Below are 72,089 nucleotides of genomic sequence, written 5' to 3'. Positions count from 1 at the left end.
CTAAAGATTTTAAATGTTTATTTTACGATTATGTATTTATTTAGTGATTTAAATGATTTGTTTCTTAAGTTTATTTTAGGATTAACTCCTTAACCACACTTAGTTTGTTTGAATTGTGTGATTTTTAAATAACACTCGGAGAAAGTGTTACACCTACCACTTGATCATCCATTTTATGCTTTATTTCTCACTTGGTTCCATGGGGAATTTCAGTCACTTTATACTTTTCATGGAGGACTTAAAGAACTTTGAAGGTTAAATCACTTCAGGTGCTTGGAGGAGGATGGAAGCTCATTGAACCACTTAGGCCTTTAATTTTGTAACTCTTTTATTTTTTTTCTTAATTTTTCTCCATTAATAGACTTGTAAGACTATAATTTTGGATTGCTATGTCTTGGTTTTACAATCATAATCTTGATTGATATTTTGTATGGAGATTGAGTTGGTTAATGTTAAATTTCAGTTTGTATGCTTAGCTATATATTTCAATCACTCTTGAATTTTTCATAATTTTGATTGTTCTTGAGTGTTTCAATCTAGTTTATGTTTCATCATAATTTCATCATAATTTTGAGGAGTGCTTGTTGGGCTTGCTTGTGATCCCCCATAATTTGGGGGTCATTTGGGGGTGTAAAGGGTTTGAACATGCTTGTTAAATTTACCATTAATTACCTAACTTAGGCCTAAAGCTAAACTAAGGAATTGAATTGAGCTCTGGAATCCTAGGATTAATTAGGATCTTTATTGAGGTTAAGTTGCTAAAGAGAATCATCCTAGTAGCTTCATAATTTAGTTAAGAAGAGAATAATTAAGGATGGCTAATTGACATTTCATAAGTAGTTAGGATTTGAGCATTAATTCAACTCCAAATACCCTATTCTATCTCATTTTCACAAACTCACTAACTTAAGTCTTTCAGCTTTAATTAGGTTAATTAGTGTTTAGTTTGAATCATTTAACTTCAATCAACTCTTGGGACTTTTTAATTTAATTTAATTGCATTAGGAAGCTCTAAATTTAATCTTTAAATACCTCTTAGGAAATCAACTTAGGTTGTTATTATAGTATATAGTTGGTTAATTTAGTTTAAATTGTTAAGTGTGCGACCGCTTAGTTCATCTTATAAAAATTTAAATATAGGTTAAAAAAATTTGAATTCAAACTGTTCAAAAGTCATCGCTGAGTTTAGTGACCAAGTTGCAAAATAGAAAACACAATCTATAGCCTTTAAGTTTCATGACTAAATTTTTAAATCACATGCCTTAGTGAGACTACAATTACAAAAGTTATTTAATGATTACGAAGACAAGCCAATCAGCACAAAACATAGCCCAACATAAATCCCAGTAGTTCAAAACTAATCAAACAAATATGAAAAGTGACATTGGTCAATCTAGACTGGGGGATCAACTTGGAAAAAAAATTGTTGTAAGTTCAGTTTGTTTTGAACTCTAATGTGCTCATTGATTAATATCAATCTCATTTGTGTGCCATTCTATAAAAAAATTTCTTTTCAGCTGAATAAGAGCAAGTTTGTTTAAGATTAACAAAAGTGATTTTAGTTATTAGGTTCATATAAGATCAACAAAAGTGATTCATGTTCATCATATTAAGGTATAAGAAGGAAAAATAACAATTTAGGATTCCATAAGAACATTAATGACAATTATAGACCCTGAATTATTGAAATTACTGTTGGATTAGCAAGCGCAGCAGAAAATTAAAATTTAAAACCCTAATCACGATCGCAAACTGATCAAACTCATTTAAGTCAAAGTGGATAGAAGAGTTATCTTTCATTTTTGAACTTTTCACATGTTTTCTTCAAGTATTTGGATCTTAGGAGCTGATAATGTAGATTTGCTCCCTCTACTAGTATCTATACAAATAGCTTTCCAACACAAACAGTGTGCTAGTGATGTCTGTATCTAATGTTCATTCGTCTGTCCTTCAATCAGACACTCCTTTTGTTTTCTAGGGTATTTTGTGACTCTCAAAGTTTTTCCATCAAGAGACTCACACTTAAGAAACCCGTCCCCATCTTTATATTATATAGATTAGGGTTTTCGTACCCAACAAAATTAAATTTAATTTATGTCATAAATTAAATAAATAATATCATATCTAATTTGAATTTATCTCATAAATTCAAATTATAGAAGTGATATGATATCTTCTTATATCATGTTAGTTATTAAATTTAATTTATCCTATAAAACAAAATTTAAGACTAACATAATAATATAATATAATATAATATAATATAATGTAACATATATATTAGATATATATTATATTATATATATACACAAATATATATATATATATATATATAATTTGTTCACTCTAGATAAAGCATTATATTCATTAAATCTAAACACATTACAGATTCAATAAACTTAGACATTATAGCTCAAGTTGGGTTATTTTTGTGTGTAACCTTGTAGACCCATATGAAGTTGGTAGTAGGCTAATAACACTACTAGTGTGCAAGTCACAAGTGACATCTAGCAAGACATTACGACTATCCAATTTATATAGAGATTGATGATCTGATGTAATCTATCATATAACTAAATCACATTACTTTTATCACGCAATATTTTGGTCAAGTGTGAGATATGGAATTGTCGTTCTTCTTTATCTAATCATTACTTTCTCGATCTCTAAATGGACTGACTATAGCAATGGAAAACCCTTTTCATTGTAGTATAACCATACATTTTCTTAGTCTTACTTATCGAGGGGCCCAGTAATATCTCTCAATTAATGTGAGGGATAAATTCTATCTTGACCACTCACATTCCTCTGCATGAATATCATTAAACTCAATTATGGCCTTTATGATCCACCCGGTTAAAGGTGACTTTTGACTAGCTCAAAGTTCAGTGGTCATCATGTAAGAATCCTTATGTCAAAGGGCTTAGTGACATTATTACATATAAGATAAAGTTATGACTTGTACTATGCAACTTTTTCGTAGCAGGTCGGTCAAATACCTTATAACCTTTCAAGTGCCTACGACTTTGATTTATATCTCTATAATTATATTTAAAATCATACTAGTCTTATTTTATTTATGATCCCTCATAGATGACCAACTAGAGACACTTAAGACAATTACTATAGTTTATCCAAGGATACAATTATCATAGTGAATATGTAATTAATATGATAACAAAAAAAAATTCATCAAATAACAATGTTTATAATACAATGATTGGCTCTAGGGCACAATGCCCAACAATCATAATGGTCATTACTTGAAATAAATTATCTTTTATTGATAGGCTTGAATTCATAGTAGGCTTTTGTAAATTCCCAACTAACGTTGCAAAGATTATCAAGTATCTTTTATCAATTTCTCTAGCAATAGCAAAAAAATTAAATTGGCTTGCAATTCACAATTAAATTTTGTAAATTCTTAATTAACATTACAAATAATCTCAAATGTAGTTTTTAGATTTTCCAAATGATTTACTTATGTATTGACGGTAAAAAAAATCATAAGTAATTGGTTTACGATTCACAAATAACTATCATAAATTGTCAACTAACATAACAAATAATTTCAAGTGTATTTTCTTGATTTTTCTAGTGGTTTATTTGTATATTGATAGTAAAAAATCAAGATTCACAACCGACTCTCTTAAATTCTCAAATAGTGTTATAAATATTCCCAAGTATCTTTTGTTGATTTCCTAATTGACTATTTGTATTTTTTAATTGCAAGTAAGAATCATGGCCTGTTATTAGGATTTCAATAATTCAGAGTTTGTAATTGTCATTAGTGTTCTTATGGGTTCCTTAATTGTTATTCTCCCATATAAGAATTTTTTTTTCTACTCCCTCCGAACCACAATATAAGTTATAGTTAACTAATTTATGGTTTACAAACAATGTTAGTTGAAACCTTCAATTCTTAAAAATGTCCACATATTTTCATATATACATTCATTAAATACTCTATATAAGAGTCTTGATAATATTAATTAAAATTTTAATCCTTGATTTTTTTAAAAAAAGAGTAATAAATGAAGTAAGGTTATAGTTGGAAAAACATATATAAAAGTTATCCAATGCCCTATATTTTAGACCAGGTAGGGTTTTTAAAAGATGACTTATATTATGATATGAAGTGAGTATATTCTTATTTCATAATTGATGTTAAGATTCATTTTGATATATGATATGACTATGATTGTCAATTTGATATTAATTAATTGTTCTTCATAAAACTCTTGGTCATGTGATTAGATGGCCAAAAGCCACATCAATTTTGATAATGATATCTTGTAAAAGATCAATTTATGGTTTCAATAAATGGCATGACAAAAAAAATTGTGACATTTTGATGATTTGACGGTTAAAATATTATAGCCCTGAGGTCAATTATTCAAGCATCAATGGATATCAAAGAGTTGTGTAAATTTAAAAGATTTTTGCTAGTCTTAAAGACTAATATTCAATGAAATTGATTATGTACTGCTGAAAGCATGGACAAATCTATGAGAGTGATATGATCATGGTAACATAGCATTATTATGATCAAACAATTGAAAACCAACAATATTTTGTCTTGGCTACTAATTTTATTAAAAGGAATAATTGTCTTTCCATAGTTGTTGAAATAATAATGTTTTTAAGGGCATCGACACAAAATTATGAGAGAATGTTACAATGTGGCTAAAAGCTACATAGACAAATATGAATGAGCAATTTAAATGTCCAAATTAGTTATAAATCCAAAAAGGCAATGAGATATTAAGGAATGTAGAAGGTAATTATAAAATCATCAAAGTCACATATTGTGAAGAAAACACATAGAAAAAGTTTTTTGTAAAAAGACAAAAAGAAAAGAAAAAAATAATTACAAGCCCAGAAAGTTATATAATGTGTAAACTTGGAAAGCTATATGGTGTTCAATTTTAGAAGACTATATTTGAAAAAACCTATATAGTGTTCAATTGTTATTAATGTTTAAATCTATTGTCATTAATTTTGTGAGTAATTATTATAAATTTTTTATATGGATTTAGTCTTGAAATAATTTAAAAATTTGTTCACACATCCTTGCGATATATGTAAAATTGTATTTATATTTTAGCCTATTTTATGAAGAATCAGATATGGAATAATTTACAAATTAATCTATATTCAACTATAAAATTGATTAGTTCTTGCATAACCAAAGTGGGCATCTCTCATTCTATGGTTGGAAAAAGATAAGTGATGAAAAATATGGCCATAAATCTATATTAGAGATTGATTGGTTAAGAATTTGAGTAAAATAGCTCAATCAAATTGAAACCTATAGAGTCTAGAAACACTCGAGCTTTCTAACAAAAAGTAGATTATTGGTCTACTATGTGTAGGCCAGTGTCTTCAAAATACTGTAATAGATGATGTATGTTTAAGTAACTCATGATTGATAGGAGAATGTAGGAGTATAAGTGTGAGTTAATATGTGATTAAGCCTCACTCATGTACAATTGTTCTCAAAGTTCAATGGATCTCACCAGTGGATGCATATATGAATATTGAGATTATATCAATTAAATATTATGAAAAATAAAAGTTCTCATTCCAAATCATATGTGATGCAAATGATTATTAGGGATATGTATAACATCATCTATGACATTACCAAACATACAGAATACATAACACGAAACAACGTTATGATAACCAAGATTTTATTAATCCCATAAATAGTTATTATAACCCAAGGGTTAAAAGAATGTTTAAGAAAATAGGATCCTAAGAAAACCATTTTTGAAAATCGTTTGAGCTCAAACTATAGTTTAAAACTAATTAAACAAGATAACAGAAGTATAGGAAATTCATCATGCTATAAAAATAATAAACAATAAAATATTTTCAGCCACATATGCTTAATATGTCGTGGCGTAGTGCATCATCCACTGTGGTGGACTGCATAGATGAAAATGCCCTTCTCTAAGCCTCGTGCCACGAAACACTATCATGACAGCAAATTGCTATCATGATAGCTCTCCAGGCCAACTTTCAGAGCACACCATTTCACTATTCGATGTCTGATTCGAGCGATTCAAGCGTCCACATGTAGCTCTTAGAGTCACCTAACTATTGACACTAGGTCCACACCCGAACATTGAGCCAAATGAGATTTGAACACCCAAACCCAAAATGGCTCATTTTCTTTCAAAAATTTCAACCAAGGTGCCCAAACCCCAAAACTAAAGTGCCAATAATTGTGGAACTACTTAGACCAACTCAAATGGACCACAAATAACCTGTTAAAGCATTCAAATCGCAATCACAACAGTTCAAACAAGATTTGGCCCCCAAAACCCCAATTTCAACATAAATTTCATTAGGGATAATAATTTCTCATAAACAATCCAATGGCTAATCTATCACATAAATCAATACAAAACCAATACTTGTACTAATATCTCAACTTCTCATAGCCATTATAACATAGATACAATAAACTCAGGCTGAGATACCCATTCATGCAAATATATCACAAAACTATGTGTCCTAAGTTGGCATATGCATTCAACCATTCATTACAAACTAAATAATGAAAGAACTATACAACTGAGAGCTAATCCCCTCAATGCTCCATTGTGCCTTCCTTTCCCTTGCCCTTATCGAAGCCTTCACCTATAAAATGTAACCACGGGGTGAGTTGAGGACTCAGTAACCAAATAATCTAATCAACTACTCATGTGTGAGAATAGTTTGTGCGTATGTGAAGTGGCATAGTAAATCATATAACATGTCTCATAAATCCACACATATGGTTATAGTATGATATGCATGATCAACACACCACCTTATACCCTCCTTATATCTTCCGACTGAATCTGTGGGCTGACAATTCTATAGGACCAAGTCCATGTGACTGGACTAGCTTAAGTTCACCATTAGTAGGAGGCAGCCTTGGCCAAGAGCACCTTCACCCACTATGGACCACAGATTTTCCCCTACCTACAAAACTTAGGGGTATGGATATGCCCAATCTACTACTTGTAGTACTGAAACTTTCAAACAATATAATACTGAGCATTGGTGCCTCTATGATGCCAGTGTACCATATGAATTTTCAAATAATGTCTCAAAAACACACTAAGGTGAACTTCCATCCTCTCACAATGATCATGCCAACAAGCTTAATGCATCTAATACATATTCATAACATATCAATGATCATAGTTGCTCATTTCCATGTAAACTATAGAATTTCACAAGTAGTTATATATAAAAATAGCATTTACTCTTCAAATACTAAAACATTAAAACAACTTTTCATTCCACTCCACATAACTTTAAAATCATAATTTTATATTATTACTATATTAATACCAAACCAAAATATTAATTTCAAAATCTACATACTACATCCAAACACACAAAAAGGAATATTAGACAATTCGGTTACCTCAATCCTTTTATCATTAAAAGGGTTACCGTGATCAACCAATGGCTTCACAAGTGTCCACTAGCACCACAATACTCGATTAAAGGTTAATCTATACAATTAAACCTTTAATTGTCAAATTCCCACACTAAATACCTCATTTATAGTACAACTAGGGGTATCCATTATGCTCAAAACCTTAATTTAGCCTTAACAATCCTTCCAACACATTACATTAACCTAACTTAGCATCCCAACACATAAATAATACCATTACATTACCTACATTGCTCTTAATCATCCAATTTCTACCTAGTTTGTCCAAACCCAAACTAACAACTCTAAATCTTTATGAAATCCATAAATATAGGTTTAGAGGCTTGATTTAACTCCCCAAGGCCTTAATTAAGGCAATGGGTTCAATCATTACCTAAGAAAACACTAAATCAAATCCCTATAATACCCAAATCATCAGAAAGTTTAAATATAGGGAGAAAGAGAAGTGAAGGAAGCTTACCCAAAGCTAAATATTGCTTGAAATGCTTTCAAAGTGACCTTAATGCCGTGCCCTAGCATCCACTAGTCATCTACCATCATTTATTCATATTTTCTCTATCCCTCTTCTCATTTTCTATCTGATTTCATAAGTTGATAAACACAGATTTTGCACATGTGCCACGGCATATTGGATGTCACCGCAGTGCATGGCATAGAGAACTTCACACATACATTTTGAATCTCTCTTCGTGTCATGACCTGCTTATACTCCGATCTAGTCCTCTTTTAAGGTTGTTCAAGGATCTATTAACTATATTAGTCTTCCTAAAATACTATTAAGCAAAGATTCACTCAATTTGACTAAAATACCCTTCTAAATATTGAAAATTTCTCAAGTTAAAATCTAGGATGTTATAATATGCACTAACATTCATTTAAAATCCAAAAGATTCTTCATGAATAGAAAATATGTCATATACTTTATGAATTTATATGTGCAGCTTGTTCTCAAAGAAAATATAAGGATTTCATTGGTCATCATTGAGAATGGATCTATCCATTTTTGAAAATATAACAAATTCAAATACATGGTCCCATTCAAATAATATGTAAATAGAACAAATATTCAATAAATTTGATAGATGCATCAATAATATGTTTTTGGAACAAGAAATTTGAAAGATTATATGCATAAATCATTATGTAAAAGCATGCAATTTCCAAACTATGTAATCCAGATAATTTTAGTTAGAAATGCTAGTGAATTCATACCTTAGACTTTCAATTATCATTGTATTCTCATTAGAAGAATAGTTGAAAAAACCTATTAAAAAGCTGATCTAACAAAATTATTCATTAAAGCCTCCTCTAAATAAGTTATTGGAGCTTTACTAATGGGATACATAATGAATATAAGTCTAATAGAGGTTTTGGGGATTTAGACTTGGATTGTGGGAATTAATTGTGATTAGTCATAATTAGTCCCTAATAGCAATTATTGCACTTAGTTGTCAATTTTGAATGCTTGATCTTGTTGGAGGCTCCTTGGGTCATCAAAGTATACTCTTGGTTTAGTAAAACTAAGAGTTGAGATAACCAGGAATTAATTTCTCTTATATATTTGTTGATTGTAAATTAATATGAGATTAATTTTCACATGATAATGGATGGAATTAATGATTAGCTATGTGGAAAATTAAAGGCTTGGGTTGTGAACTTGAAGTTGAGACTGAGATCTACATGAGCTACTTATTGATATTGTAGCATGAGGAGTTAAAAGGATATGTTGATGTATAAATGTATATGTATGCCTTAGAAGAATGTGTTTAAATGATAATAAAAGCTGTTGCACGAACCATAGGTTTAATGCCCTCTTTCTGATGCATTGAACTTGATGTGATGATTTTGTGTTGTTGAATATGATTATGTATATTGGCATATCATAAATGTATGACTTGAATTTTTATTGAGCATGATGAGGTGAACATTGTTTTGTTAAGTATAAATAAGATTGCATATACATGAGAATGTCATGAGAGCATGACTTGTTTTGCATAATCATGAATAGATGGGAGTTTACTTGAGTGAGAGTATAGGGTGGTATGATGGAATTCCATGTGGTGTGGCTCCATTGAGAGTTGCACATAGTGGTTAGCATGTGATTTACTAAAAGTGCTTAGTATTGCCAATATTAATTCTTCGAGAATTGGCATGGGCTAGGAAACTATTGACACCATTAAGATTATGAGAAGGGGGAATCCATGGTTAAGTAACCTCTCATAATTAGAGAGTCGGGTTAATTCAATCACATAGGTTAGCCCTATATCTATAATTGGTCATGTGTTTAGTTAAAAGTTATAAGAAGAGTAATAAAATGACATGCACGATCATGCATATTGCATAGTGCTCACATACATGCATTAGTAATTAATAGATTGTGAGTTGAAAATATATGTTAATGTATGCTTTACTTGTTACTTATGCATATGTTTAAATCTATGTATCATAGTTATTAAGATATTTATATCTCACAATTGCATGAGAGGGTAGGAGAGAAAAGGATTAAATTGAAGACATTTTGTAATGTTTTTACTTATTCCCATGTGTAAGTTTGAGTATAATATTGCCAACTAGGGGTACTTTTGCTTATTAAATCATGGATGCATCTGGGCTATGATTTTGCTAGCATGATAGGTTGGTTAGTATTGGTCATTGGTCAAACTTGGATTTTGTGTCACTCAATTGATAGGAAAATTGGAAAAAGGTTCATTTATCATCCTGGGTGTCCAAATTTACCCTATGACATTGGATGTTGGTGAATTTGAAGTCATTAGTTAATTTGCCTAATTATTTTCATATAAGCACTTGGATCACCTTAATCCAAGGTTCGGGTAGGGAATTAGATGCTTTGGAAGTTGGGATCTATGAGCTATCATTGCTATATGATCTATTATTGTTACAAAATCATTAGTGTGTTTTATTTTGTACTAAATTGATTGGTCTTAAAGTATCATATGTTTATAAACATTTATAAATTTGACTAATATTATATTTGTTATAATTTTATTAGCAAGTTTAAGTTCCTTATGAACTAAAAGGTATCAATATATAAATATGATATTCTAAGAAATTGTTTTATGAAACAGATGTAAAATATATCATAAAAATATGTAAAATAACTTCTGTTGTTACTTTCATTGTACATATGGCAAATAAAAAGCATATTGATAATTTACCATATTCAAAAGATATGTTAGAGGAATATCTTTCAAGAAATTATATGATAACAATGCATCTAATATGGGTTTACCAAAAGTAATATCCATTTGGAAAAGTACTAACAATATTCACGTTTGAGAATTTATTATATTATCTTAAAGTACAATAATGTAAAAATATTGTCACCAACTGGAGTCTATATACATTGTACTATTTTTTTTCCTTAACAAAGGTTTTATTTCAATAAGTTTTTCTGAAAAAGTTTTTAATGAGGCGGCATTTGATAGTGTTCAGATAAATGTTACTCTTTTTTTTTACTAGGTTTTTATCTCACAAGGTTTTTAATAAGACACATTTTTATATAATAGACATTTAAGGGAGAGTGATATGAATATTAAAAGTGTGGATATCTTTCTCTCTTACCTCTTCATCTTCTTTCCTACAACTTTTGCTATCATTATTTCGTTAATCCTATACTCAACTTTCATTCACAAATTCATGAGTGTTAATTATCTTTTATTTGTCATCATCATTTATATAACCTTTGATATAACATCATATTTGCAAGGCATGTTATTTGTATTGCAAATGACAATATAATAATCCATAAGAAAATTTTTCATTCTCTTATCTTCATTTCTTCTCCATATATTTTATTTTTTAGTGGTTTAATTTCATAACATTATGGATTACTTTTTCCCTTTCTTTTTTCAGTGGCCTCTTGGTTTATAGGGCTGGTTTTCAGATTTAAAAATAATTAAAAGAAAATCTTAAACAACGGTACAAAATGGTGTTTTGTTTTTGTTTTTTAAACCATTTCCTATGAAGCTGTGCGTTTAGTTTAATGTGGTCAGACGCCAAACCTAATCTCCATTTCCATTACGCAGTCTTCACGCTTCAGTAGGGTTTAAGCTCGATGGTCTCGGGCAGTTTGTTCACAATGTGCACCCTGGTTTCAATGGTTCAATCTGATGAATTTGCCGTATGAGATTTCAGATATCGTAGTCAAATTCTCCGAAAGATGAGGCATTTGCGATTCATACGTATTTCACATCTTCGCAAATCTCTAGGTCAAAACCCCAGCTTCAATCCTCCGGCAATTTCAACACCAATTAACTTTCCGGATCGACAATCGAAAATCCAATATGTTTCGAGTTTCACGCGTTATTACACTACTCCTTCACAAGATTCAAAGCCTGTCCAATCCGAGAAGGTCTCAGCCATTGTGGACGAGCTCATGGGTCTCAGTTTGCTTGAAGTAATGGACCTTGTTGAAGTTATGAGGGAGAAAAGGGGCGTCAACGAGCTCCCTCTCATGATGGTGATGATGCCCGGAATGGGAGTCGCTAGCCTGAAGGGTGCGGCGAAGGGTGGTGGTCCCAAGGGAGGAGGAGAAGAGAAGAAGGCGGAAAAGACGGCGTTTGATGTGAAGCTTGAAGGATTTGATGCCGCTGCGAAGATCAAGGTGATTAAAGAAGTGAGGACGATTACCAGTCTGGGTTTGAAGGAGGCCAAGGATTTGGTGGAGAAGGCGCCGACCCTTTTGAAGAAAGGTATAACGAAAGAGGAAGCAGAAACGATTATTGCCAAGATGAAGGAGGCTGGTGCGAAAGTAACAATGGAATAAGATAGGTAATTGCATCTTAATGATAAGTAGTCGTTCTCTGTTTTTCTTCGTATGACACATTTTCACACATATTTGGGTTGCTACATTGGCCCCGCATCCATCTTCAAGCTATAATTTGTGTATGTTGAATGGCTTATGAATTGGTTCCAGGAATGATGAGAACACAAGTGATTGTCTTTGAATTCTTTCTACCGTCTTCATTATTTCTTGTTTAAGAAAAGTGATCCTGAGATGTAAGATGGAGTACAAAATCTTACGCTTGAAAGAGCAAGAAATCTTGCAGAAAATTAAACCATACTGTGATGCTGACATCATTAAGTATAATATGTTGACACCCTAAACTCCTTTTTGAAATTCTACAGAGAATAGCATTGCTAGTTAGTTCCTCTGTTCACCAAAATTTATGTAGATTCATGTTTATGTATTCACCTAGCCTTGTTAGCTCCCTAGTGAAGTCTGACTTGAATAATAGGAGCGTTTGAAGGGAGAATTTGTCACTGTCCTATCAGTTAAAGGCAGGTTCATTGAAAGAAGTTTTAGGACTATCAATATAGTTGTTATCTTAATAAAGAATAAATGAATAATGTGAAGATATTAAAAAGATCTATCATCTTTGCTAGAATCCTGTTCTTTAATTGCTTCGTACACTAAGTTGTACTGTTTTCCGCCTTTGACAAAATGCAGTAGGTGAACCAAACCCGTCCCAAGCACTGTCTATTTATTTTTCTTGTAAAATTTGTTCCCAAGTTTGGAGGAAAGGGAAATAATGCCAGTCAAAGTAAAACGAAGGAATTTCATGAAGTCTCTCTTTCTTTAATTTTGGCATCACTGTGAAACATGGTTGAGTTATATCAAATTATTATTGATAGATGATAGTTAAATGCTCTTGTATCTAATCTACAAACTGACTACCCATTTTTCTAGCTATATCATTAGGGAGCCTTGTATGCTTCCTAGTGAATTATCTTACTGAGCAACAGGAGCTTTAAAAGGGAGTTTTTGTCACCATCCTATCAGCTAAAGGCAGTCCAATTCATTGACTGCAGTTTTAGATGAATCAATCCCATCTCAAGCTCTGTATTATTCTTATATGTGTTATGTTTCTTCTAAACTTGATTCCTGTGAAGTTAGGAAGGAGAAAAGAGAAATAATGCCAAGCAAAGTAAAAGGAAGAAAGTTCATGATGCTCTCTCTTTCCTTTATTTGGCATCACATAAACTCTGGAGGGGGCAAACAGTGTTGAGTTATATCAAATTATTATTATTGATGGATGATAGTTACTATTGCTTATTGCTCTTATTTCTGACACTAGAGCATGGTAGAAAGGTTCCATTAGATGATGGAGAAGGGGGTGTCAACTTTACTGACAAAACACAAAACAGGGTTGAGTTGTGTCAGAATTATCATTGATAGATGAAAGTTGTTATTGCTTGATGTGTTCATATCTGACATTATCACTTAGACTGTGTATCAAGTAAATATTTACCTAGTAAGCAGCCGCAATAATTTATTTCATTTCAATTTTTAAATTTGTGTTAATTTTGGCCTTCTTTTGTTGTATCAGGCGACAGAGCTAGTGCCTCACACTGGGGTTCAGTTTGGACATGATGATGTGAAGTCCATAGAACTGTGCAGAGCCACTTTCATTATCTCATTGGTCTTTCTCGTTTACAAGGCTTCTTTTTTCTTGAATGTTCTTAATCATTTTTTAAGCAATGTTGTAGAATGGGATTTGATGGTGGAATCATTTTTCAAACTGCCATACCCTTGATACCATTAGTGGAGTTTTAGATTCAGGGGATTGTTCATTTCTTTACCATAAGTCCATATCCTCAATCATGTTTAAATTGTTGGGCAGCGAGAATCATGTTTTTGTTTCTTAAATTGCTTTTTTTTTTTTTTTGAATTAGAGAAGTGGGCACTGATGGATTAGGTTACAAGTGGGATTGAGCCCGTGACTTTAGTTATAAGGAAGTTTACATGTTATTGGGCTACAATTCAATTAATATTTTTTATTTGCTTTGTGCACCAAGTTATGCTGTTTTATCCCTTTTTAGAGACATTTAAGGCCCATTGAAATGGTGTTTTGACAAATAAAATACAATCCCTATAAACTTCTCTGATATTATCAAGCAACAAACTTATTTATGATGAGTGAAACTCTATTGTATTGGAATTTGGATTAAGAAATATACTAAATTTGAAGGAAGGAATTTTTCTTTTTGTTTTAAAAAGTGAGTGTAAATAAAGTGATGTGAAAATATATAATCAATCCAGCTGATATTAGGAAATAATATACATGTCTAAAATTTATAAATAAATAAACATGTTTAATCGGAAATAATAACAGCTGATTTTTTAAAATTTCAAACTTGTATACTTTATTTTGTTCAATGTAACCTCCTTAATTCCTAACTTGACTGCAAAATAGAAAATGAAAATTCTATGGCCATTATTTTCTTTTAGATAAAAGATGACTTTTTTTGGGTATACATAAAAGAAGACATTTTGATAAGAGGATTTCAACCATTTCCTTAAAAAAGGACTTATCCTTAATTAACTTTTTAAAGCTTTTTCCCTAAAAAAGGTTAGTGCTATATTTCATCTCTAAAGAAAGTTTTCTTAGGAGAATGACATATGAGGACCAAAGGAATGTGGTATTGATATATAAATATCATGAAATGAGCTAAAATGTTTTTTTTTTTTTAGGAAAAGTCCAATATATATATATATATATATATATAGAATTGTTTGAAAAGACCTCTTTGGGAGGCAAATTGTATTGAGAGACCAAGACAAATTGAAGGATCAAGACCAAAATGCCCCAGTGCTTATAACCTTGCCCCTAAAGCCATACCCTTGCACACCAACCTTATGACTTTGTACCTCAAGCATATACCATATCACCCTACGCTTATAACCTTACACCTAAAGTCTATCACCCTGCACCTTGTACTTTAAACCTATACCCTTACACTTCAAGCCTATAAGCTTGCACCCAAAGCTTATTTATTACCTTGCATTTTACACTCCAAGACTATAAGCTTTCCCATAAAGCCTATAATTTTGCACCTAAGGCTACACATCAACCAAACCAAGTTGGGTTTATGATCAACCTAAGATTCAGTATGAGTATGCTTTAGGCTACACTTTGTATAACATCTTAAATTTTAATCCTTAGATTATTAAGAAATTAATTAAGTTTAATTATGGTAATGGAGTGATTTGATGTGGTGTGTGGCCAGGGAGGTCTAATAAATGTATTCGATTGTGTTTTTAGCCCTAATTATGGGTTTAAAGTGAAGTCGAGCCACCCAAGCATCGAAAGGAGGAGTAAACATGAAGGAAGTATCTTTGTGCCGTATACCATGGCATACAACATGTCTGCCGCGGCGCACAGATAACAAAGCAGTAAGGACCTCTTTGTGCCATCTGCTGTAATGCATGCTGCTTGCGCCACGGTGCACAACCAACATTTCTATTAAATTGGTCGTGAACAGATTGAAAATTAGAGAAGAGAAAAGGAAGAAAACGAAGAGCAAGCGGGAAGCTCTGTTAGGGTTCGCATTTAGAAGGTATTTAGGACATTCTAAGATAAGTATCATATACTCAATTTCTCCCTCTCTCTTTCATTTTAATGGGGGATTAGAATTAGGGTTTGAGTTAAGATGCTGATTTTTGGTTCATATAGGTTATGGGTCTAAACCTGTTGACTTTAATGGAGTTAATGGGTGTTGTTTAAAGTATTTAAACCTAGAAATGATGAGTTTTGACATCTTAGATTGGTTAGCCTTATTAATGTCTAAAAATAGAATTAATGAAGGTTGTTGGAGGAGTTGCAATGTCATTAATAGAAGTTTAATGACTCATTAATGTTATTGGGAACTAAAGAGAGTTTATAAACCTAATGGATAAGCCCAAAGGTAAAAATTAAGGATGTTGGGTGTTGTAGAAATGAAAATGCGAGAGTTGAAATTGTGCTCTTAACAATTTGTTGAAGTTTAGAATTGATTGATTGTAGATTGGGCATTTGGACACCATTTTAGCTTGGGAAATCAAGCTTGAAAGCTAATTATTGAGGGGTAAACCTTTTGACCTCTCAAAGGTTTGAGGTAATCGGGGGAACCCTATTTTAGGTAGTTGCTTATTAATTGCATTGCTAAATGAAATGTGGTTGTTTGTGTGTATATTGGTGATTGTGAATGTGTAAGCATGCTATGAATTCATGGGATTGTGTAATGGCTTTAATTTGAACTAAAGATGCAAAAGTGATCTTGAAATGAATTTCAAATTACAATGTAGTATGAAAATGAGTAATTGATAATGAGTATGATAAAGATGAATGTGTTAAGGTTGAAAATTTTCTCTCTCTGTATGTCTGTGTGATAAAGGTGAAAATAATGATTGATACTCACTTGGGTAGCGCATGGTCGTGAACCCAATGTGTTGATATTGAAAATGGATAAACGAAATTGTGAAGGTGAGTGGGTATCGTACATTGCATGATTAGTTGGCGAGAGTTCGCTTAGGGAGATGAGTAATTAAAATCCATAAGGTATTTTTGGCTACCTTTTGGTGCACGAGGGTATAACCTTGTTCCATAGTTTGTTAAAGAACTAGAACTTAGTGATCTCCATCAAGTTATCAAGGAGATTAGCTTAGGGTATACGACACCCTAAAGATTCTATAGTAGGGGAAACTATGGTCCGAGAGTGAGTCAAGTGATCTTTAGTTGGATCACACCTCACAATTGGTGAGCTTGGGTAGTCTAGTCACACGAATGGAGCCCTATTCGATGTTATAGCCCTCAAGTTCAATCAGAGGAAATAAGGAGGGTATAAAGATAGTTGATTATGCATTTGTGATTATATGACGTGTCATATAATTAAGTTATGGCAAGTCGTGTTAATATATCAGATTATGGTCACATGTCTGTGTGTCTTATGGTAATGTACCTTGTGATTGAATTAAAAATGAATTAATCAAGAAATGATAAGTTGTGATTCATGTGTTAGTACGTGTTTTAGGAAAATCAATTTCAAACTTATGTGTTTATTCAATTAATATGCAATTGCATAGGGTAAGCTTACCTTGGTTACTGAGTAGCTAGATTCTCCCATCTTCTTTAACATTTTACAGGCTCTAAATCTGGTATAGTGAGGGAAAAACTCTAGAGGTTTACGAATCTGAGTATTCTTAGTGTATGCCTCTATGATTTATTTATTTTGTGTAATAGACTTAATATTGCTAATTAGGATGCATTTTGTTTACACTTGCACTATGTAGTTGTTTGTGATGTCTAGAACTTATTTTGGGCCCTGAGTTGTTATTTATGATAAATTGTAAATGTTGATAGTGCAAGTGTATGAATGTTCATTTGATTACAATGGTGAATATTATTTTGAAATGCAATGCTAAAACCTTCCCTTTCTATTTTTGATATTAAAGGGTTTGACGAGTGAAATTTTGATATAGTGGTAAATTTGTGCATGTGGTATGTTGTACAAGTAGTCTTAGGTTCAATGAATATGGTTTGGGTGTTAGGAAAAGTTTTTGGCATTAGTATAGGGTTTTGGACACCCTTTTTGTTGTTAAAGTTGAGAAAAGTGGTGAAAATGTGTTTGGGTGTCTAACTTCCTAGTGTGACATGATTTAGAAGTAAAACCTATGCCAATAGCTGGCTTACAAAAAAAGTTTTCTGTAAACATTTAGATCATCTCATTCAAACATTGGATGGAGAAATAGGGCACACTCAAAGTTGCCCGAATTTTGCTATCAAATGACAACATAATTTGCTATTATAAGCATGCAACACGTCGTGGCGCATTGCACAGATAGTGATAAGCTGTGGCACATTGCTTTATTTTTAGCAACTTGAGAATTTTCAATTGTTTTCAACTCCTTTCACTCCTTTAAGGTATTCCACGCTTCCATAACACTATTTACTCTAATTAAAGATTAAATGTATGGTTTTAACTCATTTCAAATGAAAAACTTAGTAATTTCTTTATGGGTTAATCCTTTAATTACCTTAGATTTGAAATGTTAATTGTGATTAGATAAAATGGGATATTATAACTTGCTATCAAATCTTACACTTTATAATCCATAAACTAGTGTAGTCTGGAAGAACCGAATATCAGACTGGACTAGGTTTGGTCTCCAGACTAGTTTACCAAACCAATAATTTTTTAGTCAAGGTTGATCATTTGAAAATGTAAAAGATGAAGATGCTTGTATAGTTTCAGAAAAAGCCATGGATCAATGTTATTCAACACTACATGGTAAAAAAAATATTGTTCAACACTAATTAACAAAAGAAATTGTAACAACTACAAACTAATAACAATGCCCCCTCTTACAAATTGACCTTATCCACTCAAGAAAATAATTTTTATATTGATGAAATAAAAGTTAAGAAGCACAAAATAATTTCTAGAGGCAACTCAATGGCATCTTCAACACAAATTGACATTGAATCAATGGCAAGGAAGGATGAAGAAGCTGTGAACGTCTAAATGATAGATCAATGATAAAGGAGGGAGAAGAAACTTTGATCAATGGCAAGAAGAAGGAAGAATCACATATTGACGGTGAGGAGGAAGAAGAAGCATAAATCACTTATGAGAAGGAAGAAACAAACTAGATCTAACAATATGAAGGTAGATTGATGCTGGCTTCTTTGGTTGTCAATGGTGATGATGCCTAAAACGAAGGACAGGGAGGAGAAAGGAAGACGATCGATAATGATACTACTCTTTGCGTCTATGATGCCTTTGCAATGATAGCAGGAAGGAGAATATTAGATTAGAGGAAAGAGGGAAATTTTGTTAGTTTTGGGGAAGTAAGAAATAAGAAAGGATAGCTAAGGATGAGGGTGAGGGTCCTTATATTTTTTTATATTAATTATCGAGTTAGATAGACCATCTAGTTAGAGAAGTTAGTCTGGCGATCAGTTTGACCCGATGATATAACCCCCAGTCTGGTTGACCTAATCTTTCATTGAGTTTACTTATTTTGCACCATATTAGACCAAGTTCAATCATATCATACTAAGTTGGACCAAGTCACTGGGTTCATGAACATCCCTATTTGCATCCAATTCCATTAGCTAGATTATTGAGTAAGTTTTATGTGGCCGCTTAAATCACTTTAATTAAACATCGGATGGAGAAACGACATATGCTAGAAGTTGGTTTGGTGTCTTATTATGACAACATATTTTCTCGTGGCTTATGGTGCTCACATTACGGCACATGGCATAGCATGAGCTTTAGCTATCTAAGTCATACATCATAGTGGATGACACTTCAGCTGTAGCATAAGACTCCTTTTTGGAATAAATTATTGTTTTACCCCCATTTTTAATTATATCTTTTTGAATTTGTCCTTATACTTTCCAAAGGTGTTTAACTTTGATTTTTGACGTGTGTTGAGCTTAACCTATGCTTCCAAAAAGGGTTTTTAATGGAATCCCAATTTTCAATGATTTTAAATTATTTTTTAACTCTTATTTCTATTGTAATGAGTCATTGGGATTATTGGGTCCTTAATAGTCATTATGAAGTGATATATATGGTATGTCTTGATAATGTCAAGTTAGACATTATAGGTTTAAAGGTGTTCAATTTTGTGATATGATATTATTTTGAAATGAAACTTATACTAATAGTTATATAACTACTTAATCTATTTGTGAGCTTCTGAATTACCTCAATCGAATGGCAGATTTGGATTTTGTACATGTCGAAAGTTAGTCTTGGGTGCTATCATGACAACATTTTTGTTGTCATAAAATCTATGCAATGCACTGTGGTACATGGTATTGACTTTGCATTATTGGCCCTGACACATCTGATGTATACTGTGGTGGATATCCTTTGTGTAATCTGCACTAGCAGATGTGCCTAATGGGTGTTTCTTGATCCATTTTGGGTTTTTTATGATATTTATCAATTCTAAAAGGTTTTCAAGCTTCCATATTGTTTTTTGCTTTGATTTAGAGTAGTTTTACCTTGACTTGAGGTTGATTTGAATTATAAACTTTGGAATCCCAATTTTCAACATTGTTTAAATAAATTGTACTTTGAAACTTTTTTACCATAGTAGCTCTTTCTTGTCTTAATGTATTCTTTTCTACTTTGATTGAACTTGTTTAACTTGGTTTAATACCTTTCTATTATGGTAGAAACTTTTCTACCATGGTAAAGTTACTTGCTTAGTTTTTAATGTTATAAATTAAATTCTTTTATGGTAAACTTTCAAATCTAGTTTTTTTCTCCTTCTATGGTTAGTTGTTTTCTAACTATTGTGAAGCATTTTTACCATTGAAAGAGTTAGTTGATGGCTTTACTCTTAATTATTATGGTGGAATATCTTCAATTATGTGTTGGTGGGAGAGATTTACATGCGAGCACCAAGTTGTGACAATCACTCAAGTTTAGGGAAATTTCTCCAAGTTTAGCCCTTCTACTTAAGAAAAACCTTTCCTTAAGTATCTCTCAAAAGAATTTGAGCAATAAAAGCTTATAAAACTCTTTCAAAAAGTAAATGAATACACTAAAAGTTTAAATAGCGTTGGAGAGCTTTTTCACTAAAAATTTAACGAATTCATTACTAACCAACTTAAATGAGGTTCCATTTATAGTTTTAGAAGACTTCTAGCCATTAGAAATAGCAACATAGGCATTATATATGATGCAACATGTAAGGACACTTTTCAAGAAAAAACATTTTATTGCAGAAGCGATAAATGCATGTTAGTATACTGGACAACATGGTAACTGGTAAAAGTTCAAAGTTATGGGTTCTAGTTAGTATCCTAAAGGCTTAAGGTTGGCTAGACAACACACAAATTGGTATGGCTAAGAGGAGAGCAAAATAAAACAACTTGATGTCTCTCTCGACAGGGCTCTATTTGAGTGATTAGTGTACTATTAAAGGTTCTTGAGACAATGCTCAACTGGACTACCATGATGTTGCTGGGAAGGTGTGCTAACAGAAGCTATAGCGTGCTATTTGAAGATTTGGTTGAAAATGAAGATAGCATGCTGTGTGGATGACAAAGCACCAATCTTTATGTCCTCCTTATTCCTCTAGTTAAGATCATGGACTCTGATAGATGAATAGACAGATCATGTGAGTGGGCTTCTTAGTTCTCCATTAAATTATTAAACATTTTAAAATAAAATCAGTTGAAGATAATTGTTTATTTAGTAGTAACTTTTGTCATTTATTTGAAAGAGAGAAAGGAAAGATAGGAAAAAAAGATTTGCTCAATTTTAAATATTTATAAGATTATATTTTTAAAATAAACTCCTAAATAGTGGCTAACTTAAATTTTGTTATTCTTTTAATAATAATTTATTTATTTATTTATAAGATGTTATATTTTCCTAATTTTTCTCTTTTTATTTTTCTTCTTTTTAAACAATTGAAAGTTTTAGATAAAATTAAATGAACCAATTTTTTACTTCTATTCTTTTCAATTTTTCTACATTTCATTCTATTATTTTATATTTATATTTTTTAAATTTTTAAGTAAAACTGGATAAAATAAGTTGTTCATAGAAATAATAGTAGAAAAAGTGAGAAATTTTGATGCATAGTGATTAACTAATTTGAGAAGAGATAAAAAATGGTAGACAATTTATGCATAAAGAAAAAAGAAAAAATGACACTAAAATCCCTCCAAATTATGTAAATGACAATTCGGTCTCTTGAAATGCTGTAATACTAATGAAGTCCCTGAAGACCTCTTTGTCAATAAATTTTTAAGGAAAAGATTATTTTACCCTCATTGACAAATTATAATTTCTTGTTCAATTCTTGCAATTCTTTAAAGAAAAGTTGTGATTCTTTAAATAAAAGTTGTGAATGGAGTTTGTTATTTTGAGACTTGTTTTTCAATAATAGAAATGATACATGACAAATTGTGATTTTTTGTCCAATTCTTGCAATTCACAAAATAAAAGTTGTTATTCCTTAAAAAGAAGTTGTGATTGGGGCTTATTTTTCAATAACAAAAATTACACTTGACAAGTTATGATTTGTTATTCAACTCTTGCGATTTACAAAACAAAAGTTGTAATTCTTTAAACAAAAGTTATGATTGGGCCTTGTTATTTTTAATAAGGGTAAAATGGTCTTTTTTTTAAAAAAGTTATTGACAAAGAGGTTGTAACATCCTAAATTTTAATCCAGAAAAACTAGTTACTAATCATGGGTAAATTAGTAGTTAGTAGATTGATTATAGTTTGGATGTCAAGTTGATCATTTGTGTTGATTGGATATTGTATTAATAAGATTGAAGGGTAGAACGAAATTCGGGACATAACGCACAAGCACAAGTGAGATTGGCCTCACTGGGCCACGGGCCACGGCAGAAGCTGTATGTGCTATGACGCATTGTGTAGGAATCACTAAAGCTAATATGAATAGCTCATGAAATTAGAAGGAAAAGAGTGAAAAATGCATCTGAAGGGGTGGAGAAGCTCAACTCTGTTAGGGCAAGCAATATCTAGCACTTGGGAGTTTAATTCGCTTAGTGACTTGTCGGATAAGTATCGCGCAATCCTAAGCTTCATTTCTACCCCATTTTCATTGAATTTCATTGGTTGAGAAATTAAATCAGGAAGTTTTAAGGTGTTGTAATCTGAAAGAAAGGTTTAAAAAGAACTATCGAATACGAAACTAAAGTTTTATGACTAGTCTGAAGTTAAATGGTTGAGCTTTGTGAGTTTAAGCTTAAAATAGCCAAAAAGTTAAGTTAAAATGGTGAAATTTGATGAATAAATGAGTTAGGAGGTTGTTATAATTATTTGAATAGCCTATAGGGCTATTAACTATAGATAATGGATGTATAAATTTCAAAGGTGTTAATTGGACCATTTTATGTGTTAAGGGATTTAGCTTAGATAATCAATGCTTATGTGGAATGTTGAGAATTGACTGAGGGACACTTTGTTGTGTAGATTAAGCACCTATGGCGTTGCTCGTGAGAATCTACACACTTAGGAATTCATAGTGGTTGGTAACCCTTAGTAACAAGGGTTAAAGGTAACTGAAGTAACCCTTTTACTTGTTTGTTTGTGAAATTGTTTACAAGTATTTTTATATAACTATGTGCATTATATTGTGAACTAATAGAGTAGCAGCATTGTAAAAGAATATGCTTGTGGGTGAGTGAGTATTGATTGAAATGAATTTAAAGTGGCATGTGCATTGACATGCATCGCATCCGCAAGACCATAAAGAGGTCCAGGAAGTCCTAATGATCTAAAGTATAGAGCTTGACTCCACCCACGACAAATCTAGGATATGGAATGATCTATGAGGTTACCCTATACTAGGGTAGGGGGTCATGGTCTTACTCTATATAAGGCTAAGAAGTCCTGATGATCCAGAGCATAGAGTTTAACTCTGCCATGACGGACCTAGGAGACCACCTATACCTAAAGAGGATTACTTGGTTTGAGCAGTGGTATGGTGGGCCCTATTCCATATGACTGGAAGTCTTGATCCAAGCATAGAGATTACTCTGCTAGGTGAAACCAATAATGCATTATCATGAGCATGATGAGATTGATGAGAATGAATTCCTATCTATGCATATGATATTGCTTTTACTAAAACACATGTTACTTTATCTATTGTACATGATTTTGCTTGCTAACCGGTAATTAGAGTTACCTTCAAGTTACTAGGATGTATGTCTTACTCCGTTACCTTTATACATAGGTGAAGAGAGTACAAGAAGGTCAAGAAAGAAGCAAGGAAAGAGTAGCCTCATTTAGTAGTGGTATAACTACTATATGTATAAATGAATGTATAAAGTTGTATATAGAGTTTGTGTTGCCAACTAGGATGCATAAGTGAATGTGTATATGAATTGTGTTGTGAAAATTTACTTGTATATATATATATGATGTTACATCTCACTGACGGTACCTCAGTGAGTAGATATGTGGGCAGGCCTAAATGCTATTCAAATAAGTGTATGTCATTGTGTAACTTATTCCAGTTGCATTTATGTGTTGAATGTGAAATTGATTGTGATTTGTATATATATGTGAGAATTTGACATAAATAGTGAGGTGGAGCCGCATTTAGAAGAGTCGAGTATATTGTGATTCAGACCATATGGTGAGGCGGAGCCATATATTGAAGAGTCGGAGGGTTAAAAGTGGAACAAGTCTATTTGTATATATATGGTAGATGTGTTATGCCTCATATAAGTCCACAAGTGGTTAATGTGGTATTGAGAGGTCAATTTGAGTAAATGATGTTTAGTAGTGTTAACCAGGTGTATGTGGTCCTTTTAGACTTGGTTCAAGACTCGAAGTGGTCTAATGGGACAAAGACTGAGAATTGAGCACGTAGGGTGTAAGTTTTGAAAGAAAAAGTAACTTTTTACATTTGAATGTCTAATTTTAGATCAGACTGTCAGATTGAGTCCAAATTTATTTCATTAACTAGTATATGTTGTAAGCTTCGTGTGGAAGCTTGAATCGCTTCAATCGAATGTCAGATGTGGAAATGGCATATAGTAAAAGTTCATCTTTTGAGCTATCATATGACAGTAGAAATTGCTGTCATATGAGCTGTAGCACACAGTGTGCCATGTCGCGGCACATGGCACAGACAAAAATAGAGCATGTTGCTTTGTATCACATGCTGCGATGCATATGATACAAGCCGTGGCGCATGGTCTTTTTTCGAGGTAAAGATGTGTTTTGTTGAGTCGTATGACTGCATTTGCGCTTTCGCTAGCCCTTTTATTTGAATATGTGTTTTAAGAAGTTGGAATCCCGATTTGAAAACAAATAAAGGGTTATTATTATGATATTATTATGTTTATATTTGTTGATCGTGTGATTGAGAATGGTAAAGTCAAAATTGAGTTGGGATTTTACAAAGGTCCTTAGAGACTTCATTAGTATTATAGCATTTTAAGAGATCAAATTGTCATTTATATAATTTGAAGGGATTTTATTATTATTTTTCCAAAAAAAATTGTAGACAATTTAGCGGTGTTAAGAAAAGGAAGAAAAAAGAGCAAAAGTAATAGTGATACTATACTCCAGGCCATTTACAAGCTATCTAAAGCCAAATTGAAAAGTGATATTGTTAGTTAATTGTTTTTAACTTAATGTCACCTTCTGCCTAAACGAGTGTTTCAAGAATATTTTTAGAGAAAACATAACTTTTTATCCCTGTACTTTGCTTATATTTTGCTATAAGTCCTTGTACTTTTTTTTCAGTGTTCTAGCGCCGTACACCTTCATTTTTTGGTGTTCTAGGTCCCTAAATGAACAAAGTGTAGGGATCTTGGAGGGACCTAAAACATTGAAAAATAAAAGTATAGGGTGAAACATCCGAGATTTTAAATCTAGGAATTTTTAGTGTTTAGGAGGATATAACAGTAAAAGTAAGTGAACTTTTAATTAATGATGTTTTTGGAAGACTAATGTAGCTAATGGATCATTAGATAGCCTTAGAAGAAGGCTAGATCGAAGCTTGAGTAGGCCGAACGAGTTGTTAGGAGACATATGAGTTGTTGCTTATGCCTAAAGATAGTTGAAACCACAAGAAGAGAATTACTCGACTCATGACTTGGAGTTGGTGATAGTGGTCTTTGCTTTGAAGATTTGGCAACCCTACTTGTATGGTTTAGTGTTTGGGGTATTTAGTGATCACAAGAGTTTAAAGTACTTAGTGGATCAAAAAGAACTGAATATGAGGCAATATAGGTAGATGGAATTTCTTAAGGACTACAATTTTGAGATTAAGTACCATTCAGGTAAAGTCAATGTGGTGGTTGATGCACTAAGCCGGAATACTATTCATGTCTCTCACATGATGATTTAGGAGCATTGATTGTCAGAGATGTTCTTGGATACTCAAAGGAAAGCACTATAAATAACATTATGTAATATGCACTCCACAATGGTGATTAATGAATTTTAGAAAGAATTGCGAGCTTGAGGATGAGTGTTTATTGGGAATTCATAAGGATGTTGAAGAGAGGAGAACCATAGAGTTCGAATTCAATGACAATGGTTATGTGATTTATCGTGATCGAAGCTATGTACCAAATGATGAGGAGATAAGGAAGATGATCCTAGAGGAAGCACATCGTAGTAAGTACACTATTCAACCTAAGGTCACTAAGATGTATAAGAACATGAAGCAAATGTGGTGGTGGCCAGGAATGAAGAAACATGTGACAGAGTTGATCTAACATGTCAAAAGGTTAATATTGAGTTCCAGAGATTAGGAGGTATGTTACAACTACTCAAGATTCTTGAATGGAAATAGGACAGCATATCTATGGACTTTATCACTGGCTTACCTATAACTCAAGCGGGTTATGATGCAATATAGGTGATTATGGATCACTTGACTAAGTTAGCACATTTTCTTGCGGTAAAAATAACTTATTCACTAGAAAAGTATCTTGAGGTCTATGTGCATGAGATTGTCAGATTCCATGGAATACCGAAGGACATTATCGCTGATCGTGATTTAAAGTTCACATCAAACTTCTAAAGAGTGTTGCAAAGGGAAATGGGCACTAAATTAAGGTTTAATATGGCATATCATCTACAGATAGACGGCCAGACTAAGAGGACTATTTAAATATTAGAGGATATATTGCAAGCCTATGCACTAAAGTTGAGAGGTAGTTGGGACACTCACCTACCTTTGGTGAAATTTGCTATTGGAAATTATGCCCTAGGGCCAATTATTGTACTATGCACATTGTTATTTAATGAATTTCTCTTTTGTTATCATATCAATTGCATGTTCAATATGATAACTATATCCTTAGACAAACTATAATGATTGTCTTAAATATCCTTAGTTGGTCATCTATGAGGGATCATAGATAAAACTAGACTAGTATGACTTTAATTAATTATAGAGATACAAATCAAAATTTATAAGCACTTGAAAGAGTACAAGGTGTTGGATTGACCCATTATGAGAAAGCTGCATGGTACAAGTCATAAGCTTATCTCATATGTAACTATATTACTAAGCCCTTTAACTTGAGATCATCATGAATTCCTACATGATGACCATTGAACTTTGACCTAGTCAAAAGTTACCTTTGACCGGGTGATCATAAACGTTATGATTGAGTTAATGATATTCATGCAGAGGAATATGAGTGGTCAAGATGAAATTTGTCCCTCACATTAAGTGAGAGATATTACTAGGCCCCTTGATGAGCAAGACTAAGAAAATATATGGCCATACTACAATGGAAAGGGTTTTTTCATTGCTACAGTCAATCTACTCAGAGATCGAGAAAGTAACGGTCAGGTAAAGGAGAATGACAATTTTATATCTCACACTCGACAGAAATATCGCGTGACAAAAGGAATGTGATACGGTTGCATGATAAGTTACATCAGATCATCAATCCCCATGTGAATTGGGTAGTTGTAATGTCTTGCGACAGGCCACTTATGACTTATGGGCTAATAGCGTAATTAGCCTACTACCAATTTCATATGGGCCTACAGGGTTGCATATAAGAATAGCCCAACTCGAGTTATAATGTCTAAGTTCATTAAATCTAGAATATATATCTAGATTCAATGAATATATATATAGGGTGAATGAATTATATATATATATTTGAATATTCATTTAATAAATATTTATATATATATATATATTTATATAAAATATAAAATACAAAATATTAATATATATATTTTTTGAAATATATATATTTATGTGTGTGTGTGTGTGTTTGATATATATATATATATATATATTTGCATATGCATATGATATATAAAATTGAATATATATAATATAATATATATTCATATATATATATATATAATACAATTGTGTGTGATATATATTATGTTATGTTATGTTATGTTATGTTATGTTAGTTTTAAATTTAATTTTGTATGATGGATTAAATTTAATAACTAACATGATATGAGAGAATATCATGCCAGTTTTATAATTTAAATTTATAAGATAAATTCGAATTAGATATGATATTATAGATTAAATTTATGAGATAAATTTAATTAAATTTTTGTGGGCTTTTAAGTAGAAAATGAAAATCTTGATCCATATACTATATATAGATAGGGATGTCCTTGATGAAAGAGAGAGTTAGAAAAGTTCTAACGGCAAAAACACTTTGAGAGCCATGAAACACCCTATAGAAAAGAAAACTAACGTTCAAAAACAGATGCTGGGAACGCTGGTACATTGTTTGAGTTAGAGAGCTGTTCGTGTGGATACTGGTAAAAGGAGCAGATCTACATTGTTATCTTGATATCCAAACTCTAGAAGAGAACACACGCCAAGTTCAAAGAATTAAAAGGTAACTCTTCTATTCACTTTAACTTAAACGAGTTCATTCGATCCATATCAGGATAGGGACTTTAAAATTTTAATCTTTTGCTGTGCCTCCCTATCTAACAGTAGTACCAGAGAAAAATAGTTATCACTCTAGTATCGGGATGCCTCCGTTTAAGGCTTTGTATGGTAGGTGGTGTCGATCGCCTTTGTGTTGGATAGAATTTGGCGAGAGGAGTTTGTTGGGTTCAGATTTGGTAGACCAAACCACCTAAAAGATCTAAATGATCAAACAAAAGTTGCTAATAGCCTCAAGTTGATGGAAGAGCTATGCAGATTGGCATAGGAGGCCGTTGGAATTTTTAGTGGGTGACCATGTGTTCTTGAGGGTCACACCAATGACTGGCATTAGGGGAGATTAATTAAAGCTAAAAAATTGACTCCCAAGTTTGTTGGTCCCTTTGAGATTCTAGAGAAGTTAGGACCTGGGGCCTATCGAATTGTTTTGTCGCTGAGTTTGTCAGGTTTTCATGATGTTTTCCACGTGAGTCAGCTGAAGAAGTATCACTCAAATCCTTCTTATATTATTAAGTCGGAGGATGTGGAATTGCAAGAGAATTTAACCTATCGAGCTAAACCAAAGCGGAATATGGATGTGAAAAATTGATAATTGAGGAATAAAACTATTTGTTTGGTTAAAGTTTTTTGAAAAGGCATGGCTCCTAGTGATGCAACTTGGGAGACCAAGGACAAGATAAGGTAGTTATATCCACATCTATTCTCACAGGTGTGATTATATGAGATCATGAATTTTGAGGGTAAAATTCCTAAAGAGAGGAGAATTATAACATCCTAGATTTCAAATATGGGAATTTTTAGTGTTTAGGAGGGTATAATGGTAAAATTAAGTGAACTTTTAATTAATAATGTTTTTGGGAGACTAATATAACTAATAGATCATTAAATAGCCTTAGAAGAGGGCTAGATCAGAGCTTGAGCAGGTTGTGGCACGGAGAGAGGTTCAATTCATGTGTGGGGCTCTTTGTGCCATGCGCCGTGGCAGGCAAGAGCTAGTACTACAGCATAAGAGCGAAATAAAAATCATAGAAAGGGAAAGGGCAACAGGAGACGACCGATGACTGCTAGGACACAACCTCTAGACCATTTTAGACACATTTGGGGCAAGATTTATCCTTAGGTAAGCTTCCTACACCTTTCCCTCTCCCTTTTTATGAATTTTCTGAGATTTGGATTAATGTGGGGTTGTGATTTCATTTTTCTTGGGTAATAGTGGAACCCATTGCCTTAGTTAAGGTCTTGAGGAGTTAAATCAAACCTCAAAACCTAGATTTATAGACTATATAGTGATTTGAAGTTTTTGGATAGGGTTTAGACTAACCCTAAGTAGAATTTGGGAGATTGAGAACAATGTGGGTAATGAAATGGTGTTATTTATGTGTTTGGGTGTTAAATAGAATTAATGGAGTGTGTTGGGAGAATTGTTGGTGCTAAATTAAATTTTTGGGTATATTAGGTACCTAAATTTGTGTTATAAATGGGGTAATTAAAGTGTGTATTGATGATTAAAAATTTAATCTTGTAGATTAACCATTGATCGAATATTTTAATGCTAGTGGACACGTGTGAAGCTGTTGTTTGACCACAGTAACCCTTTTAGTGACAAAAGGGTTGAGGTAACCGAATTGTCTAAACTCCCTTCTATGTTTAGATTATTGTATGGTAGTTATTAAGGGTAATACCCTAATTTTGTATTAATATAGTATTGATGTGAAGTGATTATGATTTAGAAACTATGTGAAGTGGAATGAAAAGTTAAGTAGTGTTGTGGTTTCTGAAAAGTTAAGTATAGTTACTTGCGAAATTCTATGTTTTAAGTAGAAAAAAGAATTTTGTAGAAATGATATGTTATGACTATGTATAGCTTCATTGAGCATATGTTTGGTTTGATTATAATGAGAGGGTGTGAGTTTACCCTAGTGTGTTTTTGGGGACATTGTTTAGAAATTCATATAGTACACTGGCACTGAGGAGGCCCCAGTGCTTAGTATTATAGTGTTTTAAAGTTTCAATACTACGTGAGGTAGATTAGGCATCGACACCCCTATTATTCGTGGATAGGGAGAATCTGTGGTCCATAATGGGCGAAGGCACTCTTAGCCAAGGCTGCCTCCTACTAACTATAAGCTTAGGCCAGCTCATTCACATAGACTTGGTCTTATCGAGTTGTCAGCCCACAAATTCAGTTGAAAAACATAAGGAGGGTATAAGGTAGTGTGTTGATCATGTATATCAAATTATAACCTTGTGTGTGGATATATGACTTGTTATATGTTTTTGATGCCACTTCACATACGCACTATCTGATCTCACACACGAGTAGTTTGATTAGACTTTTTAGTTACTAAGTCATCGACTCATCTCATGGTTATATTTTATAGGTGAAGGCAGCGATAAGGGCAAGGGAAATGAAGGTGCAATCAAGCATCGAGGGGACTAGCTAGTAACTGTATAGCCCTTCTTATTTAAATTGGGTTTTGTAATGAATTGTTCATGCATATGCCAACTAGGGAATCATATGTTATTTTGTGATGCATTTGCATGAACTTTGTTGTAAACTGTGGGTATCTCAGTCTAGAATGTTGCAATTGTGTTGTAATGGCTGTGAGAGGTCAAGATATTAATGCAAGTGTTATTTTGTATTGATTCATATGTTTGTTTGGTCATTGGAATTATTATGTGTGTTTGATACCCTTTGTGAGATTTATGTTAAACATGGGGTTTTGGTGGCCAAATCTTGTCCAGAATGTTGTTATTGTGATTTGAATGTATGTATAGGTTGTTTGTGGTTCATTTGAGTTAGTTCAAGTGATTTCATAGTTATTGACACTTGGTATGTGAGTTTAGAATGAAAATGTATCATTTTAGGTTTGGGTATCCAGTTGGCTCAGTATTTGGGTGTGAAAATAGTGCCAATAGCTAGGTGGTTCTAAGAGCTACGTGTGGACACTTGAATCGCTCAAATTGGACGTCAGACAGCAAAATGGCACGCTCTAAAAATTGGCTCGGAATGCTGTCACGGCAGCATGTGCGCGTCGCGGCACATTGACAGCCGTGCCGCGGTGTAAGGCATAGAGAAAGATGTTTTCCATTGTGTAGTTCACCGTGGCAGATGGAGTACTACGCCGTGGCGTATTGTGCCATTTTTGAAAAGTTTTCCAGATTGCCTTAATGTTATTTTAAATGTTGTTTTGACTTCTATGCTTCTGTTGTCTAGTTTGATTGGTTTTAAATTATAGTTTAAACTCAAACGAACTTTAAAAAGGGTTTCTTGGGATCCTAAATTCTTGAATCTTTTTAAATCTTCTTTTAACCCTTAAGTTATAATAACCACTTTAAGGTCTCATTTAGTATGGTGGAAATGAGAGAGATGGATTTGGAAATGGAATTAGAATTGGGAAAATTATTTGTTTAGTAAGATGGAATTTGAAAATTTTTGAATTCCAATTCCACCAAAATTGATGGAATTGGGTTCCATAATAAGAGTTCAGTTTTGTAATTCCACTAGCCTTTTCATTTTATCTTCCTCGCTATACCCTTTCCTTCATCCTCAGCCTCCATCATACCGTTCCTCCATCCCTGAGACAAGCACCCCATCAACGATAGTAAGCACCACCCCAATGACGGTGAGCACTACCATTGGTTAACAGAGACGTGGAAGGAGGTGAAGGTGGCGGTAGAGATGTGCCGAAAGGTAAAGGTGGCGACCAAGTTTGGTTCAAACTATCCAGATCTAGAAACCATTCTTCCAAATCTGCAACCATCGACCTCCAATGATTTCTCTGCTATACCTTGATGACGATTTATCTCTTCTCCCTTCTTAAGTTTCTAGTTAAAATTCATAAAACCTACTTGTTGATATGTTAACTATTGAGTTTTACATTAGAAATTGCTTTGGGTAAATTGTTTGATAAATTCATGAAAAGCCATATGTTCTTGATTTTGGAGCAAGCACTGTTGAGCTATTTGTTCTTTTGTTTTTCAATAGAAAAGACCACGAAGTTGCTGGGTGTAGTGGTTTGAAATTAGGAAAATATTAAGTCATAGAATGAACATGGTGCGGAGATTGAGAAGGAGAATATTGAGATGTTGAAAGATTTGTTAATCATTTGGGTTCAAGCAATTTTTTTTTTTGAGAAATGAGGACATTTTAGTCTTTTTTATATTTTAAATATTAATATTAAAAAAATAATATATCAATTCTATGAGCACACAATCATATTTTTAAATCTCATATTCATCTGCACTTTCATATTCATTTCTACTTCCATATCCATATTTATTTCCATCAAAATCATTTCTATTATACTAAATGAGGCATAAAGGAATTTAATTATCCTAATTGTTATAATGATGTTTCATGTTTGGTGTTTTATATATTTGGTAATGTCAAGAAATGACATTACATAATAACTTAGAATACTAAAAAAAAGTATACAAACTAATAATAAAATATGAGCAAAATATAGGGTTTAAAATTTATATTTTTTCATATTTTTATTATATTTATTTAATATAATTATATATACGACCGAGCAGCCCTTAGTTCATATTTCTTTGCATCATGATACTTAAAAAGAAAAAGTCTAATAATATTAATAAATTATTATTATCTCACTCATTGCCAAGTTGCGCGATACGGTGATGCTCAAGTCATGTGTCATTTCCGGAGTTTAGTTTCTTCGTCCTTCCCAAACGACAACAGCACAAGCTCCTTTGTATGGTTTAGCAATTGTTCGAGCAAAAAATTAGAGTGGAACAGAATGAAAGTAGCCTCGGAGGTGATCTTTCTCTTCAGAGACACAAAGGGATTTGCCTCTGCCATTTCCGATGCTTTCCGCTCAAACCCTTCCCCGTCTTTGCAGTGCCTGTAAGTCATTTCTCCATGTTTATGCTCTCACAATTTTCTTCTTCTTCATCTTTAATTCCATCAATGGTGCCAAATTTTCATCTATCTCAAGAGTCTCGAGGGGTTGTTATTTTTGTTACAGGGAGGACTCCTTTGAGCTATCCCTGGAGGGTTATGGGATCAAAGACCAAAAGGCATCTGGGACCATTTTTCACTTCGTTAATGCTGAAGGCACTTACCAGGTTCTCCCTTTCTCTCAACCCCTTTTTGATTTAGTAGATAAATTCTCCGCCTTTGATATTGTTATTTGTAGTTAATTTTTTATGGCCAAATTATGTGGAGATAAATTAAGTATATAAAGTTGGATTTAATGAATTAAGCAGTAGATAGCGATTGTGGCTTCCCTACCTTCATCATCTAATGTCCCTTAGATTGGAAGGGAAATTAGTTTTCTAATTGAGTATCAGTGTGCAAGATCTGCTATTGGAATAATTGGTGGTAGACTCTTTATTGAATGAATCCCATACACACACATACATTGGTAAATTAGTGGCTTTAAACCTTTGACAGTGCCCATTTTCCACCCTATCCTTACCTTGTAAATAAATATACGAGACAGTAAATTCAAAAGCAGACCCTTGAAAGTTAAAAGGATAATAGTATAATGAGAGAGCTGGAGTTTTTATAAGTCATACGTTTAACAGCTCAAGGGAGATAAAATTCGATAACATAAAAGGTGTTCCTTAGAAGTCAATAGCATTTGGAAATAACTTCTTTTCAAGTTGACCAAATTGTGTTGATTGTATGATCAAATTCATTTGTAGTGTTGTTGATAATTGATGTGCACTGGTTGATAGGAAATATGGGAGATATTATTCTAGAAAAAAATCAATTCTCTTTATGTCATTTTAATATTTTGTAAGAAGGAAAATATAAAGCCTAACTTTATATAGACAAGGTGTTAAGGTTTTCTTTTGTGTTCTTTTGTAAGAGGAAATCTGAAAGTTAGCTTTATATGTAGATGTAATTAAGGCTTCCTTATTTAGGCATGAGAGTTTTGTTAAATAGACTTGATTGCACGTGTAATGGACAGACTTGATGAATGAATGAAATATTGTGATTGCATATTCAGAAGCTCTCCCCCTCTCTCTGCGTTCTATCTCCCTCCCCCTTGCTCCCCCATTGTTTTATTCTTCATTTCTCCTTCCCTATTTCTATTTTCTCTCTACTCTCTCCCTCTATTCAGATGTGTGTGAGTGTGTGTTACATCAGTTTGGTATCAGAGCTTGTGTTCCTATGTTCCTTGACCATTTCCGTCACCTGAAAATCACAGAAAACTCGCTTGAAAAACTCACAGACCTTGTTTCACGCTGCCTACCCAGAAATGCCCGCTTCCCAACATCAGATTGCTAAAACACCACCGCCATCATGTTCAAGAGGAGGAATCCTGTCAGAACGGGAAATTTCACCTCCGTCCTCTGACACATGCACCTCCACGCATCGGTGGAGTGATCTGCGCGGCCACCGGTGACAATCTACGCGTGACTTCACGTGCCAACGTGCACAGTGCCCAGAATCTGCGTGTTGCATGCTTTCAAGGAGATTTCTATGGTTTTGAGCAAGCTTGAGGATCCCAAATCATCTTTCAAAGCATTATTTAGGTAAAAGTTCAACTTTTAGGCTTTTAAAGCTTCGTTGGTAAGGCTATTGACCTCTCATTTATTTGACTTATACGGTTTTTAGGAGGAGGTAGTTCTTCCTTTCATGCTTGGTTTGATATCTTTTGTTTGATCTTTGAGCATGCAATTTAATTTTTAAAGTGTGTTTAGTTTAATATTCTTAAAAAAAAATTGATCATTATTATTGTTAATTTGTACCTCTTGACAGCATTATTCCCAACCTAGAACACACTTACCTCACACACAATTCGACCCTATACCCGGGTCAAGAAATTAGCATAGGTTAGTTGAAGTTTAACGGTTTCCCTGTAAGGTTATAGGCCTTCGGAGGTTATTGTGAAACTTCACTCAGGTTGTTACCTCTTTAACATACAATCCTTGAGAAATTTTGAATTTCTAGAGGATTAGTATTGTTAGAAGGCGACTTCACCTTTTTAGATGAGGGCAACTTGGGAACTTTTTCCTTAAGGTTTCTAGAACCACACTAAACCCTACACTTTAAAATATTGCCCTTGTCATTGTATGACCATTCATGATTTATATGACAAGCAAGCTTATTAGATTAAGAAATTACTACCCTTAAATTTGCCATGGCCAATAACTTCCAAATCACCCAAAATCACCTTGCGGAATCTGAGAGGGCTCAAAGGGCATATGTGGACCAGCGATTTGATGAACTCAAGGAAGTCATGAATAGGAAATTTGAAGAGATAATGGGTGCTATTCAGTTGCAATACAAACAAGATATAGGAAAGGTAACTTAAGGGCTGTTAGAGAGACCAATATTCATAGGAGAATCCAGTTTTAGGAATGAGAGATCCCCTATCTTTAATCAACCTAGGGAAACTCCCTGTAAGATTGGTCATTCTTCTGGAAACATGGGTGGAAGACATGGTAGACCCTCTCCTCATGAACTTATCAATCATCAATCGAAAGATTTAGATGATACTTGGGATGGTCATGACCACGAAGAACAACATCGTGGACCACTTCAACCAATTCAGCGGAACGGTAGAGAAAACTTTAGAAGGGTGCATACTTATGACATCACCAAAAAGGTTAAGGTTGAGGCCCCTGAATTTGATGGAAGATTGAATGCTAGTGCTTTCTTAGATTGGTTAGCCAGTATGGAAGACTACTTTGAATGGTATGACATGAGTGATACCCCACGAGTTTGATTTGCAAAGATGAAGCTTGTGGGTTCTGCAAGAAAATACTGGCAAAATGTTCAAAAGAACAATAAGCGACAGGGATATCTTCCGATTGAGGTGTGGGATGAAATAAAGGCAAAGTTGAAAGAGAAATATGTGCCGATTCATTACAAGAGTCAGTTATACAACAAGTACCTCAACCTGAAGCAAGTTTCCACTGCTTCTGAGTATATATCTCGTTTCGACGACCTTATGATTAGAAGTGACGTGGATGAAGAAGAATGGCGCACAATCACTAGGTTTGTTAATGGACTCAAGTCATATATACAAAAGGAGCTCAAGCTGAACTTCCCTAAGTCTCTTGAGGAAGTGTACCATAAGACCTTGGAAGTAGAATCTCTGTTGCAGTACACTTCTGTTAGGCGTACCGACTTGCAGAGCAATCAATAGGCACGAAGTTCAAACCTGATGGAGCGACCTTCTGGAGAACCTACATCTAGGCCTACCTAAAATGGGTTCAAGAGTAATACCTCTAAGCCTATTGAGGCTTCCCGCCCTAGTAACTCTCTTGTTGAGTGTTTCCGTTGTCCCTCAAAGGGTCATATTGCTTCAAAGTGCCCACAACGAGCTTTAATTATTGACTCACCTTTTGAGGAAGAGGAGAATAATGTCAATGCTGACTAGTTGTGGAACCAGTTGAGTGTCCTTTAGATGTTGACGAGGACATCATCATTGATGAATATGGGTGTAAGACATGTTGAGTTGGAGTTATGTGATGCATTTTGTCGGTCCTTCTACCTAGTGATTCATGGAAGCGAACTAGTATCTTCCATACCTTTGTGAAGTGTGGAGGCAAATCTTGCAAGTTAGTGATTGATAGTGGGAGCTCTAAAGATGTGATTTCTAGTCAAGGAGTAGTTTGGCTCGGTCTCAAGACAAAACCTCATCCAGAACCTTTTTGAGTTGTGTGGATTGACAAAACTTCTTTACTAGTCACTCAACAATGTCGCATTCCTCTGCAACTAGGTGACTATAAAGAAGAGGTTCTTTGTGATGTTCTCCCAATAGATGTTGCTCACATTCTGCTAGGTCGACTGTGGCTTTATTATCACAATGTCATCAACCATGGTCGCGAGAATACATATACATTTAAGCATAATGGCAAGACAATCTTGCTACGCCCTGCTAAGCCTAACACTAATGTTAGACATCTGAGTAATTCAAAAGGTATGAAGCCCAAAAGCCAAAGTTTGCACCTTCTAATAGAGAAACGGTTTGTGCGGGAAAGCAAAGACAGTACACTTGTGTTTGTTTTGGTGTCTAAGATCTCGCAATGAATTGCTTTGGTTACAACTATGGAAATGCCTAGGGAAGTTCAACAGCTCTTAAACAAATTTCAAGACATTTCCCTGGATGAGCTTCCATTTGATCTACCGCCAATGAGGGATATCCAACATGCAATTGATTTTATTCCGAGTTCACAACTCCCCAACCTACCACGCTACTAGATGAATCCAAAAGATAGGGAAGAGCTTAACCGACAAGTTAATGGATTACTAGAGAAAGGTTATATCCAACATAGCATAAGTCCCTGTGCAGTACTTGTTCTTTTGACTCTCAAGAAAGACAGCTCTTGGAAAATGTGTACAGACAGTAGAGCCATCAACAAGATTACCATCAAGTATAGCTTTCCTATTCCTAGACTTGATGGCATGCTTGATTTGGTATCCAGATCTAGTTGGTTCTCGAAGATTGACCTAGAGATGAGTGGAAGACTGCCTTTAAAACACGAGATGGGTTGTTTGAATGGCTTGTCATGCCATTTGGGTTATCAAATGCCCCAAGTGCATTCATGAGAGTAATGACTCACCTCCTTCGCTCGTACTTGGAAAAATTCTTAGTGGTATACTTTGATGACATACTAGTCTTTAACAAGTCTAAACTTGAAACATCTTGAGTTAATTTTTCTCACCCTGCGTCAAGAACAGTTTTATGTTAACTTGCCCAAGTACTCATTTCTTCATAATCGAGTCATCTTCTTGGGTTTTATTGTTTCTGAAAGGGGTTTAGCAGCTGACCCTGAGAAAGTCCGAGCTATTCAAGAATGGCTTGAGCCACAATCTCTCCATGAAGTACGAAGTTTTCATGGCCTTGCTTCTTTCTATAGACGCTTCATTAGAAACTTTAGTACTATTATGGCTCCTATCACTGATTGCTTGAAGCAAGACAAGTTCCAATGGACTTCTACAGCATCCTTAGCTTTTCAGGATATTAAGACGAAGCTTTGTGAAGTTCCAGTCCTCTCTTTGCCAGATTTTATGAAGTGTTTCGAAGTTGCTTGTGATGCATCTGGGACAAGAATCGGAGGTGTTCTAAGCCAAGATGGTCACCCTGTGGCTTTCTTTAGCGAAAAGCTCAACGATGCAAAACAAAAATGCTCCATCTATGACAAGGAGTTTTATGTGATTGTGAGATCTCTTGAGTATTGGAAATACTATCTCCTTCCTCAACAATTTGTTCTTTACTCTGATCATCAAGCGCTTAGGTTTATCAACTCTCAGCGGCACTTAAATGCTAAACATGCTAAATGGGTTGAGTATATTCAGGGATTCACTTTTGTGGTCAAGCATCGTTCAGGAATAGAAAACAAAGTGGCTGATGCTCTTAGCCGATGGATCAACTTGTTGCACACTATGAGCATTAGTGTTGTTGGTTTTGAAAACCTGAAGGAAGACTATGCTTCATGTTCAGATTTTGGGATGATATACCACGAAGTTAACAGTGATAACCGTCATGATCATGTTGATTTCCTCCTTAAAGACGGTCATCTCTTTCGCGGAAGCAAACTGTGCATCCCACGAACTTCTATGCGAGATTTTCTTGGTTGGGAATTACATGCTGGAGGTTTAGCTGGTCATTTTGGGATCAATAAAACTGTGGCATTAGTTGAAGACAGGTTCTATTGGCCTTCGCTCAAGCGTGATGTGGCTCGCATAGTGTCTCAATGTCAAAATTGTCAAACTTCTAAAGCTAGAAGACAGAATACCGGTTGGTACACTCCCTTGCCAATCCTCGAGGCACCTTGGAAAGACTTGAGTATGGACTTTGTCTTGGGATTGCCTCGAACAGCTAAAGGTGACGATTCTATTTTGGTTGTTGTAGACAGATTCTCCAAGATGGCCCATTTTATTTCCTGTAGCAAGACCATAGATGCTTCTCATCTTGCAAAATTGTTCTTTAAGGAGATTGTGCGTCTGCATGGGTTACCTACTACCATTGTATCCGATAGGGATGTTAAGTTTGTTAGCTACTTTTGGAAAACCCTATGGAAACTTTTTGGTACCCAGTTGAAGTTTTCTTCTGCTTTCCACCCCCAGACAAATGGGCAAAACAAAGTTACTAATCGAAGTCTGGGTAATTTGCTTAGAAGTTTAGTCGGAGACAAGTCGAAGCATTGGGATTTGGTTCTACCCACTGCCGAGTTTGCATATAATAATTCAGTAAATAGGTCCACAGGCATGAGTCCCTTCCAGATTGTTCAAAGTTTTAATCCCAAACAGCCTATTGATCTTATGCCAATCCCGTTGACATTTCGTACTTTCGAATCTGTAGAATCCTTTGCCCATTGCCTTCATGAATTACATGCTGAAATTAGGCGAAAATTAGCAACAAGTAATGATCAATATAAATTATTTGCTAATACTCATCGTCGATTTCGAAGCTTCAATATAGGCGACTATGTTATGGCTCGAATTAGTCCAGAACATTATCCTAAATGCACTTTTAAAAAGTTGCATGCTCGAGCTTCTGGACCTTTTCGCATAGCAAAGAAGTTAGGATTTAATGCCTATCTTTTAGAATTACCTCCTGATATGGCCATAAGTTTGGTTTTTAATGTGGAGGATCTTTCGCCTTACTGGGGAACTTTTGAGTCTCCCCCATTGCTTTCTGATGATTCTGCAGGTGCTCGGCCCTCGCAATCCCATCATTGCCGTCTATCTCACCGTCAATGGAAGAGATCGAAACCATTATGGATGACCAAATTGTCCTAACTTCTAAGGGGCCCCTCCATCATTACTTGGTTCGCTGGAAGGGTTGTTCAAATGAAAATGCCACTTGGATCTCAGAAGTTGAGTTTAAACAACTTGATCCTACCCTGCTGGAAGCCTATCAACTTTCTATCTCTCTGAAGGAGAGTTCTTTGCAGCAGGGGGGAATTGATAGGAAATATGGGAGACATTATTCTAGAAAAAAATAAATTCTCTTTATGTTATTTTAATATTTTGTAAGAAGGAAAATATAAAGCCTAACTTTATATGGACAAGGTGTTATGGTTTCCTTTTGTGTTCTTTTGTAAGAGGAAATCTGAAAGTTAGCTTTATATGTAGATGTGATCAAGGCTTCCTTATTTAGGCATGAGAGTTTTGTTAAATAGACTTGATTGCACTTGTAATGGACAGACTTGATGAATGAAATATTGTGATTGCATATTCAGAAGCTCTCCCCATCTCTCTGCATTCTGTCTCCCTCTCCCTTGCTCCCCCATTGTTCTGCTCTTCATTTCTCCCTCCCTATTTCTAGTTTCTCTCTACTCTCTCCCTTTATTCAGATCTGTGTGAGTGTATGTGAGTGTGTGTTACATCACTGGTGCAGGGTGGACCGAGGTTTGCAAACCCCCCCCCCCAAACTTTTTTTTTTTTTTCCAAATCTGAGAGAGAATGTAAAAACCATTCTTTTCCTTCCTGTCTCCAACAAAAAGGAAAGTTCTCCAAATTGTGTTTTGGCAATGCCCTCCCCTTCATGAATTAAAGGAAAACTCAAGGTTGAAACTAGTGTATGCTGTTTTTGAAGCAATGTTGTGAAGCCATTTAGCAAGACTTACCAATTTTTCAGTTGTAAGGATTAGTGAATCTGGAAGCATAAACATTTGGACTAGTTGTTAATAGTCGTAGGGGACCTTTTCCTCAATGAAGACTAAGGAGCTTATCTCAGGGTCCCTTGAGGCTCTCCACTGCATTATAAGTTTTTTTCTCACTCATGATCTCCAAGAGAATGAAAGCTAAAATGAAACTAGTGAAAGAGTTGGAGAATGTATTTCTTTCTATGAAAGTGGAAGAGGTACAATGAAAATTGGGAGCTGGTGATTGAAGGAAGAAAAAATTGGGGTGCAAAGAGAGTGAGGAAGAGGCAAAGGAGAGACAGAGAAGTAAAGGGATATGGAATGTTATTTGTTACGATATTGTGATTCTTGGGATAGTTAAAAATGAAGATTTGGCCATACATGAATCATTTGAAGAAATGTGGGAGACAATGGAAACATTATCTTAATTTTACACCATAAGGAAAATGTAGTGTTGAATTGGTAATTCAATGAAGGGCGAATTGACTGTTGAAGTTCTCTTCACTCTAGCACATGCCAACTTGATCTCTTCTGCCATTTTTTCCTGCCTCTTTCACAGCTCACCTGCTGACATTGACATGCAACATGGTGAAGTGGTGATAAGCCACCATGCTCTAATACAGTTTATCCAAGAAGGCATAGTAAAGGACGAATAACAACAGCAATAAAGAAATGCTTGGAGAATGCCTAGATTTTGGGTATCAATACACGTCAAATGTTCATGAATGCTTCTGATAAATACGAATAGATAGAAGAGAGAAAGGGAGGGGGGGAGATTTGGAAATTTGCATCACATTGTATGTCTGTCAAAGTCCCCCTGCACAAGCTTTTCACTCTAATTTATTAGCTTTTGCCCATCCTACAGTTATAACTACCTAATTGATTAATTCACACACACCTGCAAATTTTATATATCAGCTTCTCCCACATTTCTTAGTTGTTCATCAACCTCTTTCCCTGGTTTTTGTTACCTCACCATGGGTAGTTGGGTACTACTAAAGAGGATGTCCGTAGTGTTTCCATGTGGATTTTATCTGGCACTGTACTCGTTACAGTTTTGCTGTCTATTGGGTTAAGAAGGTTAACATGTGGTCCGCAGTGATTTGAGACACTATAATCATTTCATTTCAAAACTAGTAATGATAAATATGAAGCATGTTTAGGTGGATTTTCCTCTTGAGACCATTCACTGTTTGATGTTATCTTCCTTGCTTAGTTATTTGTCTTTACCCTCTGTAGTGATCATTTTCTATTTGATAATCCCTCAGGAATTTTAGTTAACTTAGGAGGCTAATGATAGGAGATATCTCAAGAGTTTACTGTATCCTTCATTTAGAAAATGAAAATCACCACGTTTGGCCTATGTTCTTAAATCAATTATTTTGGGGACTTCAATCCCTTGGGTATTATTTATCTATGAAGTCTGTGTAACTTGCTCTGAATGTACTCATGGGAATTATGTTTTACCACCTGTCTAATGTCTCTTCAAAGCTTCCTTGTTAAAAGATGCTAGTATTCTCCTTTATTCTTTGACTTCCAAACACCACCACATGGTTTGACTCTGACTTCCCCAATTTTGACATAAAGCAACCACATAGTTCCTTAACATTGAACCTTTGCATTGCCTGCTCTTTATCAGCTCAAACTTTCTATCATAAATGACATTGCAAAAGCCCAATTTATCTCAGAGAATATCAGTGTGTTTACCAATTTTTTTGATGAAATTGTGTCAGCCATATTTAACAGTAGATTCCTATGATTTTCAATTTTCCCAACAAAGCGAGCAGCAACAAAAGCTTTAACATGCCTAATGAAATTAAAAGGTGCATATGGAGATTTGTACGAATTGATACCCTCCATAGGATAGAGATGCTAATAACTTGTTTTGCTTCCTGAAACCAAACAAATAAAGTTTTTACTGCTAAGAAAACAAAATGAACAAGAGTGGGTGTTTGGTTTTAGGAGTGGAATCTTCAATGTTGGGGAGAGTAAGATGTGCATAGGACTTTTGTTCGAGAATGGGGAGAAGATCACTGTATTTTGAACAATAAACATATTTTACTATAGGGAAAATGACAATTAGGGATCCCTTAAGAACAGTAATGATAATTACAGACTTAAATTATTGAAATCTCAATAATAGACCATAGTCTTTAGTTCTCATAAATTATTTTTTGTTGATTGGCTTGAGATTCACCCAGTTTTTTGTAAATTCTCAACTAATACTACTAAAATTCCCAAGTATCCTTTGTTAATTTCCCAAACGATAGCAAAAAATCACAAATAATTGGCCTGCAATTCACAACTAACTCTCATAAAGTTCTAATTGATTTACAAATAATCCCAAGTGTGTTTAGTAGATTTCCCAAGCGATTTATCTACATGTTTAATAGCCAAAAAGTCACAAGTAATTGACTTGCAATTTACAATTGATTTTTGTAAATTCCCAACTAGCGTTATAAATAATTCCAAGTGTATTTTCTTTATTTTTCAAGTGGTTTATCTATGTATTAACAGTAAAAAATCGAGATTCACAACTAATTCTTGTAAACTCACAACTGACATCACAACTAATTGCAAGTATATTTTGTTGATTTTCCAATTAATCATTCGCAATTTTTTAATTGCAAGTAAAGATTATGGTTTGTTATTGAGATTTCAATAATTTAGGGTTTGTAAATTGTCTTTAATGGTCTTATGGGGTACTTCATTGTTATTTTCCTTTTTCTATATGCATTTTCCAAACAGATACCCTACTTTACACTAATCGCCTGGTAACTAATCTCATGGTTTTTCTTTGGTTTATAGTTAACATTATAGTTAATCTTGCATATCTCTGTTTTCATCTGTGCACATTAGTCATCTTTCCTTTTATATGATGGATTCTCATAAATAAACTCATATCCAGGTGTCATTGATGATCATGCAACATTATGAGCCACCTATCCTCGCATGTGCTGTTAATGAGGTTCTTGGTAAAATAGCAGGAGATAAATCATCCCTAATACCAAAACTGTATGTACCAATTATTGTGGAGTCATCCCAAATTAAAGGGGAAAGCAAATCCTTAAGATCTGATGAGAGCAGAGCATTAGTTTACGGTATACAGATAGGTCAAGAAACAGAAACCAATGAGGCCTTACTCTCCAAAATTGTGAAACCACCATCCTCGCTTCGGATTCAGGATGAGAAGTTAGCATGTTGTCTTCACTTACTTAGCGTGTTGAAGCTACCAACCTTTTTTCTCATTGGACAAACAGGACAGTACTTACTGAATAAAGCCTCTGAACAGTTTGAGGTATATTTCCCGAGCCTTTTCTTCTTTTTTCTTTTCTTTTTAATGATGCAAAGGGATACCTCTGTACACCGTAACATACCGCATCCTCACCTTCTGAAATAAGTGTAAACTAAAATTGACTCTGTCTCGTTTTGCTAAATCAGTTTACTCCCTTGTGGTTTAAAGTGCCTTATTCAACATTGATTCATTCATCTACCGTTTAACTGCCAGATGATAATTTTACTTTGTTAAAGTGGAAAAAAAAAAATTCCGTGTTAAATGTTTTCCCTTGATCTTGAATATTTTCAGTGTCACAGAATTGGATTTGAGTGAGCAATTTCAAAACTTTAACCTATCAACTGATTTAAGATGTTAGTATAGCATACTTTTAACAGGCAAGTTGTTCATTATTTTGAATTTCATCTGATTACTTACTTCCCCATTGCTTGCTGGAAAGGAATGAAATTAAATGGATTAAGAAAATAAAGATAAAAATAAGTCAACTATGTTTATGAGGGGAGATGAATAATTTAATTCTTAAGGTTGGGAGTCATGATTCTTTAAGTTTGTGGTGGCTGTGGTGATTCTCATGTTTAAGGTATGTGGTATTGAGTTTTTTCTTACTTGCCATGAGGGATTGGATAGTTTAATTCATTTATGTTCGTTTTTTTTTAATAATCCATTCCATTCATAATGGGACCTTAGGCAATAGGTTAAAATTTTAGAATAAAAATACATTAAGGTGGTTAAATGGCGATGCAAACAAACTGCATGGGGGGTGAATGAGGTGCTTTAAACCACTTGGCATGGAGACCTACTGAATTCATGTCAGACTACCAATGGATGAAATTAAAGTCTTATCCTGGCTATTTCTTTATTTTCATTGGCTGCCCGAAAAAGGGAAAAAATTAAGGGAGAATTACATATTAGTCTCATTAAAGAAATAAATTACTTACAAGTTCTGTTCACTTGTAAATGCAAAAGTTTAACATGAAAATATAGAAATCTGACTTGCAAATGGATAGAAGAAATAATTAATTTCCTTATTTGAGATCTGATTGTAATTCTCCTTAAAATAACTCCTTTTTCTTTTATAATCCATGTATTTATTTTCAGCATCTAATCTTTTTTGTTTTGCTAGATAACTCACACTATTGGCGAGATTTTGGCGAGCACAACAGGCTTGCATTATTCGAAAGACAGTGTGGCATTGAATCCAACCAAGGCATCAAGGGATAGCAAAGAGCCATGGCGTGCATTATATGGTTGAGCAGTAACAATAAAAAAGTTTGACGGATTTGGTGCCTTCAACCTTTAGTCCTTTTTTGTTGGTGAATATTACCTTAAAGGGTATTTTTATCCCTCGATTATTCGCTTAGAAGCATATGGCATTATAAACTTTCATGTTGTGTAATTCTCTTTTTAATTTTTAAAAATAATGCATTAAGCATATCACTGTTAAAAAAGTTAACTTTGATTGTTAATTAACTTTAAAATGGTAGCAAAGAATCTCAAAAATTACATAAAAGAATTTATAAAATTATACATAAGTACTTTGAGAAAATTAATATAAATTAAGTTTCCTAAATTATATATAAATAATAATATACAAATGTTATTTTTTATCCACATAAAATGTTAAAATACAATTTCAACTAACCATTATTTTAGTGACTTGATCAATATTATTTTTTTATAGGTTATGTATTTGAATTTTATGAATTTTTTTCTGTAATTTTTAAGCTTTTTTTTATAATTTGTTGGTCAATGAACAACTAAAATTAACTTCTTAAATAGTAAAGTGCTTAATGCATTATTTTTAAAAATTGAAAAGGAAAATTGCTTCATATGAAAGTTTATAATTTCAAGTACTGAACAAATAATTGAGAAGTAAAAATGTCTTTTAATGCCAGAATATTTAAACATTTTATGAAAAAATAAGTAAGGTCAAGAGTAATAGAAGTTTATGTTTAAATGTTGTACATGATAATGTAATGGATGGCAAAATTAGATTGATTGATTTGAAGAATACAAGGGCACCATTTATTGCTCTCGGATGGATCATCAAGTTGAATCTGTCATTGACTTGTTACAAAGATTATTATAAAAGAAATTTTTTGATGATGGAAAATCACACAAACGTCTGTATATGAATTTTAATTTCTGAAAAGTCTCATAAAATACATAAATAATCCCGAAGTCACATGAACTTTAATGAGAAAATGATTATAAAAACCTTTTAAACTATCTAAATGATAAATTGATATCATAAAATAGTATAATTTTTCTGGAGTCTCAAAGAATGTTTTTGTCATTAGAGAATTATAAAAAATGACACTTTTTTCCTTTATTCAAATTAAAGTTCATAACTTTTCATTCACAATTTTTATTCATATATTAATACTTTTGTTTCTAAATTCACAATAATTTAATAATTATTTGCAAGTCTTGATTTACAAATCTTGATATGCATCAGGTGTTGAAAATTTATAATTTTTCATTCACAACTTTTGTTCTTATATTAAAAAATTTTATTTATAAATTTTCAACAATTCAATAGTCATTCATAACTCCACATCTGCAGGTTCTAATATACATCAAGTGTTAAAAATTTGTAACTTTTTATTTACAACTTTTGTTTCTAAATTCGCAACAATTGAATGGTCATTCACAACTTTGCATAAGCAGGTTCTGATATGCATCAGGTGTTGAAAATTTACAACTTTTCATTTATAACTTTTGTTCCTATATTAACAACCTTTGTCCCTAGATTCACAATAATGCAACAAGAATTTGTAATTTATCAGTACCCTCTGTAAATTGATTAAATAGGAAAAACTGAATTACCACTATAATCCAATAAATAACAACTTTCATTAATTTAAATGATAAAAAAACCTTAAAAAGTGACAACTATCTAAGGTTTTGTTGTCAGTTACATAATTTACAACTTGCATTAAAATACCCTACAATCCTTTTGGCAAAAATATATAAAGGGTTAAATCTTCTAGTGTCATCCCAACATGTCAACCATTTCTCATGCCAACTTAAAGTAATAAAATAGCCATGTATTAGCATGTCTATTTTCCAAACATTATAATCATATATCTTTTATGTTTTATCTAACAACAATTATTCTTCTTACATTCGCAGCTTTGTATTGGTTATTCACAACTTTGGTTTATGCATTTACAACACAACTGAAAATGATATATCATTTATCATTTATCCATGAGTAAGCATCCATATCCACGTACAACAGAGAAAATGAAAACCTCAATCATATATGCACATTAACTCACATCAACTTCAACTATCAGATATGGGAGGAGAAATTTTCAAGAAGAAACTTACCCATATATAGCATAGCTAATAGAGAAACCCATGTACAAAAACTCAAAAAGAAATAAAACAGATGAGAAGGAGAAAGAGAAGGAGACAAACTAGAAGAAGAGCTCAAAGAAGAGAAGAGGAGGAGAATAAGAAGACAAAACAGAGGCAAGAATGCACAAGAACGACTCTACATTGAGGCTTGAGATTTTTATTTTATTTGAGGGCAATTTGATCATTTTCTTTAATTTCCTAATGATAGAAAAAATTTATGGGACTCTAAGAGAATTATGTTATTTTTTGAAATCAATCTGTCATTTATATAATTTAAATGAATTTTTCTATCATTTTCCCAACTTAAATCGTAATTAATGTTTAATGTATATTTACCAGAATGCTCTCTTTTAAAATTTATCTCCGCATGGTTGTCAGCGTTAGATTCGATGAACTGTGGCGGCACCAGCGCCAGTAACCATCGGGAGAATTTTAAAATTTTTAAAAGAAGTTATTTTGATAATTGTATACTAAAATTTAATTACAATTAAAGTCGGAATTTTAGGATTATTTATGCATTTCATAGGATATTTTGGAAATTAGAATCCATATACACCTTTATGTAATTTTTCCTGTATATAACTGATTCTCTCTCACCTTTAATTGAATATCTTGTCGCAAGTTGGCACAGTTGATTCTAAAATACAATCAATTATCAATTCTTACACTAAACATCTACTTGTTGATAATCAGATCACCATAATCCTATAACAGCAAGGTTTAGCCAAATATTGCCTATAAATAATCATAATAACCCAATTGATGTGTCTATTTTATACGTATAAAGTATCCACATTTATGCATTAAACTGTGCTAAAATATGATGATCATAGTGTCTAATTGATAAAACACGAGAGGAGAAGATATTGAATTTGCAATAAATTGAGCCAAAAACCTTCAATCTCTCTTTCAGCCCTAAACAAAATGTTGGTGAATTAATGAACTAATTTAAATACGATTGACATTTAACCAATAGGAAATTGACAGAAAATGCCACACCATGTAAAAGTCGAATACATGAGTAGAAAATACAAACAATAAGCACACATAACCATCTGTCATTGCTGAATTATTTGCAATTTTCAAAGGTCTTGAGTTATGTTGGTAAAAAAAATATAAGACTCTGAAAGTTTTTTGTGATTGTACACAAGCTATTTCAACAATCACAAGAGACAACCATGATATGATTATCACCCCTTTCAAAGTATCATCAATTCGATAAATTTATTTTATGTATAAATTGGAATGTGGACTCTAACTTTTTGTATAAGGATGATTATAGGATTGCTGATTACCTTACTAAGTTAGCTTATAGATTATGCAATGACTTTAATGTTTTTGATACCCTGCCCATTAGATGACAAAGGGCGGCTGGTCTGTTTTTTTTGTTGTTTTTGTTGTTTCACGTCTCATGTAATGTTTTCACATTCTGCTGAATGAGTATAGCATATTCGTATTAAAAAAAAACAATAAGAAGAAGAATATACATGGGAAAGATGCACTGTGTATTTACATCAGTAATACAAATCTGATCAAGAGATACGTAAGTGAACAATCTTTCACTTTAGTACCAAATGCTTCACTTTAATCTCTGTTAATATATAGGATATAAGAAGAAAGTGTGAACGCAGACACAGTGACATTGAAGCAAGAGTTGTGTGTTGTTTACTTTATAGCACTTGATTTAAGATCTAGATTCCCCATGAATATATGGCCCTTTTAAAAGTAGGGCTTCTTATATATTAATTTGTTCAAAAAATCAGTATTTATATCAGCAATGCAAATTTTAAAGCAATCTTAAGAATGTTCAAACAAACTTCTCTTTGATTGATGATTCCCATACTTCTAGTGAACAGGACTCAACCTAGCCCTTCCAAAGAAAGTTCCCGGATATCTTTAAAAAAATTTAATTAATGACAGAATGAATCACAAGGTTAAGCAAAGTTAAGAACCTAACCTTCAATGCATATAGTTTGAAGACAGACTATGAATAATAAATGTTCAGTTATTCTTCTACTTAATAGGGAGTAACAATGGCAGCCAAGGCATAGTAATAAGGATATGTGCAGAGATATGTAAGGAAGAGGTGCAAGATAACATGATTTGCATTGATCCCATTGTGTGCTTTATGCTTCATTGAAGTAGCAGCCAAATTTGATTACTGCCAAAACAAAAAAACAAAAAAATCTAGTCTGCTTTCTTAACTTCTTCCAACTTTTTTTTTTCTTTTTGTCTCAAAGGCATGATTTAGAGCAAAATAATGATTCTGATTTCATTAATGGATTAATAATTGGTCTTTGAAATATATATGCGCACGCTCCCATATATATATATATATATATGTATGCATGCTTGGATGCCAAGAGAAGATGATCCTTAGTAATATGAAAACTATAACATCCCAAATTTTAATTCAAAAGGTTAGCTTAGTCAATTAAGATATTTAATTAGTTAATTAAGATGATTAAGAATTAATTATAGAGTTTGGAATGGCTATTTGGACCTATTGGACCATATAGGAGGCTTAGAAAGAGGTTAGAGAGGGTATTGGGCCGTTCTAGGCCTAACTTAACGAACCTTAATGATGCTACTTGATTTGGGTCATCCGCCATGGTAGACACATCAAATTTTAAAATCACAAAGATGCAATTGGTTTTCATTTCAGAAGAGATTTTGGAGGTCCAATCAAGATAGAAGGAGGAGGCCTCATACTACTAGAACAAATAAATTTAGCAAGGGACTGGCATATTGTAACGTCCTAGAGGTTAAATTACAATTGACTCTAAACCATAGCAATCTAGGGTTTAACCCTCAAAAGATTACCAAATTGTAAAGTTTTATAAAAGAAATTTTTCAAAATTCTTTCAAAGGAATTCCAATCTCAATAATTCAAATCTCAAATATGATTTAATAAGCTCAAATCAGAGTTTTGAAAGCAAGGTGGAAGCTTGGAAATCAATTGAGATCCAAATCAATGAGTTTTAAAACTCAAAAATAGATTCTGTGTAAAAAGTGTCACGTGCGTCGTGGTGTGTTTTCTTTGTGCCATGCGCCGCGGCGCATTGCACGAAATTTGACAGCATTAGTGCTATCATTTGATAGCAAAAGAGCAGACTCTGACGCATCCTAAATCTCCATCCGACGTCTGATTGAGGTGGTTTCGGTGTTTACACGAAGCTTTCTCCTAGCATCTAGCTAAAGGCACCGGTTTCACACTCAAACTCATTTTCTATAATAAGTTGGACACCAAAACCCATTTTGACCACTTTTTCACAAAATCTCACAAATGGGGTGTCCCAACTCAACCACACGTGCCAATAGCTTACACCAATCATCCGATCACACTTAATAGACTTTTGCAGACTCGTGCAATGCACCACACACAATCAAAAATACTTATCTCATAAAATCACCACTCAACCCCGATTTTCATAAAACATAGAGGGGGAGAAAATATTGCACAAAATCAACAATTTCATTCTAAATTTCTCAAAATACATATGTCTCTACTTGCACAAGTATTTTGGCTCTATCCACGGGTTCACAACCAAAACTCACTAACCCAGGACACAAAATACTCTAATTATACACAAAAGCATGCAAGTAGTGCATAAATCATGTCAAATAATCCTAGTTGGCAATTACATTAACAAATGCACATGAAAGTAACAAAAGAGAGGCATATAGAGGATTACTCCACAAATTCTAAGCCTCTGTATGTTTTTCCCGACTCGAATCCGATGAGCTAGGTCCTGAAAATATTTAGAATTGAGGGGTGAGTACAACCACTTAGTAATCAAGTTTCACTTAACCCATACAGTTGCATATCAATTGTAAAATAGATGCAATTAGGCAAATAAGCATGGATAATACATAACACTCGGCCATAGTTCACAAAACTAACAACCATGTGGCTTGCCATAAAATATTTTATCATGTTATTTAGCAAAGACATAACACAGGGTTGCAAAAATAACAACCATACACCCTCAACCCATGCTAGACCATAAAACTAACAACTATGTGACCGGACTTATATGCATGATCATATGCCAACCTATATCCTCCTGTTACCTCTGACACAAAATTGGTGGCTATCACGTGGCTACATCTTTTACGGACTAACCTAGCCATCCACTTTTGAGGAGCTACCGGGCCAGGGTGAACTCACTCACTTATGTAATCCGATTTTCCCTAATACTAACAACCATGGGATATCATACCCCTAATCTAGCCTTCTCATGAATCGGTGGAGACTAGTTAGGCTTGAGTTCCTTATAAAACAAGTGGGATAGTCCCAAATCAACCATGGAACAAAGGCTACCTCCTAATTCTAATGGTTGGTGCCAAGGCTAGTTCTCGATTCTAACGTTTACTGTCAATACCATATGGATTTCAATCAATCTACTCCTCTCCCTAGGCAAACTCCCACCAATGATCATGCTATACACATTTATCACATAATATGCATTTCAACAATAAATTATGGCAACCAATCTCACATACTCATTTTAAATCACTCCACACATTCAACATATTATATATATATATATATATATATCATAAATCTCCACCCTTGTAACAACATGCCACTAGTAAACTTTTAAATCACAAATAAGTGGCATAGTCAACCTTTTCTTTTCAAAAATCATTTCACAAGCCAAACATTGCCAGCATGCATTATACATTTAAATTACTAATCATATTTCACAAACAATTAATATTCAACCATAAAAGTTAGGTTTCCCCTGGTTACCTCAAACTTTTGAGAGGTCAAAGGTTTACACCTCACTATACCAATTTCCTAAAGCTTCAACAAACTCGAATGGTGCCAAAAATAAACCTCTCTACATTCATACCACTAGAAGTTCATCATTGTCTAACTCTTGAAGCTTTATCAACATATAACTCTACACACTCTATTTTATCAACACATAATCACTACTCATTTATACCCAATGGGGTCATTAAATTCTATTAATGCACCATATCATTAATAACACTTCAAACTATCATTAATGCACATTAACCTCTCCCAACTACTATATTTTTGATAATTTTCAGATAATAAATGCTTCCATAGACCAACCACTTCCAAAATCATCAATGTGATGTTTCAATACATTAAACAACTCCCATTAAACTTATTTTAAGCAATGGAATCAGACCCGTACTCTTATGGATCAAAAATCCATCTTTCAAGTCAAACCCTATCATAAATCATCAAAAATGAGAGAGAGAAAGGAAGAAGAAGGCACCATAAACTTACCTTAAGTGTTTAAGAGCTTTAAAACACCAACAATAGAAGCCAATGTCGAGCCCTAGCAGAGCCTAAGTTGAGCTCTTCATTTTCCTCTCCTCCTCTTCTTCTGTTTTCGTACGCAGAACAAACTAGATATATCTGATTTTTGGCCGTGTGTCACAGCACACGTTGCCCTCCGCCGCGGCACATGGCACAGAGGAGCTCATTAGTTAAATTTATCTCTATGTGCCGTGGTGGACCAACCATGTGTCGCGGCGTGTGGCACAGAGAACAATTTTTCACTTTTGCTTCCTTTTACCTTACCCGGGTGGCCCTCCTTCAATTCGAACCTACTTCTAGGGCTGAAATCATAGCAATTATGCCAAGTTAAGCCCCTTTAGCCATACACCTCCTTAACTCACTAATTACCCTCATTAGGTTAATAAATCAAGGTTAAATTTTTCTAAATGTTACACATATATCCCTCGTGAAATGGAATTTAGATCTGTCACCAATTTTATTGCAAAATATAACCTTGATAAATTTAGCAACAAAATTAGTGAGGGATTTGATCTCCCACTAATCCCTCACTAAACATGCTTACATTTAAAAATGGCCACCTAATGTTAGATCACTGATGCCTCATCACCAACCACATGTGGGTCAGCTCATGTCACATCACCTACCATCCTATACTTCGTCACTTGCCATGTGTGTGATAACTCATGTCATGTTATCCTCTACCTTGTACCACATCACCCATTCATTACTACCTCCCTCGCTACTCGCTAAATTTAGTAATGAAATTAACGAGGGATTTGATCTCCCACTACTCCCTTGCTAAATATGCCTACATTTAAAAATGGTCACCTAATGTCAAATCATCGATGCCTCGTCACTAGCCATATGTGGGTCAGCTCACGTCATGTCACCTACCATCCTATACCTCGTCACCCACCATGCATGTGATGACTCATGTCATGTCATCCTTCACCTTGCACCACATCACCCGTTCACTACCACATCCCTCGCTAATAATCTCACTAAATTTAGCAATGAAATTAGCAAGGGATTTGATCTCCTGCTAATCTCTAGCTAAACATGTCTACATTTAAAAAAAGCCACTTAATGTCAAGTAGTCGATGCCTCATCACCAGCCACGTGTGAGTTAGCTCATGTCATGTCACCTATCATCCTATGCCTCATCACTGGCCATGCATGTGATGACTCATGTCATGTCATCCTCCACCTTACACCACATTACCCATTCACTACCATATCACATATTCATTATGTTTATGCTAAGGTCAATACTTGAACCCTTGACCTCCCAACTTTTTCAAGCCTTATGTTATCCTTCTTTGCCAGTTAATTAAAATGCACCTGCAGTCATTATATGAGAAATTAAATATGTTATTTAACTACACAAATATATCAAATAATATATTACAAAAATACATATCTATATTATATTTTATTTTCAATTATTAATATGTTAAAAACATTTATATTTGTATTTTTATGACTCTTTATATTATATTTTTTAATAAAATATTATTTTTGTAAATAAAATGAAACTTAAAATAAAGCAAATATTAAATATTAAATAATTTTAGTATGAATATTTTAGTTAATTTTTAAATTTGATTTTTATTTTTAAATAAAAATAATTAAATATATAATTAATTAAAAGTTATTTTCAAATGTTAATTTTTTTTGCTGTAATTAGTTAGGGATAAAATCCCTCAATAATTATCTAATGTTAGATAAGGATTAACACTCACTTACTATTTTTCTCATTAATTATCTTATTTTAGAGAGGAATTGACACTCCCTTGCTACTTTGCTTGCTAATTTTCAGTCTAGCTACGAAATCAACATCCCTCGATAATTTGGCATTTTAAAGAGAAATAGACAATTCCTCGCTGATCAATTAAGGTTCATCTTTGAGGTCTATTGGAGGCTTTTTAGGCCTCATAACACCTTGGGTAAGTCTTTTCCTACCTCCTACTTCCTCTTGATGCATTTTTCTACTAAGTTTTACCTTGGAGAAGGGCTATCCAAATCTATGCTTAAGTTAAAGCCTTTCCTATGACTTTAATGAAGTCTAAAGATGTTATTAAATGCTCCTACACTTGAGTTTGAGTGGTTGGCAGATTTAAATGCCGTTAATAAGGGTTTAGACTTAATCCTAAAGTTAAATAATTGAGTTTAAGCTAATAGGGGTAGTTGACGATGATTATTAAGCTTAACGGTGGTTAAATAAACTAATGAAAATGAGTTTTGGGGCTAGTTATAATTAATCATGCTTAATAAAAGGTATTAGGTCTTAATCAAGATGAAGAGTTAATTAATAATAATTAGTCATTAATGCTATTTTATGGTACTTAGTGTAGATCATAGTGTTTCGGAGCTTGCGTTAATAGGAAGCTCTCTTGAAAATCCAAAGTTACACTTTTGGGATGGTGAACCCAAGAATTGAGGTAATCAAAAATTTAATTATTGTATATCATAGTGTTTGCAACTATAATTATACAATGTAATCATTGGCTTGAGATGAGTAGTATAGACTTGCTTGTGAATGTGTTGACTTTAAATTAATGTCAAATGATAAGCATGCTTAGTTATGATGAGTTGCTTAATGATCATGTTTGTATAGATATTTTGTGCTATTAAAAGGTGAATTGTGGGCTTAGATTACTATGAGTTGATTATGTTGTTATAATGAGATGGCATAAATTATGATGTGGCATAAGTTGTGATATAAATGCAAGTTCAGGTACTTATGTGAATACTGAATTATTGAGATATGTATGAGCATATATTTACATATGTTTAATGAATCTACATGATTATGAAGGGTGGGAGCTCACCCTAGAGTAGTAGAGGGTAATAATAGAAAATCTACATTGTGTGACCTCTATTGAGTTTGCACACAATGTTTGATAGATTTCATTGCTAAACGTGCTTAGTATTACCAACAACTTATGGCCCTAGCATGGGTCGGACACAATGCTCAGTATCATTAGTCCTGAATTAGATGGTGTGAGTTGAGCACTTATGACACCTTGAAATTTAAGTAAGGGGAATCCATTATTTGATAGTGAGTGTAGAAGTCTTTACCTCAGTGACCCCTCATAATTGGAGAGCAAGGCTAGCCTAGTTACATGGACTAGACCTATATAAGATAATAGCTTATGAATTCAATTAGATGATATGAGGAGTAGTATAAGGTAGTTGCATTGTCATGTATAATTAAGTTATATGTGTAATGTTAATTAATGAATGGTTTCCCTATAAGATATTGTTTGCTCAGCTATTAATTAATGTATAGTTGCCTTTTGAGATATTGTTTGCTCACTTGTTTTGTTTGCCACACTTTAATGTATTTTGATTAGATTTCTTAGTTACTGAGATTGTTTAATCTTACCTGTTGCTTACATCTTTCTAGGAGACACTAAGGCGAAGGATAAAGGAGAAGCCTCAAAGGCCAAGCACTAGAGATCCGAGTTGTAATACCTCTAGTAGCTTTTGCATTGTAATGCATACTATGTTTTGCCAACATTAGGATAATAATTGTGCATATGGATTATTTTCATTTTCATGAGAGCCCTAACAATTGACTGTGGGTATTTTTGGTAGTTGTTAGCCATGTTTTTGGGAAAGGCTAACCGTGCAAATGTGTATATGATGAGGAGTATGTGTGAATATTTAAATTTTGATTTATTCTTGAATAGTTATATTTTATGTATGGTTGAGCTTTTATGAGATTTGAATTACAAAATGGCTTGTGAGGGGAGTCACTTAGTGGTTGTCTTTAGATTAAGACTTGGTTGACCTTAGGTGTTTCAAGATCCTTGTTTGGTATCAGGTCTTAATTATATGCATGTGGACACTCAGATCACCTTAATCGGAGGTTCGAGTGTTTAATTTGGTGTCTTTAAGGTCTAATTTTTGCCTGCTAAAATTTTGTGCTGATAAGGGGTATCTGCTATGGCGGATACATGCTTTGGCCACAATGGATGGGTTAATTAATTGGGAGAATTTCAATAAAGGACCCTTGACCTAACTTATTTACATTCAAAGCCCTAAAAATTTTTAAATTTCACTACAATCCAAGGGTACTGATTCAATATTAAATTTTTGAGAGAAATGACAAAATTGCTCCTCCTTTAAATTAATATAAGAACTTCTTTACTTTACTTGTTAATTGTCATACTTCACTTATTCATTTACTTACAGAATGTTATTAATTGCCTTACGTAACTTATTTTCATTTTGGGTATTTAAATCATCTTAAGATAACTTGTTAATTCGTATACTATATGTTATTCATTTAATTGCAGACTATTGTTAATTGCCTTACTTCACTTGTTCATTGTCAAACTTTCACTTGATTTCATTCTAGGAAAATAAACAAGTGAAGTAGGGCAATTAACAATATTCGGTAAGTAAATGAAAAAGTAAAATAGGGCAATTAACAAATGAACAAGGGCTGTACTGATATTAATTTAAATGAAAGGCATTTTTGTCATTTTTCTCATAAATTTAATATCAAATCAATACCCCTAAATTGCAGTAAAATTTTAAAAATTTAGAGGCTTTGAATGTAACTAAGTATGGTTAAGGGGTCTTTATTGAAATTCTCCCTAATTAATTTTAGGTCGTGGTAGACATGGCCTTTGGCTGCAACGAAGTGGTCACTATACCACATGTCGTGGTAGATTGTAGGTAAGCCACGCGGATGAATTTTTGGTAGTGTTCGCCACGACAAACGTACTTCCAGTCGTGGCGAATGCTACAAATTTTGTAAAAATGATATTTTTACCCTTATATTATCCCTTTCTCAATGCTTAGGTTAATCTCCATGTTTCTATAATCTTTTCTACCTTGATTTCAATGCATGCTATTATTTTTACTTTAAATATTTATTTTCAAATAATTGTGGGATCCCAATCTTCTAAATTAATTCCTAGGGCTTTGATTTAATTATGTACAGTCAGTTGTCAGTTGATCCTTAATTGTATGAGTTGGTTAGTTAGTAAGGTTTAGAGTCTGATAATGATAGGAGTCATTACAAAATCCCTTATGAACCCTATCTAAGGACCCTCCTTTGAGAAGAATAAGATCGGATCATACTATAGTTTAAGGAATATTAAGACAATGGCCAAGAAAACAAATTAAACTGAAGCAAAAGAAGAAAGCAGGAAACAGATAGATATTGATGGGAGGATTTAGACTCCAGGAGAACCCTTCTCTTGAACCCTTGCTCCAAGACATCATAAGGGATGACTACACTTTTGATAAGTCATAAATTCTCTATAGCACTCAAAGAAGAGCAAGAAAGACTCATGATACGCTGAAAAATGAAACTCATTCAAGTATTGATTTTCCAAAGTACAAAAGCTCTTGAATAAGCTATTGGAAGGACAAAATAAAACCCTAAACCTAATCATTACCATAAGTGACATTATTTTACATTAAAGAGGCCATTAAATGCTGATTACAAGTCAAAGATGGAGCCTTCTGATTCTATCAAATTAGGAAACTAAATTTTCAACAATTATTCCGTGAGATAGGGTTTCTAGAATTCTAATATGACAATAAATAAAATTCCTAACTTATTATCCAAGACCTTGACCATATGTAAAAGACCAAATAATATTCCCTATAAAAATCAGACAAAAATGCCACTAGTAGAGGTCACATGATGTGCACATGACTTTTAAGTGAGCTCTTCAAGTTGGACTTCACTTGTCCCATGATCTTCTAATGCTTCGCCTGCCATGAATAGCATGTCCTCTTGTGTAATCTTGGACCTCCAGTGCAATAACATGTAATGGCTCCATTTCCATTATGTTTTGGATCATTCCATCCAAGGCTTCCTTAACATTCAGATCTTGTCATTGGTATAGCTATGCCTTGTAATGTATCTTTTGCATTCTATGTTAATCATCAAGTTGTTCATACTCTTGTGAATCTTCTGTCTTGTGTCCATCACTTGGTAGATTAAAAATATGTAGCAAGATAACACATTTGAAAAGAACTATTTTATTCAAAAATCACAAAGGAGACAAATTTAAACCCCTGACCTTCTTGGTATGTTATTTGCTTATAATTTTTTCCAAGCCAAGATGACCAAGATCCTGGTTTGATAGAGTTTCCAAAGTTCTCAAATAGGAAGGCTACAAGCAAGGATTGTCTACTATGTTTGTCAGAATCAAAGAATGGAAGAAAACTATTCTCATAGTCTATGTAGATGATATAATCCTTGCAGGGGATGACATAGAAGAAATGGAGAGGCTAAGAGTTTCTTTGTCAAAAGAATTTAAGGTTAAAGACCTCATATTGATGAAGTACTTTCTAGGGATAGAAATTGCAAGATCAAAGAAAGGGACATGTGTTTCTTAAAGGAGGTTCATTCTTGGTTTGCTGAAGGAAACATGGATGTTTGGACGTTGGCCTGTTGGCTTAGTGAGATCCCTATTGAATTTAAAAAGAGGAAGCCAAGTAAGACACATGTTGGGACTAAGAAGAACAAATACAATATATGGTGAAGTGGTGGACAAGGAAATGTATCAAAGGTTGGTGGGAAAATTGATATATTTGTCACGCATAAGACTTGACATTGCATTATTCGGTATGACTAGTCGACTTATTAGTGTACAAAATTGAGATACTTGAAAAGAACTCTTGGAAGAGGGATATTTTTAAAAAAGCATAAACAAAGTTGCTTAGAAATCTACACTGATGTTGATTAAGCAGGTACGGCGGAAAATAGAATATCAACATTTTCTTATTTCACCTTTCTTATTTCATCTTGTGACTTGGTGGAGCTAATATTAGAGAATCATCTATAAGAGCAGTGCAGAATCAAAGTTGAGAGCTCTTTATTAAGGGATCATGGAATGCTTATGGTTAAAAAAAATAATGAAAGAAATACATGTCAAAGTTATTTCTCTAGTAGAGCTTTGTTGTGATAATATCAGCTAGTTGCTGCTTGGTAGGAATATAGGACGAACATATGATTCAATCTTACACATTTTCTTGGATAAAATTCTTATCAACCACAATATGGTTGGTGTAACACCTTACTTTTTAAAACATTTCTGATCAACATCTACTATGGTAATAAAATATGAAACCTATAAAACCATTTATCATGGTAGAAAGGTTTAAAACCAGATGAAACTAATACAATATATTCTTCAAAAATCAACACAATATCTTTTCCAATATAAATAATCCTAATGGAAAAAAGTCTACCATGATAATTAAATATTATCCTGTGAATCAAAACGTGAATAATCACATATTCAATATGGGACATCCCAACCTTAAATTTCCTTTCCAAATCATCATTATCATCATCATAATATTTAGTTCACCCACAAGCAATTGCAACATCCTAAGTCCTCTGCCCTATCTACCAGCACACAATCATAATATATATGTTAAGAGATTTTTTTGATCCAATGGTGCAAGATACAAGTGAAAAATAAGGAGGAGTCTAAGGACAAGCTTGTCATTTTCCAATTTCTAATTTTATTTTTTTTCTTATTTTTATTTCCCACTTGACTATCACACATTATGCATACATATAGTGTTGTTTTATTTTAATTTATTAATTTTTTTTGTTAGTTTTATTTTTTCCAGCATTTATCATAGACACACACCCACACCACTCAAGGCACTTGCACAATAAACTCCCATTTTTCATTTGCCAAACATGACTTAGCATCACACACACACGTCCACATTCGCGATTTGGGTATTCAATTGTTCACTCACTTCCAGAACCACTTTTTTCTGAGCTACTAAATCGTCTACTTCAGGGCTTAAAAAACATGAGAAGTTTGATGAAGCTTTGAAATTCGAATTCATGCGTGGCTGAACTTATTACTATGAGATTTCTCTTCTCTTTTTTCCTTTTTAATTCATGAATTGGAACTTGAATTAAGAACTCAAGTTAAGAGCTAAATAAATTAATTAACAAGTAATATTACACATCTAATAAGTCAAACATTACTTAACAAGAAATATAAGTAACTTGTTTATCATAGGTTAGATGTTAAACAAGTAGCATAATAGACTTAGCAAGTAATGGCAGCAAATTAACAAATAATATTACTTGTCTAAACAAGTAATTTTATTGACATAACAAGTAACTTAACAAGAAAAAAAGTTGACAAGTAAAATTATTTAATAAATAAGTTTGGTAAATTTACTGAGTATAACAAGTAACACAATAAAAAGCTCTTTCGCGATCAATATTAATCTCACTCTAGTCCCAAAATCATGCGGTAAGATTTAAAAAAAAAATATATCATCTCTGGACCACAAGAGTATTTATATCAAATGAAGGCCTTAAAAATCTAAATTTTCACTCCACTCACTTATCACCTATAAAAAAAAATCATTTTTTGAAAAAAAAAATCTAATCATCCTTAAAGCTTAATAATTTAATGAATGATTGTTAATTATACAATTAGTTATTAAAACTCAAATACATGCTTCTTTATATAAAACTAACACTTGTACAATTAAACATGTAATATTAGTTACAATCATTTATTAATTTCAAATAAGTTATTAATTACATAACAATACTTGTCAAAACCCCAATAGAGATTTATTTATACAAAACCAATATTTATACAATTAAACATGTACTACTTGTTGCAACTTATTTATTTCCAAGTAAGTTATCAATTAGATGTAATTACTTATCAAAACTCAAAGAATACTTGTTCATACATCTATAGAATCTTAGGAGTATATACTAATTAGATTTTTTTTCTCACAATCTTATTTTCCAATAGATAATTGAGATGCACTAAAATTTTAGATTTCTAAAATCTTTTTTTTGATATAAAAACTTTCCAAGAATCCTTAAATGATATTTTTCTTTTTTAGAATTCTTTAGACTTCATTTATAAATAGGTCGCATCAATGATCTTTTAATGAAATTCTCCCACATGAAGTTCCCAAAAGATGCCATGAGTTGCAACTTTTCCCAAACTCTGAACATAATAACAAGTACTACTGCATGTCGGATTGCCAAATTCTATGCTTGCCACGCAGGACTAATAAAAACAAATCTTATGCAAAACGGCAATCACAGGCGAGTTATCACAGCTTCCACCTCCGACGGGGAATAAAGATGGTACGTTGGAGCCACCTTGGCAATGTCAACGTTATTGGGAGTCACCTGAAATCAATATCAATAGCATAATGAAAACAAGTAACTACTAGTTTTTCTATTTTGGAAAGGAAAACCATACTCCCTCCAAATCAATTTATTGGACACAGAATATTTTTTTTAATTATATTTATAAATCACATCATTAAATTTTCATCATAAATATCCCTTTTACCCTCCATTAAATATTGAAAAGAAAAAATATATTATTAAAACATGTATATTTACTAGGGATAAAATTGATAGCTTATTAAAATTCTAAGGCAGTTAGTAAGTTTTAAGGTTTTCTTTAATTTATATAAAAACTTATAAGTCTAAAGGAGTATTTAGTTATTTATTTCCCTATACTAACATCTACAAGATTGATCCATACAGTTTAACATATAACACCACAAACAGTGGGATAAAATGAAACCATGAAACTCCAATAAACATTAACCACCAGTGGACAGCCTCATATTTCATTTTCATCCTAACCTGATACGCCAGTTCATGAAGACTGTTCAATAGAGAAAGCACCTTGAAATTAATTTTAACAGGATTCAATCATTTTGTTTTAGTCTAAAGTTCCAGAAAGTATTTTATTACATTTTTAAAGATCATATAGCAATGTTATAATGTGACTGAGCCTTAGTTTGGAGGAGGTAAAAACGCATGTTTGGTTTCTGTTTTGAAAATCCGTTTTGTTTTAAAAAAAATAAATTAAAAAAAATTGTTTGGATAAATGTTTTAAATTTAATTGTTTTCAAAATTGTTCTCATTTTTTGTTTTTAAAATGAAAACATCTTAAATTGTAAAATTAATTCTAAAGCTGCTTTGAAATTAACATAACCAAACATATTTTCATTTTGTTTTGTTTTGAAAAACAATTTTGAAATCTATAATACAAAACAGCTTTTAAAAACAAAAACTAGGAATAGAAACCAAATAGGCCTTAAAATTTCCCCCTATTTTTGTCCCAAATAAGGTTCTGTGTAGATCGGGACTTAACACAACATTGAAAGAAAAGAAGGAAGCAGAAAATCATTTTAGCCATGGTACTGGGAGCTAAGAAGAGAAGGATAAACAATTAGCACTATAAATAGGATATTAGGAGCCTGTTTGGTTTCTATTCTCATTTTGTGTTTAAAAACTGCTTTGTAATACAATTTTTAAAATTGTTTTTAAAACAAAATAAAATGAAAATCCATTTGGTTATGTCAATTAAAAAATAATTTTAAAATAAAAAAAAAAGAACTGATAATGATGATTATAGACATTTAATGATTATAATTAATAATAAAAATTGATCAAGATAACTATAATTTTCAATAATTAAATGTATTGTATGTTAAAAACAAGAAAAATAAAACGAAAATAACTTAAAATTGTTTCTATTTTCTTGTTTTTAAAAACAATAAAGGAAATAGTTTTGGAAACAACTAAATGAAAAACATTTATCCAAATAAATTTTTAAATTTTTTTATTTTCAAACACAAAAAAGAGTTTTTAAAAACAGAAAAACAAACCCATTAATTTTTTGTTTTTAAAAACTGTTTTGTAATACAATTTTTAAAATTATTTTTCATAACAAAGTAAAATGAAAATCCATTTAGTTATGTTAATTTAAAGACAGTTTTAGAATAAAAAAATAAACTAATAGCGATGATTATAAGCAGTTAATGAAGATGATCTATGATAGAAATTAATTAAGATAATTGTAATTTTCAATAGTTAAATGTAGTGTATCTTTAAAACAAAAAAAATGAAACAAAAACAACTTAAAGTTGTTTCTTTTTTTTTTGGTTTTAAAAAACAAAAAATGAAAACAATTTTGAAAACAATTAAATCAAAAACACTTACCCAAACAAGGTTTTAAATTTTTTGTTTTCAAAAGAAAAAAACAATTTTTTTAAAAAAAGAAAACAAACAAACCCTTAACATTTAATTTATCCTTACCTTCTCTTCCATAACTTGCTTCAGAATGGATAGAGCGATAGTCTCAGCTTCTTGAAGAGTTAGGTCCTGCAAAACAAACCAAAGGTCATGGACATCCAGTTTTCATGCCATGTGGATGCTTCTGGGAGGCCTTCAAATCAGCAGGTGCAAAGTGACAGAGAATAAGGATGGGATGCCTTAATTTGAAATCAAAACAATTACCTGATTTAACGTTTCACAGAACACCAAAATAACCAGTAGGTTGATGGAAGCAAAGATAAATGAAAATCGCATGATTCATGGAATAAATTAATAAGTAAGATAGCGTTATATAATTGGAAGAAGAGTATAGATGAATGGATAAGAACTTGCTAATCCAGTATCACTTGTGCTTTACATTGAAAAGGAATATGCTCCCTCCGTCCCTTCGTATAGTACCCAGTTCTCCACAGCCCTTGTCCCATTTTATAGTACCCTTTTCACAATTTCAGGAGGTATTATAAAATCTTTCCAAATATACTCCTAGGTCCCATTTGGTTGCTAAAAAGAAATGAAATGGAATGAAGTGAAAAAATAAAAATAAGATCATCAAAATATGAAGGGAGATAAGTGAACTATATTCAAAAGGAGAAGGATATTTAATTTATGAAATTGGAAGTCATAATTCATAAAATTTTTTAAAGGTTGTGATAATTTCCACATTTGTGGTACGTAGTATTGAGTTTTATCATACTTATCTTGAAGGGGAAGAGTGACTTAATTCATTTTTGTTTTGATTTTTTTAATCACTTTTACTCTTATCCTTTCTGGCTACCAAATGGGACCTTAATCAATTATTATTTTTTTTCCAATGATTTAACTAATAACAAGAAGTTTTATCCCACTAATTGAAATTGGCTACAAGAATCGCACAACGTCACTATGCTCTGTCAGCAATAATAAATGATTTAATCATTAGCACAGTACATTAGGGGTAAATTTGGAAAGGAAAAAAACTGACAAACAACTTCCTCGGCACTGGATACTATATTAAGGGACTGAGGGAGTCCTTAATTTCTAAAGAATGAGACGGTACAGTACAGATATGTCAGAATTTAATCTTTTGGGATATCAGACAAAAGTGCTCAATCATAGAAATGCCATTCAAAACGCAAGTATATATTTTCATACAATTTTACTCCTCTATTGCCACTAAGCTAGACTAATATTAACTCATCAATCCCTCCATTTCAATTCAACCCAGAAAGAATAACCATCAAGTGCCGTCATTCATTCATTTATTTATTTTTTCTTCTCTTTCTACTTCTCATAATCACTACCGAACATGTTTTATTGTTACAGACAGCAATAATATAATTAGAATCAATTTCACCGTCAAAACACGCATACCTTATTGTATTGTTCTTGCAGAGAACTGTCGGCTCCTTCTGAGCCCGAACCAATAGCTTTTGCATTGCATTGCCAAAATGTTCCTGATGGATCAGTATAATATCTGCATATCAGAAGCCTTCGACTCAGTTAAAAATCAACAATAGACTTCCTAAAAGAATAGGCATCAATAAGACCAGCAACAGCAAAATAAAAAATTCCCTTTGGAGAAAAAAGGAATGGAGCCTTCAAAGAGGAAAATTGAAACAAATAACAAGCAACACTGATTGTGATATGCACGTTGATATGAATTACATAAATGGAGCCTTCATAGAGAAAAGGATTGATTATCCTCACGAAAGAAAAGGAACAAGTGTAAAAGAAACTGGTAATATCATCAGATATCAGACAAGTCCCCTTTAGTTTTTTTTTCTTCCTCTGAATTCCTAGTCTATAACACGCTAGTAAAAAGCTTGCATCAAATTCTAAGAACAAACCCTAGCCTCCCATAATACCCCTGCAGCAACAAAATAACCCATTGGGTATCAGAGAGAATCAATTTGCTTCCTTGTAATTTTGTTATGCCCTTGTAATATTCAAGTTATTATTTTTTATTACTTTATAAAGTGGGGCTACACTAACCTTTTCTATTCTCAAAATCACCTTTTCAACTAATTCCTTTCTAATCTATGTACCAAATGCGCTCTTGAAAATTGAATAACTGATACATGATAATTGAATAAATAATTCAGAAAATCTAAATAGAAATATCAAGGAAGAATGAATCAAGAAATGTTGCTTAGTCTTTGTTGAGAACTTGAGTAAAGGGTAATTTAGGGGTTTTATAGAATTTGAAAACAAGAACCCCTCTTCATTTGATGTAACTACTCGAGCTGGACGAGAGGAAACTTTCACATCCCATTTGACAGGGGGAGATATTATACAAATTTTTTGTTTGCTAGGCCCATAGTTAAAAAACCCACTTTCTTACTATTACAAGGTGATTTGAATTTGAAATCCAATCTCGGAAATACAGCATTAACATCTTCACTGATAAATTTCCATGCATAAACAAATATAAGTTGCATTATACCACATTGAAAATGAGATAAACAATCAGTGACAACCACAGCATTGATGCACACCTCATAAGTAACCATTACATAGTAAAATGAAGAACAAGTACTCACAAACTAGGTCCGTTCTCATCATGGCCTGCAATGAGGAGAGACACTCCAAAAGGTCGTGACTGTCAACATAGGAAAAAAAAGTTATAGGTCATACATTAAAATGCACCCGTGGTAGATTTGTAAAGAAAAACAGAAGTTAAAATACTAGAGTGACGAAATAAAAATAAGGATATTTTCCAAGGAAAAAGAAAACAATAATGGCAAAAAAAAAAACACCTCATATAAATGCTGGCAAGAAAAATGGACCACATGTAAAACTTAGGATACATAAAAAAACACAAGATAATAGGAAAAATTAAAATGCAAGACAGTAGAGAAACCCTAACAAATAATTAACTTTATAAAATCATAACCAATTAATAAAATCAAAACGTGGCAAGATAGGATAGATAAAAAATAATTAATTCAAATTCTAAATAATTCTGAATTTTTAAATCATACATTAATATAGTTATCTATAATTCCTAATATATGAATAATGAATATTAAATTATTTTTAGTCTCTTTTCAATATCCGTTGTTCTCTCCTACTTGGAGAGAACTTGACCGCAAGTTTTGAAGTAAGAAAGTAGTGGGTTAATCCATCAAGGGACCTCAAGTAAGTTATAATACGCAACTTCAACACGTGAGAGCCTAGACGACACCAGAGTTTGTAATAAATCTAAAATAATAATTTTGATTGGAGTTGGCAAACTCCGCCTATGTTTATAGCCGGTCCCAAGCCCGGGTAAAGGAGGAGGGTTGTGTTAGGCCATCAACAGCCAATGTAAAAATTTGTTGAATCTATCATGAACATGGACAATAGACGTTATAATGTTAATGCTAGGTCGTTGCCCGTAAGTAACGCGCTGCATGGCTCGAGTACAGTGATAAGTGAGTTAGAGCCGCTGCATCGGCGCCCGGATGTAGTGTTAAATGAGCAAGGGCTACCGCGTCATTCTGGACGCACGCGGCTAAAGAAGTTAGTCCATAAGAGCAAAATTAGATTTGGTACTTGGAATGTTGGGACATTAAATTGTAAATCTGTAGAGGTTGTAGGGGTTATGATTCAAAGGAAAATCAATATCCTTTGCTTGCAAGAAACAAAATGGCGTGGAGAAGAAGCTAAGGATATTCAAGGTTTCAAACTTTGGTATACAGGAAAAGTAAGTGCACGCAATGGAGTAGGCATCATTATAGATAAGGAGTGGAAGAAGAACGTTGTAGAAGTTAGCAGAATTGGAGACAGAATTATTTCTTTAAAAATGATAATTGGACGTGAGACTGTTAATATTGTTAGCGCTTATGCGCCGCAAGTCGGGACAGAAGCCAGTCGTAAGGAATTATTTTGGGAGGATCTGGAGGGGTTGATTCGACACATACCACAGAGTGAAAAGATTTTTATTGGAGGAGACTTTAATGGGCATGTCGGGAGGGAAGCTGGTCAGTATGCGAGGGTGCATGGTGGTTTTGGTTTTGGAGAGCTAAACAATGAAGGGCAAACTCTTCTTGATTTCTCATTGGCGTATGATTTTAAGATTGCCAACACTTGTTTCAAGAAGAGAGATGAGCATCTCATCACCTACAAAAGTGGAACCTCAAGGTCGCAGATTGATTTTCTTTTGGTTAGGAACACAGATATAAAACTTTGTAAAAATTGTAAGGTGATCCCTGGAGATGCTGTAACGACACAACATAGGGTCCTAGTCCTTGATGTGTGTATTATGAGTAAAATCCAAAAACGTCGACAAGTAGTAACACCAAGGATTAGGTGGTGGCAATTAAAAGGTGAGAAGCAAGATATTTTCAAGCGAAATCTTTTGGATAAAGGAATTTGGGATTCTCAGGGAAGTGCTAACATCATATGGGAGGATATGGCTAAAAAGATACGGGAGGTTGCAAAAGTAGTTTTGGGAGAATCGAAAGGTCCTGGTCCGAGAGATAAGGAGTCTTGGTGGTGGAATAATAGTGTACAGGACAAAATCAAGTATAAGAAGAACTGTTTTAAAGCCATACATTTGTGTAACAATGAGGAAAATTGGGAGAGGTACCGTATGGCTAAGAAGGAAACTAAGAGAGCTGTGGGTGAAGCTCGTTCTAAAGCTTTTGAAGAATTTTATAAGAACCTTGAGACGAAGGAAGGAGAGCAAAATATTTATAAGATTGCCAAGAGTAGGGAAAGAAAATCAAGAGATCTAGAACAGGTAAGGTGTATTAAGGATGAAGAGGGAAGAATTTTAGTTACAGATGATGAAATTAAAAATAGATGGGAGACTTATTTTTCTAAACTTTTCAATGATGGAGAGGATTCATCTAGTAACTTGGAGGATTTAGTAACTGGTGAAGGAGAACAAAATTTGTCATTCTATCGAAAAATACGTGATAAGGAGGTAAAGGAAGCTCTTAAGAAAATGGCAAATGGTAGAGCTAACGGACCTGATTGTATATCTATCGAAGCGTGGAAATGTTTAGGTGAAGAAGGGGTGAGATGGTTAACTAAGTTATTTAATGTGATTTTACGGTCCAAGAAAATGCCTGATGAGTGGAGGAGAAGTACATTAATTCCTATTTATAAAAATAAAGGAGATATTCAGAATTGTACTAACTATAGAGGGATTAAACTCATGAGCCACACAATGAAATTGTGGGAGAAAGTAATTGAGCACAGGTTGAGATTGGAGACAAGTATTTCTGAGAATCAATTTGGTTTTATGCCAGGTAGATCAACTACAGAGGCGATTTATCTACTAAGGGGATTAATGGAAAAGTATCGTTGTAAAGATAAAGATCTACACATGGTTTTTATTGATTTGGAAAAAGCTTATGACCGTATACCAAGAGAAGTGCTTTGGAAAGCGTTGGAAAAAAAGGGAGTACGGATTGCTTATATTAAAGCCATACAAGATATGTATGAGGGGGTAAAAACTAGTATAAGAACGCCTAGTGGTCAAACAAAGGATTTTCCTATAAAGATTGGGCTACATCAGGGATCATCTCTGAGTCCTTATTTGTTCAACTTGATTTTAAATGTTTTGACGGAACATATTCAAGAGGAAATCCCGAAATGTATGCTCTTCGCGGATGATATAGTTCTTATAGCAGAGACAAGAGAAGAGGTTAATTGCAAACTTGAGTTATGGAGGAGGACATTGGAGTCGAAAGGTTTTCGTCTGAGTAGAAGTAAGACGGAATATTTATATTGTAAATTTGGTAAAGGACTATTCGAAAATAATTTGGAAGTGAAATTGGGAGATCAAATTATACCTCAAGTGGAAAAGTTTAGATATTTGGGAGCCATTATTCAAAATGATGGCGAAATCAGTGGAGATATTTCACATAGAATTCAAGCTGGGTGGTTTAATTGGAGAAAAGCTAAAGGAGTTATTTGTGACCGTAAGGTGCCTAATAAACTTAAAGGAAAGTTTTATCGTACTGCTATCAGACCGGCAATGTTATATAGTAGTGAATGCTGGGCTCTAACGGGACAGCAAGAGCATAAAGTTGGAGTAGCAGAGATGAGAATGTTACGATGGATGTGCGGACATACACGTAAAGATAAAATTCGAAATGAGCACATACGTGAAAAAGTGAGGGTGGCACCTATTGAGGAAAAAATGGTAGAAAATCGGTTGAGATGGTTTGGGCATGTACAAAGAAGACCAAGGGAGGCACCAGTGAGAAGAGTGGAACATATAACTTTGAGTCCGATTAAGAGAGGTAGAGGAAGGCCTAAGAGAACACTCTTGGAAGTTGTTGAACGTGATCTCTTAATTAATAATATTTCTAAAAGCTTAATAAATGATAGAGCACAATGGCGTCTTGCAATCCATGTAGCCGACCCCACCTAGTGGGATAAAGGCTTGTTGTTGTTGTTGTTGTTGTTGATTGGAGTTGGCAAATGGTGTGGTTGAATCTGAACGCAGCACTCTAATGATTTAACTTCAAACCACTGTTTAGAATCAGCAAGATCTTCATTGTCTCAATTTAGATTCAACTACTCATCCAAATCCATCATGTCACCATAATCATCAATATGACAATATCGGATGGGCAATCCAGCGGATTGGCAATGATAATATCAGGCTCTGATGATATAATATTCTTTAATGTATATAAATCTTGTTGAAGAAATTGTTTTGCCAATAACAGTTTTAAATTTTTCAGGCAAGCGGTGAGTTGTCTACATTATTGACCTATGGCACTTAAAACATCATTACATCAAATACATACTTCCAGCAACCAAGGTGTGATTGGACAAAGGGAAACTTCACTTTGATACCAAATAGACATGAGACCAAAAGCAAGCATGAAGAAAAAGTGGGGAGAAGAAAAAATAGGGGAGGAAAGAAAAGACAGGGAGATGTAGAAGAAAGGCTGGGCCACCGGGGAACTAGGAGAACTTTTATTAACACAACCTAACCATAACTAGTAAGAGCATTGTATAGAGCTCAAAAGATGCAATTAAAACCACAAAGTAATATGGTAATGGGAAAATCCCAACAAAATAATATGAATTTCATAAATAGCTAAATTTATAAAATTATCAGCAATTAATAAATAAAATAAATACTTCAAAGATGACTAATAATTGCCCGGATGTAGTGTTAAATGAGCAAGGGCTACCGCGTCATTCTGGACGCACGCGGCTAAAGAAGTTAGTCCATAAGAGCAAAATTAGATTTGGTACTTGGAATGTTGGGACATTAAATTGTAAATCTGTAGAGGTTGTAGGGGTTATGATTCAAAGGAAAATCAATATCCTTTGCTTGCAAGAAACAAAATGGCGTGGAGAAAGAGCTAAGGATATTCAAGGTTTCAAACTTTGGTATACAGGAAAAGTAAGTGCACGCAATGGAGTAGGCATCATTATAGATAAGGAGTGGAAGAAGAACGTTGTAGAAGTTAGCAGAATTGGAGACAGAATTATTTCTTTAAAAATGATAATTGGACGTGAGACTGTTAATATTGTTAGCGCTTATGCGCCGCAAGTCGGGACAGAAGCCAGTCTTAAGGAATTATTTTGGGAGGATCTGGAGGGGTTGATTCGACACATACCACAGAGTGAAAAGATTTTTATTGGAGGAGACTTTAATGCGCATGTCGGGAGGGAAGCTGGTCAGTATGCGAGGGTGCATGGTGGTTTTGGTTTTGGAGAGCTAAACAATGAAGGGCAAACTCTTCTTGATTTCTCATTGGCGTATGATTTTAAGATTGCCAACACTTGTTTCAAGAAGAGAGATGAGCATCTCATCACTTACAAAAGTGGAGCCTCAAGGTCGCAGAT

The 72,089-nt window shown here is 33.4% G+C and overlaps 3 protein-coding genes across 3 annotated transcripts in view; 2 read left to right on the top strand and 1 right to left on the bottom strand.

The window, feature by feature from the left end:
- The first annotated feature begins 11,492 nt into the window (after nt 1-11,492).
- LOC129318551 (uncharacterized) lies at nt 11,493-14,283 on the top strand. The gene is made up of 2 exons (XM_054963390.1): nt 11,493-12,256; nt 13,816-14,283. The coding sequence occupies exon 1, from the start codon at nt 11,646-11,648 to the stop codon at nt 12,249-12,251; it is 606 nt and encodes a 201-aa protein (XP_054819365.1). The 5' UTR covers nt 11,493-11,645; the 3' UTR covers nt 12,252-12,256; nt 13,816-14,283.
- Nucleotides 14,284-33,308: 19,025 nt separating this feature from the next.
- On the top strand, nt 33,309-45,994 carry LOC129318179 (uncharacterized). Its single transcript, XM_054962808.1, has 4 exons — nt 33,309-33,537; nt 33,659-33,758; nt 44,155-44,544; nt 45,665-45,994. The coding sequence occupies exons 1-4, from the start codon at nt 33,323-33,325 to the stop codon at nt 45,791-45,793; spliced, it is 834 nt and encodes a 277-aa protein (XP_054818783.1). The 5' UTR covers nt 33,309-33,322; the 3' UTR covers nt 45,794-45,994.
- A 16,055-nt stretch (nt 45,995-62,049) lies between these two features.
- LOC129317987 (proteasome subunit alpha type-5) overlaps nt 62,050-72,089 on the bottom strand; it is a 16,624-nt gene continuing 6,584 nt past the window's right edge. The window contains exons 7-10 of the mRNA XM_054962450.1: nt 66,827-66,885; nt 65,658-65,760; nt 64,290-64,355; nt 62,050-62,360 (exon numbers count right to left, since the gene is read on the bottom strand). Of these exons, the coding sequence (XP_054818425.1) occupies nt 62,268-62,360; nt 64,290-64,355; nt 65,658-65,760; nt 66,827-66,885 (321 nt within the window). The 3' untranslated portion in view covers nt 62,050-62,267. The remainder of the gene's footprint in view (nt 62,361-64,289; nt 64,356-65,657; nt 65,761-66,826; nt 66,886-72,089) is intronic.

The sequence above is a fragment of the Prosopis cineraria genome, unplaced genomic scaffold (assembly GCF_029017545.1).
Source record: "Prosopis cineraria cultivar Desert tree isolate PC_DT_omini unplaced genomic scaffold, ASM2901754v1 PC8, whole genome shotgun sequence".
In the NCBI taxonomy this organism is placed as follows: domain Eukaryota; kingdom Viridiplantae; phylum Streptophyta; class Magnoliopsida; order Fabales; family Fabaceae; genus Prosopis; species Prosopis cineraria.
Note: the sequence above shows the minus strand (reverse complement) of the source record. Positions and strands in the feature narration are given on the sequence as shown.

What these genes read in the sequence shown, in the direction of transcription:
- LOC129318551 (XM_054963390.1), top strand. Translation starts at nt 11,646, where the DNA reads ATGAGGCATTTGCGATTCATACGTATTTCACATCTTCGCAAATCTCTA.
- LOC129318179 (XM_054962808.1), top strand. Translation starts at nt 33,323, where the DNA reads ATGTGTCATTTCCGGAGTTTAGTTTCTTCGTCCTTCCCAAACGACAAC. An exon ending in TCCCCGTCTTTGCAGTGCCT is followed by an intron (nt 33,538 to 33,658) that starts GTAAGTCATTTC and finishes TTTTTGTTACAG; the next exon opens with GGAGGACTCCTTTGAGCTAT. An exon ending in AAGCCTCTGAACAGTTTGAG is followed by an intron (nt 44,545 to 45,664) that starts GTATATTTCCCG and finishes TTGTTTTGCTAG; the next exon opens with ATAACTCACACTATTGGCGA.